The sequence below is a fragment of the Elaeis guineensis genome, chromosome 1, assembly GCF_000442705.2.
Source record: "Elaeis guineensis isolate ETL-2024a chromosome 1, EG11, whole genome shotgun sequence".
Lineage (NCBI taxonomy): Eukaryota > Viridiplantae > Streptophyta > Magnoliopsida > Arecales > Arecaceae > Elaeis > Elaeis guineensis.
The window spans coordinates 184,070,730-184,141,473 of NC_025993.2; the positions used below are offsets into that span (position 1 = coordinate 184,070,730).

The window sequence follows — 70,744 nt, forward strand, 5'->3', positions numbered from 1 at the left end:
TTAATGGCGCGGACAAGTGAGGAACTGTCAACTCACTGTGGACTGTCAGAGTCGCCGTGAAAATGTCATGTCGCCATGTGGCTGTCCAATCACCAGGGTTGACAATGCCCTCGACGGGACAATGCCCCTAGGTAACCGCGCCGCATGTCCGTGTCAGAGCTGACAAGGTCTGGCGGCTGTACGGCGGTTGGAGGAGTCGGCCGATCCTAGGTCGGTAGCCAGCAGAGTGGCGTCGGGTTCCTCCGTCGGTCGGCGAGTTTCATGTGAGTCGGCCATCAGACCTCTGGGTTCAGTCGGTCGGGATGGATACGCCCGACATATCCCCAGTCGGCGATGGACCGTTGAATGGCCGGTTGTTAGCCGCTGATGGCATCCGTCAGTCGGTCGCCCCGACCGACGATCGACCGATCTATCGGCCAGTCGGAGTCGTCCGTCGGAGCCGGTCGGGCCGCCAGTCGGTCGGGCCGCCAGTCGGTCGGTCGGGCCGCCAGTCGGTCGGGCCCTCCGACAATCGGTCGGTCGGTCGGTGGGTATCCCCCAACAGATTTTATGTGAAAGACTAGAAGATAGTTTTTCAATGATTCAAAAATGTTGTGATTGCATGAGTTTTCCTGGTCATTTTTTCATCATCTTTTACATCCTTTCATGGGCCATTTCATATTTATGTCAGAGCTGTTATCATAAATATATGACAAACAATTACAAACACGTCTCCTAAACTATAATCAATGGATTGAAGATCATTAAAACCTGAAACAAACTCTCTGAAAATTATAGGTCAGGCTAAGATCTAAACCTTAGACCCATTTGAGAAAGTAGGTCAAATGAAACAAGATTTTCTAACTAGACAAACAAAGCTATATCATGTAGATGTCATGGCTTCTGTGCCAACCTTGCTCCTTGCTCGTTCATTTATTTTGAGTAAATCATATATTGGTTACCTTCCTTCCTCTCCATAAAAAGATTGTCATATTGTAATGTTGGACATGATTTGATTGACTTTACAACTTTAATTGGACAATTTTTAGACTTATAGCGTAGACCAATATAGTTTCCAGCTTGATAGAAACACCAAGGTAACCAAACTCTCTTCAAGTTCCAATCACAATAAAATAAGCCTTCTAAAACCCATGGCTGGCCCCCTTTTTTTTGTCACCAATAAAAACACAGATTACTTCGACTCCCAACTTATATTTTTGGAGATTGAACCCTAAACCTTGGCCAATCCAATTAAGAAGCACCTTCCAACCTAATCCAAGTCCTATAGGGATAGCAATACTTAATTGTTTAACCCAATTTAATTTAATTCAAACTATAAATCAATTTAGGTCACCAATTAATAAAATGGTCAGATTTGGATGTAGATTTTTGATCTCTTTAATATATGGATTGAATTTAGAACGATAGATTTTTGATTTATTTTATATTTAAACCGATTCATATCTAAGCTGATCCAATCCAAGACCAACGTTGCCAAGTGAACCCCAGCCCCTGGTCAGACCCAATCAAGAAGCACCGCCCAACCTAAGCCAGCTCAGACCCAAATCCGCCTGTCTACCCTCCAAACCACAGCACAGCTCGTATTAATTGCTCGCCGTATCAAGACAGCACCCCCATTTACTCCGGCAAAAAAGGCTCCCAAATCTTGCTCTCTTTCCATCCCCACCCCGTCCCACCACCTTCTCACCTCTCCCTCTCATAAATAGAAAGGGAGAAAATAAAGGGATTGCGCTCAGAGAAATAAAAATATAAAGCCCGAAGGGAAACGAATCATATTAAAAAAAAAAAAAAAACAGCCCACGGGAAATATAGAGAGGGATAGAGGAGGGGGGATTCGAGCGCCTCTTGTTCGATTTCTTGCCCTCCCCCGCCTCCGTCCTCTCGATATCACCTTCCAGCCCTCGGATCTCCCACCAGGTACGCGATTCCCAAAAATCTACCCCGATTTCTCTCGCTTCAATCCGTAATAATATCCCTCCAAAACCCTAGCTTTGTATCTTGTTAGAATCTTAAATCTGGGTCCCTATATTCACCCATATCTGTTGTTTTGGATGAAAATCGGATTTTTCTCGATGTAAGAGCGATTCCGTGTTGTAATGCAAAAAATCTTTTGCTCCGTTCTTCCCACTTTTCAGATCCAAAATTTGAATTAGGTTTCGGTTTGAGCTTGACTTTTATCGGAGCTCGTGTAGAATTAGTTTGAGAAGAGGTGAATTTTCTTTCTTTCTTTTTTCTTTTTTTGGATTCTCTATGATGTCTCAGTTGAACTATGTGATTCCAGTTAAGTGATGCTAAATTATGTTTTTGGCTTTATCTCGATAATTCAGCGATTTAGGATTTAGGGTTTTGTTGCGATTTTCGGTCCTGATGTAGCATTGAAGGCTAAAATTGGATCTTAAGCGGATGAAAATCTAGTGCTTAAAACAACCAAATTTTTCGGTTCATTCCTCCAAGTCCAGTGGTCATGACGATGAAGATATAAATTATGATTTGATGTCAAGTTAAAGGATATTGCCATATAATTCTTTTTTAACCTATTAGTTTGATCGTTCCTGTTTCCAGAGTTCAGGATTGTAAATTTTGGCAGCAATTTAGAAATAAATGGATACGCCCTCCCCACCACCTCATCCAGGATATACTGCTGCAGTTGCTTCCCCGAGCACACCTACACCTCATCCTGAAAGGCGACCAACCCCGCCTGCTTTCTCTTCTCCAGTATCAACCAGATTTTCTCCTCAGAGACCCCTATATGAGCAGCCCCCTTTGTCTTCATCCAGAACACCAAGCTCACTGTCATCTGGAGATGGAGCTCAGACTGGTAGTAATCCTGTTTCCCAGTTCAGTACTCCTCCTGGCCCGCCTGTCTTCTCTTCACCACTACGCCCAGCTGCCGTGCCTTTCCGGACATCACCAGCAACTCCTCAGCCAGTGCCTTTTTCTTCGGGCTCTTCTTTGCCCACATCGTCTCCACCGCTTTATACTAATGGATCCTATGAGTTGCCTGTGCATCATGCTGCTGGGGTTGATGAGTCCAGTTTTGAATCACCATATGTACTCTTTTCTGCTCACAAGGTATAACTCTTAACCACTTTCTTATTTCTTCTGGTTATAGTTTAACTTTAACTGCAAGCTCGTGTTGCCTGACAGCATTTGTTTTTACAGTTGTTCTGAGCTTCATTGTTTTCATGTCTGTAGATGGTTTTGTTGCTAACCTCAATGGAGGATATGAGTCTCGCTAGCTAGTATAAGGGATATAATTTTCAGCCACTTCTAACTTGCAAGATAAAATATTTTGTTTTTCCCTTCAACTTTTCATGAAACCTTCATGTTAACTGCTATTTTGTCCATCTTCTTCTCAACTTATAGTTACATTTTGCAATGTTAGGTGTTGAAACACAAGAAGCTAGCAAATGTTCCAAGTCTGGGATTTGGAGCATTGGTCTCGCCTGGGAGGGAGATTGCACCTGGTCCTGAGGTAGTACAACGTGACCCACACCGTTGCCAAAACTGCGGAGCTTATGCAAACCTTTATTCTGAGATTTTAATTGGTTCAGGGCAGTGGCAATGTGTAATTTGTAAGAAACTAAATGGCAGTGATGGGGAATATATAGCCCCAAGCAAGGAAGACCTTCGACACTGGCCAGAACTCTTATCTTCAGCAATTGATTATGTTCAGACTGGAAACAAACGGCCAGGTTATATTCCTGTTTCTGACTCACGAATGACTGCACCCATTTTTCTAGTCATAGACGAATGCCTGGATGAAGCACACCTCCAGCATCTGCAAGGATCTTTGCATGCTTTTGTTGATTCCCTCCCGCCTACTACAAGAATAGGTATCATTACTTATGGACGAACAGTGTCGGTTTATGACTTTTCAGAGGGTTCAATGGCATCAGCTGATGTGCTTCCAGGTGACAAATCACCTTCCCAAGAATCTATAAAAGCACTAATTTATGGGACTGGTGTTTACCTGTCACCTATACATGCCTCGCTTCCTGTTGCTCACACCATATTTTCATCTCTGAGACCATACAAGCTTAAATTGCCAGAAGCATCCAGGGACCGATGCCTTGGTACAGCAGTGGAGGTTGCTCTAGCAATAATTCAAGGGCCATCAGCAGAAATGTCTCGAGGAATTATTAAAAGGCCAGGAGGCAATTGCAGAATTTTGGTTTGTGCTGGTGGTCCGAATACCTATGGTCCTGGGTCGGTTCCTCACTCGTTTAATCATCCTAATTATGCATACATGGAGAGGAAAGCTATGAAGTGGATGGAGCATGTTGGTCAGGAGGCACATAGGCATGACACTGTAGTTGATATTCTCTGTGCTGGAACATGTCCAGTGAGGGTTCCTATTCTGCAACCACTAGCAAAAAGTTCTGGTGGCGTGCTGATACTTCATGATGACTTTGGTGAGGCATTTGGTGTTAATTTACAGAGAGCATCTATTAGGGCTGCTGGTTCCCATGGATTATTTGAGATACGCTGTTCAGATGATATTCTTGTGACCCAGGTCATTGGACCAGGCGAAGAAGCACCAGCAGATGTTCACGAAACATTTAAGAATGACTCTTCTTTTTGTATTCAAATGCACAGTGTCGAAGAAACTCAAACCTTTACCCTATCCATGGAAACAAAAGGTGACATTAAGAATGACCATGTTTACTTCCAATTTGTTGTTCGTTATTCAAATGTCTATCAAGCAGACATTTCTAGGGTGATTACTGTGAGGCTTCGTACTGTGGATAGTGTATCTGCATATCTGGGAAGCATCCAGGAAGATGTGGCTGCAGTTCTTATTGCCAAGAGGACTCTCTTGCATGCCAGAACTGCTTCTGATGCAGTCGATATGAGACTGACAGTAGATGAGAGAGTTAAAGATATTGCTGTAAAATTTGGGTCTCAGCTACCGAAATCAAAGCTATATCGGTTCCCAAAGGAGCTATCATCATTGCCTGAGAACTTATTTCATCTAAGAAGGGGACCACTCTTAGGAAATATTGTTGGTCATGAAGATGAAAGATCTGTCTTGAGAAATTTGTTCTTGCATGCTTCTTTTGATTTGTCTCTTCGTATGTTGGCACCTCGTTGTCTAATGCATCGTGAAGGTGGCACATTCGAGGAGCTGCCAGCATATGATCTTGCCATGCAGTCTAATGCTGCAGTTGTGCTTGACCATGGAACAGATGTTTTCATATGGTTGGTATGTTATTCTCAGCTCTGGCTCACTAGATTAACTGCATCATTTCCATCTAGGTATAGATATCTGTTATGTGAAGTAATTATGTTTCTATTTTTGATAGTGTATAGTTACTATCTCACTCTTAGTTTTATCAAATTGCTTAGTGGTTGTTGTATGTTTTGCTTTGTGTGTAATACATGTCTATTTTAGAATCATGTGAATGAGATTTTCCCATTATCCAAAAAACTTAGAGAAATGTATACTCTCCACATACACAGATATCTGCATGTATACCTTTTCCCCTTCTCATTTGCTTTTTATGCAGTTCTTTTTTTCCAGCTCTATTGACAGATTCTAGTCCATCGAGCTTGAAATCAATTCTAGTTGTTTTAGTAAATCTTTAAATTACCTAATATACTTCTAGATCTTGCTTTAAATTTTGAGAAATGTTTCTTGCACAGAGGATGATATGTTAAAATTTCAAATATGTTACATTACTTTGTTGGGTTTCAAATTCCAATCTCTGTAGTGTTTGAGGTTTTAATGAATTGGATTGGCTTGGTTTGCTTTCATTCTTCGTCTGGTGTTAGCCAAACTCAGCCTAAAACTAGTGCTTACTGACTCAGCTCAATATATGATGCTGTGTTGTCTCAGCAACTGTGTTTGAATGGAGCAAGAGTTACTCTGCTTTGTTAAACTTTGGCCTGGTGTATAGTTATCATCTCTGAATATGTTTTTTTGATTTTGAATTATAGGCGAATGACATAATATTTGGAAAACAAACCTAGAAAGTATTGTTGCATTTAAATGATAACAGATCAATCAGAATATACCATTGTAGAGGTTTAAATCGCTTTTAAAATTTTTCACATTCAAGTATTCCTGTTTGGCACTATAAGTTTGAATTTGGTGTGGGCCAATAGTGCCACTTTCTGGAACAGTAAACCTTAGTATTTTTTCAAACATAAATGACTTCAGGTCAATCAAAAAATACATTTATATTATAAATCGATCTTCTATATTTAACTGTCCGTGTATTTTTCTACCTTGAGAAGGACAAATTGTTGGTTGCACCATATTCTTTCCTTTCCACTTTGCACTTCAATTACAAAAAAAAAGGGGGAAAAAGGGGAAAAAGAGAGAGAGAGAGGCTACCTCTTGGTAGTATGTGTAAGGGGCGCCTAACAAATCTTGGGTTATGGTTGTGAGAAAGAACCAGAAATCGATAGTTAGAATCAGAAATATTAAGCTTGGCCCTACATAGTTTTGATGATTTGTGTCGGTTATGATTTGAATCTCACTGTTTCTCTTGAGGCTTTGAAAGAATCTGTTTTGGCTATCAGAGGACATTACAAGATTTTTATTCTTTTTTCACTGCATGATGATCATTGGTCATGATCAATGCAGATGCAGAAGTAACTTCTGAACTTGTTCAATGTATCCTCCTCTTTTCTTGACGTGTCTCTCATTACCTTGTCCACCATTTTTAATAATTTTAGATTCATGACACTGTTGTTGGACATAACATGTTAAAAATAACTGAACTAGTTAAGGAAGGTGGGCACAAGAATGTGCTTATCAAGCTCCTTTTTTCAAACTTCTGAGGCCTCAAGTGGTTCAAGTAGAAGTTCTGATGAAATAGAGTCCTCTTAAAATTGGTCACCCTGCATATTGATGACTCAAAAGAGACACCATACTGATTAGTTGCTCCTGCATCATAGGAATATTATATCTATTCATACTATGTGAGGCCTATTCTCACTAATTTTAGTTTCCAGAGGCTTAATTTGGATTTTGTACATCCTACAACCCTCTGTTTCCTGGTTTTCCACTAACTTCTGTATTCTTGTTTGACCTAAAGTCATGGCCTCCCTTATTTGACCCTCAAAAAACCTTCCTTGTTTGATGCATGCACATATGGATACATGATAACCACAAATCCTAGGTTTCCACGCTTAGTACTAACTGCTGGTAGGAAGACGGATATTTTGCCATGAGTAATGAGTAGTAGGAATATCACAAATATATGCTGGAGTTTCATATAAATTCTTATAAAGAGATGCATACTTTGATGATTCTCCAACATTGTGATAGAAAGAATAATACCCAAGACAATTCCCTCAAAGATGTGGAAAAAAAACACTGTTTTTTCATTAGAGGCTATTATAAAAGTGAGGCATGATCATGTTTTAAAGTTACATCTCATAATCCTATAATGTAAATACCAATAAATTCGTTCTTTAATAGAGAACATAGGATTTGTGGAATGTGGAATTGCACCTTTGTTGACTGTTGGAAGCTTTGATGATTCCTTGCTATCTTGTGTAGATACTGAATTCTTTGGACTGGAAACCTAACACAAGGGCTGAGAATCACTGATCTTGTTCATGTTTAAGAACTCCTCAAAGCACACGAGGGCTGGATTCTTCGATGATTCTGTTCTGATGTATTTTTAGATCCTTTTGGGCGGACAATTGAAAATGTTTCAAGTCCTAGTTGTTTTAGAACAACTCAAATTAAGGGTTTGAATTTTTGTTGGCCAGGAAATAATTTTGATTAGGAGAGTCAATATTTAGTCTTTTTAGGTTCCTTCTTTTATCAGATTTGTTAAAAAATGTCTGAGTTAGTTAATATGATGGATTAGAAAAGTCTTTGCTGAGATATGCTTGTCTGCATCAGTTGGTTTTATTTTTATGTTGGGCTGAGGGTAGATCCAGATTTTTGTATTCTTGAAAACAGATTTTGGAGTAGATTTCCCTTATCCTGGTAGCTTCCACATTTCTCTTCACCATTTCCCTAATTTCCCATCTTTTTCTTCATATCTGGTTGAAGGGGAAATCCTCATGAGATTTGGTAGAGAGTGGAGAAAATTGAACTCGCATGCGTGGGGCTTTGCCATGGCGTACACTGTATCAACATATATTCAAACCACGTCGACACCAAACTGGCATGGTAATGCCAATGTATTGGCACCCAACTATTACCTGAGTTGGATTGATGAAGTTTTAGCGGGGGACTTCTATCTACTGTGCATACCAGTCTTGTTATGACGGTACTTGTATTGGGACTTTATTCCAGTTCATGGCCACTATGGCTTCACCTCACATCCGACTGTATTTTCTCTCTTTGTTATGTTTTTATTCTATAGCCTTTCTACTTTTTCAGCATTTCATATTCTAATCCTGGTAATCTAGTGGTAATTTCTGTTGTTTTTATAAATCTTCTCCTAAGGTCTGGGCAAACTGATGGCCAGAGGTGCCTCGTAAATTTATTCACTCTTTTTTAATCTTGTTGAATACATTTGATTGTTTCATCTGTCACTTACAAAATAGAACCTAGACAGCAAACACTACCACACTTTTTGCAGTTTAAGCGTACAACAAGGATTAGAAAGATGGTTATAAAATATTAGAGTCTACCTGCAAGCAATGAAATGACAATTCTAGACTTAACCTTACTCCTCTTTTTAAAAAAAGAAGGGGGCTTCATAGTTGAACCTGTCCTGTAAGCAAATCAATGCCTTTGTCAAAAAATAGAAGTGCAATTACAAAATTTTAGTACCTTTACTGCTTCTCAGAATTAACTACTTGTATCAGTGTAAGAATATTAGAATATGCTCTTGTTTGAAGTGTCTTCTAAGGCCAAGGTTCTATTCTAGTTTATTCCATCTTTTGATTTCATATACATGGATCACCGGCATAATCTAGAAGGGGATTCTTGTGAGCTCACTCACCTAGGTTCTTTTCTCTTTTTTTTTTTTAACCTATTATCAGGCTTCTCCTCCAATTCATGTACTGTTTTATAAAGCATTATGGATGTATTTCTTGCTTGTGTTACCCTCGTATCCCCATTAATGTATAGATGCTCTCCTTTTGTGGTCATTCTTAAAACCAACATGCCATGAGCTTCTACCAGTGTCTTTTCATTCTTTTTTTTTGGTTCCTGCTGATTGTCTGTTCATGTGGTCCTGTAGAAAGAAATAGACTTTAGACTAAATTTCTAGAGCTACATGATTTACAGTTCATCACCATATCAAAAACCTATCTGCCAGACAACTTAGCTGCATTCATTTGTTGATAGCTGCTTAATAAACAATTCAAATTTTACTTTATTTTTGTGTTTACTGTTTATGTACATGTCCACATAATTCAGCATTGCATTTGCCAAGTTGGTCTAATTTTCCATGAAAGTTTTATAGTTCAATCTTATTTTTTATGTTTGTTTAATTTTTTACTGATAATTTAGGATTTTCCAATGTTTTCAGGGTGCTGAGCTTGCAGCTCAAGAAGGGAAAAGTGCTGCAGCTTTAGCCGCATGCAGAACATTGGCAGAGGAACTCACTGAAAACCGCTTTCCAGCTCCTCGGATCCTTGCATTCAAAGTCTGTTTCCTTCCACTTGTTTCCATTTTTCCATTTGAAACTATTACTTCACCATTGCCATTTTGTTTATGGGTATATTTTATGGCTAGGGCTTTATTCTGCATATGTTCTCGGTCACGAGGATTACTAACTAGGTTTCTTAGTGTTGGATTGTTGTTGAATCTCATCCCATTTCCAATAATGTGATTTATTCTTTTATATATAAATAGTATTATGAGTTTATGATATTGTATTTGTGATATGCTTCCCCTCTTGGAATGATGGACTGCATAAGAAGAGAATATAGCACAAAGCAAAACCTACATAATGCTTTTGCAATCAGATAGAGGGTTCTCTGTCCTTAGTTCCTTAGTAATATATACAAATATATTTCCCATCCACATAGCTCCTTGATCTCACTTCAGTATTGTTGTGTAAAGAAATAAATACGTTTTCTGATTTTCTTGGTATGGGTATAGGAGGGGAGCTCTCAGGCAAGATACTTCGTCTCTCGGCTGATACCAGCCCACAAGGATCCTCCTTATGAGCAGGTATGATGTTTTTCATCCCCTTTAGAAAAACATGATAATAACTTGATATCATTTTTAATGTTATCTAAGAAATTATTCAAATTGAAAGTTGCTGACTTTGTAACTATTGAGAATTATAGTTATTTGACAAAATAATTTAGAAATGTTTATGCAACTCAACTGCTGGTTTTGCTCCTTCAGGAGGCAAGGTTCCCTCAGCTGCGGACATTAACTCCAGAACAGAGGACGAAGTTAAAGAGCAGCTTCCTTCACTTTGATGATTATAGCTTTTGCGAGTGGATGCGTAGCCTGAAATTGGTGCCCCCTGAACCAAGCTAATAATCTGTGGGCAGCTGGAGGCTTTGGAAGATTCTTTCTTCAATGCTAGAGTCTTTATGATATATTTTACAAATCACCTGCGGATACTTTGAAATTTGTTGAATATGGAGTCCATTTTTCAGGAATCTTGTTTGATAGTGGTGGATGGTGGCTGACTTCCTGTTAGGGATTAATTTGTTTAAGCTCCTCTACTGATTTTGCTATGTAACTAATTACTGTGGGGTTCCATTCACATTGCTTTCAAGATTTCTTTTATAGATCTGAGATATTACACTGCAATAAAATCTGGTTCGCTATTCATAAATAATAGAGTCTCTCTTCTTGCTATTGGATTGTTTCCTACATATCTCGCCTTAAAATTATATAGAGCTGATGAGGTGGATCTGAGGGAATAAACCTTTTTTTGGGGGCGGGGGCGGGGGTGCGGGCAATGGGGATTTGTTTGCCCCTTTTTTTTCTTTTCAGAATTTCCGCTCTAACTTTCTTCACTAAACATGTATTCAGGTGTCGCCAAAAAAAAAAAAATGTCAATAAAATTTTGGACTTGGTATTACTTGTTGCAATGCTGGATGATTGGTCATATTAACATTATATCAAGTCATATATGTTTTTCTTGCCTTTTTCATCTTTTTCTTTCCACCAAAGATATCTTTACATATATAAACCATCTGAAATTCAAACTCTTCGGGACATCTCCACTTTCCAGAATCTATAAATTCTGGCCAAGCTCAAGCAAAAATGCTCACATATGACTCATTTTCTAATTGAATATCTTGAATAAGCTTGTAATGGACTCAAGCCTGAGCTTGTAATGGATTGGTTTGTAAACTAGGTATTTTCACTGTTTGTTTAAATAAATAGACAAAAAATTTCTAGCAGACTTGCAGGAATTTTTTTAAAATTAGTTTAAAAGTGACATGAGTAGATAATGCTATGTTGCCTTCCTTTATTTTATACTGTAAAGGTTAATGACACTTATCGTAGCCAACAATTCTGTTGTTTGCTTTGTTTCCTCTCATGTGGGACAAGTCTTTCATTGCCAATCAGATCCAGTCCAGACTGAACTAGGGAACCAACACGGCCATTATTTGGCCGAGAGCGTGCAGGGTGAGATTATCCAAGCAGGTGGCCTTGTTAGTCTGGCGTTGGTTCAATCCGGAGTTCTGTAATAGAACTGAGCTAAGGGGGCCATCATGAATAGCCCAAGTTATTTGAACCCCGGAAAATTCTTTGTACATTGCATGTAGTATCTTTGTATACTATATGTAGTATAGTCATCGCTTTTTAATATATATTTAATATCTTTAATTTTATTTTTTTATTTAAAATTTTGAATGATGATAATATTTTTTTTTTTTTAAAAATTATGACATTCTATATCGATATTATAACATCGTATATTGAAATTATAACTTATTGCATAAGACGTCATAATTTTTTTACAGAATTTATAATTATAATAAAAATATTTTATTATTAAAAAATTTTATAAATTTTTTAATGATGAAAATATATTTTCTTCTTTACGATATCCTATAAAAAAATTATGATATCTTATGTAAGAAATCATAATATCGATACAGAATGTCATAATTTAAAAAAAAAAAAAATTTTTTGTTATTCAAAATTTTAAACAAAAAAGTGTGATTGCAGTAGTTATATTATCCAATCAGATGTGATGATGTATTTTTTCTATATTGCATGTGGTGTACAAAAATTTTTTTTTAAATCCTAACCATCCGTGGGCATTTTAATAACCCAATTTGCAATATTATATGAAAATAGAAGTAAAAATATGTATCATAATCAGAAAACCTGCTCTGCTTGCGCATTGGAAGTCTACACCAGTTCTGTCAAATTACAAAAATAAATACTGAAAAAAATTCGACAAGCTTCCATGCATAACAGGATATTCACAGTTATCTACTTATCTCCTCTCTCAAGAGGTGCTTTGAGATGCCCAAACTATGCAGATGCTGCGCGATTTTAAACATATTTTTATTCCAGGAAGGCGCACAGGAAAAGAAAAATCTATAAATTCCCGGCCCCTTATCCTCCTCGCAGTCTCTTCTTTTTCCCTCCAGACATGGTTTTGCTCTTAGCACAACTCGTTGCTGCGAGGAAAAGAATAACCAAATAAAACGCTCAAAAGTCGAATTTTTGATCCCTACGCTCCAATAGTCCTCCCCAATTTGATCCTCTGAAGCTCCCAAAACCCCAACTCGGATCGAATCCAGACATCTCTTCTCTCCAATTTTTATAAAAAATGGCCTCATCCCGGCTTCCCATTCCCACGGCCAAGACCACTCCCTTGCTCTCCCATAAAATTCTCCCCTCGGAGAGAAATTTCTGCTGGAGAACTGGGATAGGAACTGGTTTTGCCGGTCGGAAGCCCCGCCCAACGTATGATGATTTCATGGCGAGCACCGCCTCTTGTGGCCGTGCGAGAAGGCAGCGTGTCGGTGTTGTGAGGGCTTCTCTGGGTGGCCTCCTGGGCGGGCTTTTCAAGGGAACCGATACCGGTGAGGCCGCGAGGCAGCGATACTCGGAGACCGTGGCTTTGATCAATAGGTTAGAGCCGGAGATGTCTCGGCTCTCAGATTCGGAGCTGAGGGAGAGGACGTCAGTTTTGAAGGAGCGAGCACAGAATAATGAGTCCCTCGACTCTCTTCTTCCAGTAAGTTTATTCCTATCCACCTCTCCTTCTTCCCCGTTCAATAAAGATTCTTACTGTTTTCATTTGCTATGATGGTATTGTTATATGTCTTTGTTTTTGGCTTTTCTAAATCTAGAGGTTCCTAGAGTTTGTATCTAAATGTGGTCTATATAGAATTCAGAACTGCTGCTTGATGTAGTATACACCCAGGGAAGCTCATGAGAACATGTGAAACATAAATGGTTCTGCATGCAAACTAAGGATGGCTACATCTCTCTACGAAAATTTCATGAAACTGGAGTGAATAAATGCAAATGAATTGGTTGGAACCATAACTATGTCTACTTCTGAAATTACAGCCTTCATACTGAACTACTGCTGCTATTTGCATAATTTATCATTGACATTACCATGTCTTCATAGATAAGAGCAAGAATTACTTTCACTTACCAAAGATGATTCTCTGTTATCAGGAAGCATTCGCTGTCGTGAGAGAAGCTTCAAAGAGAGTTTTAGGCCTTCGTCCTTTTGATGTTCAATTAATAGGTACTGTTTTCATTTTTCATTCTTTTTCTTTGAATATCTATCTGGTTCTCTTTCCTGACTTGTTTCATAAGCATATTTTAAGATGCTCTATGGTTTTTATAAGACTGCATTTTGTGAGCATGTTCAGGGATCAGATACATGACCCAAAATGGAACTTCCCCAATGCATAATCTTTCCTAGTCTGAAAAATGATAGGAGATTGGTCCCACATATCATTTATTCTCAACTCTGTCCTTTCATTCTTTTCATTGGTCAAAGATCATAATGGCCATTTAGCATTCACAGGATTCAGGGCCCTCAACAAAGAGAAATAACCTTCTTCAAATATATATTTCCTCGAGGCACAAATGCATGGATCAGTACTTTTTTCTGGAAATAATTCTATTCCTGAGAATTTTGGAGGTTCCCATCCCTGATCTTATTTTTCTATCACTTTAAAATGCGAACAACGTGAAATTTGTCATTGTATTGATATCCCTTACACCTCACACTTGCTCCTGTTCCTGATCCTAGATTTTAATCTTTGAAAAAGATAGTCTTAGGCTTCTCTCATATGTTCAAAAAGCCTTAAATCGATATGCTTATTCCTTAATCGACGTGAGGATTGATTTTCTTTCACAGTATAGATGAATTCTCTCAGGAGAGAAAAATGGATTATACTATTCAAAAACCTCCTCAATCGTGAAGAAGCCTCCCTATCTATCTTCAATAGTGAAAATCGAGTCTGTTTGCTGATTTTAGCTTCTTGGGTTCCTAAAAGGTGATAGAATCAAATAAAATTAGTTCTTGTCAGGTTATTACAATTGAGTCTAGCACAATCATTATGCTTCTTTTTTTGCACCATGTTTGGTTTGGGGGTTCATTTTCTTTCAATGTTGGAATGCCTATGCTTTCTCCTTTTCTGGTGGAATCTTGATGGGATAGCTTCCTTATGACTTAAGCCGTATGCGGCAACTTGATTTCAATTTTTTAGATACATACATACTTTCCATCTGTCCTTGAACACATGATCAAATATCCTACATTCAAATACTAATGTGCATATGGATAACACTGACCTGGCCATGGATAGAATTCCTTGTTCCATGTATATTCCATCAATTTATTGGACTCTTGTGCCATCATATAAATGGCATATGATGTGCCTTTAACATGTGTGCTCTTATTCTTCGCAAGGAGCTTCTATTTCACAATTTGTACACCTGTGCTGTGTAAATTCATCCATGGATCCATGAGACATACTTCGCTCTAATGGACATATATTGATGATGCTAAGTATCATGCACAGCTCTTGATCATATCTTCAACTACACAATCAAACGACAGATATGGGTAAATCGATGAATGTTATAGTAAATTAAAAATGAGAAATCAGTTTATCCTCTCCATTCAAATTATGCATGACCTATTTACAAAATACCTTTGCAACTTGTAAGGCAACATGCACTTAATTATTTGTTTCATCAATTCTGGTTATAGGCCACTCACAACTGAGAGTGAAAATGAGGCAACCTCCTATTATGTGGTGACATCTTTTGGCGGTCTCTTCATTAGACCAAAGTTTCAAATATTCTCTTCAAGGTTTTAAATCCCGTGGGACAAAGGTGTCTCGGGTTTTTCATGGAATGGGTCATCTCACTGTCCTGTCCCATCTCGACAATCGTCTCAGTCATGCATCCTGGTGGATATCCTCCATCTTCCTCCCTTTGTTCCTTTCTTTCTTTTTTTCTTTCTTCCTTCTTTTCTTTTTTTTCGTCTACCTTTCTTTCTTTCCTTTCTTTTTTATTTCTTTTTCATCTCTCTTCCTTTTTTTTTAATTTTTCTTTTTCTTTCTTTTCTTTTTTTTTTATCTTTTCTTTTTTTTCTTCTTTCCTCTTTTTTCTTCTCTCCCTGCATGAATGGATTTCAAAGTCCCGAGCCCATCCCAGTCTCATTTTCTCACAAGAATGGGACGGGACGGCCAGGATGCCCCCCATCCTGCTGGGACATAAAATCTTGATTCTCTTGCCTTATAAACCCTAAATTATAGTTGAAATAGTCGATGAAGCCTGAGATGCATATTCTTTCTATACTGCCTCCAGGCCACCTATTCCCCACCCCATGTGAGGGGTGCTCCCCCTTCATCTGACACTTGATTAATTAAGGATCCATTGTTTATTTGAGGCAGATCAATCCAACTAATGCCTTCACTTTTATCCTTAAAAGCCAAACCTGCTAATCAATGTGTTTTGGTTTATTCAACTCTCCATTCGTACAGACCCTTGAGTCAAAAATATGTTGCTATTTGTTATCCTGCAGTTGACTGAATGAATTGGTAAACAATCCTTTAACTGCTTTTGGTTAAATACATATTGTTTAATGCTTATACTTTGCATTTTTGACACGTGTAGGTGGGATAGTTCTTCACAAGGGGGAGATAACAGAAATGAGGACCGGAGAAGGAAAAACTCTTGTTGCTGTATTGCCCGCTTATTTGAATGCATTAAGTGGGAAAGGAGTGCATGTTGTTACTGTGAATGATTACCTTGCCCGACGTGATTGTGAATGGGTTGGTCAAGTTCCACGATTTTTAGGACTGCAGGTTGGGCTAATCCAACGTATGTCACATCCTTTGAGTCATGCATGCTTATGCTCCAACTCTCTCATTTCTCCATTTTGGAGAACTTTAACATCTTAATCAAGATGAAGTTTTAGAACTTTACAATGGTCAACAATCAGCTCCCTTCCTGTCCTATTTTTCTTTTCATGTATATTTATGTTGATTATCAGATAGCTTGTGTCTATATGCTTATATTATTGTTATTTGTTTACTCTGGTGAGCATTTAAGCTTCGATACTGAGGAGTTGCATTGTCAGCATCATCCGGAAAATGGAGAGTAATTTGTGATCTAAGTGAAGGGAATGGACTATGAAAACACAGGTAAAAGAATAGTTTTGTAAAGACACCAAGATGGTCTCAGGTGTGCTTGCTTCGGCTTTAACCAATGCGACCAATGCTTGAACCCAATTGGATTTGGATCTTGTAAGACTCCGGCCCAGCCCAGTCCAATGACATTGATGTATCATGTATCTTCTAGACTGGAGACTCTAGCCACCTTGGTTGACCCTTTCTGGAAATGGATCTGGTCATAACTAAATTTTAACTCAAATTAAGTGGGCTTTGGTCTGGTTTCTGAGCAAATTCTTAGTAGATCTTGATTTATGCAACTATAGGTGTGACATACAATTATTTTTAATTGAATTATTTTATTTTTTATTTTTTGCATATAGGACCCTGATTTATCACATTTGTGTGAAATCCTCCACTATGCATGTATACAAAATGACACAAGAAAATCTTTGATAATTCAAATAAAATCCTAGTCTCATTAGCTCCACTTCTGTTATATGGAAGTTGACCCAGGGTGATGGTTTGTGGGAAGCAAAAGACAGTCTCATCTCTACCATTGGTTGTCTTAGTTTTTATTTGAAATATCTGCATATAAACCTTACATTTTCATGAAATTGCATATAGAGGTTCAACATAAAATGGAAATAAGTTAGGCTACATAAGTGAGGGCAGGGGTAGAACTGCATTTTTGAAGCCATAATAATTTTAACCATAGCCCCTAGTCAAATTTTGTATAGCGAGGCAGAGTTAACAGAAAAGGGTGTTTGAAATGATAAGAGGTTTTATTGTGATGTTTTGTAGATATGAAAGTGCTTTCCAAAAATGTGTGCCTATATGGGCTGTCTTATGTGGTTGTTATATATATTGTATTCGTTTAGTACCTAGAGAGATACTACAAAAAATTGTTATCAGTGGATCTGAAAGTTGTTTACTTTTGTTTATTGTTGTTTGTGATGAATAGCCATTTAACCTCAATCCTTTTTTTGGTTGAAACACCAAACCCTTTCTTTTTCTTTTTCTTTTTTTGTGGAAATATCAATCCCTTTCTATGTGTATCTACTTTTTCATATGGAGTGTTCCTTAAGGACCTAGTGAGGTGCTACAAACATTTGTTTTCCATGTAGTCATATGCTCTTTATTTTTGGTTATTATTTTTCGTTATGAATAATTATTTAACATGGATTCCCCATTTTTGTGGAAACATCAATCCCTTTCTATGTGTCTCTTTTTGGCAGAGAACATGTCAAGTGAGCAAAGGAGAGAGAATTACTTATGTGACATAACATATGTCACAAACAGTGAGCTTGGTTTTGATTATCTAAGAGACAACCTTGCTATGGTAACTTTTGTTTTAGCTTCAATTTTCAAATCACTAAACTTTCCCTTATTTCCATTTATATTTTTTGCTTATCCATTTTCTTATACTGGCAATGACTTGTATGTTGAGACTTACCCTGACAAATGTTTGACATTTTTGTATTTGCAGAGCATTGAGGAGCTTGTCTTGAGGGATTTCAATTACTGTGTGATTGATGAAGTTGATTCTATTCTTATTGATGAAGCAAGAACACCTTTGATCATCTCTGGACCTGCTGAGAAGCCAAGTGATCGGTACTACAAGGCAGCAAAGATTGCAACAGCTTTTGAGCGAGATATTCATTACACTGTAGGAAATGGAGCATGATGTGACTCTTGATCTCTAATATAATTTAGTTTCTTTAGTATATTAATCCAATAATTCTTCCAAACTTCCATATTTTATCTCAGTCATTTGAAACATAGTGAAAAATAAGGCTTACCTTGATAACATGTTGATATTTGAATATTGTTGAATAACTGGGTGAAGGTATTTACTAGTATCGTGTATTCTATGGTTTCCATTTCAGGTTGATGAAAAGCAGAAAACTGTTTTACTTACAGAGCAAGGTTATGAGGATGCAGAGGAAATACTGGACATAAAAGATCTATATGACCCCCGTGAACAATGGGCTTCATATGTTCTAAATGCAATCAAAGCAAAGGAACTCTTCCTTAGAGATGTGAACTACATTGTTCGTGGCAAGGAAGTACTCATCGTGGATGAGTTCACTGGTCGAGTTATGCAAGTGAGTAAAAGATTGTTCTTGTGAAGATCTATCTATGATTCGAAAATCCAGAGCTCTTGACTAAACTGACGTCTTCCTTATGTATGATGCATATGCCCAGTTTTAATAGACTATTCTTGTTGTTTAGTGGCATTCTAATGGTTTAGCTTTGTTAGAAAATTCCTAAGGATGGGCCTCTTGCTAGCTAATTTACCGAGTAAGTGATTGAGGGTGACCGATTCCTGTTATGTTCCAATGCAATGCAAAAAAATGGGGATTCTTACCATGGGCTGGATGCCAAGGACTGAAAAAGGGTGACCATGACATTTTAATGTTTTTTATAGTAATGCTAACCATTATGGATGCTATATGACACTCTATCTCCTTTCTTAATTTTCTAATGCTTAATCCAAAATATATATTATTCAAAGTTTCAAACTACAGAAAATGATTAAAGAAACCTGAGTTGGCAATGCATCTGTGACTGTTCAGTAGAAAACAAGCGCTCCAAACTTGTAAGACTATGTCAGATATGCCTTATAATTTACAAGTATCATAATAAGCAATTACTTTGTCAAGCATTATGAGTTCCCTTGTGCTGCCTGTGGCATTCTGAGTGGATGATCCAAGATTTGTAAATACTATGTTGTTAAAATCAGTAGATAATATTGTCTTTATTTGTTTTGGTCTCGAAAACCACCAATGTTCTAAGTTCTAACCTTATCATGGTGCTTGGTGCTTAAGTGATTGAATTGTGATGTTTTCAGAATTTTCCCTTGCTCTTGAATCTTACATTCTAAAGGGGATATTTCTAAACAAAGGCATTCATATATGAGTCCTTATTGTTGTTTTTATAAACCACTCTCTTAGTTGTTACTCCATGTCTTCTGCTATGTCTTTCTTCTACAGATACTTGCCTTAACTGAAAACCCACTTTTCACTGTAATTTGCAGATTTCATAGCTTTTTATAAGTTCTCTAAAATCTTATTTTATGTTTTTTTCTATTTTGACAGGGCAGGCGATGGAGTGATGGTCTTCATCAGGCAGTTGAAGCAAAAGAAGGTTTGCCTATCCAGAATGAAACAGTGACACTTGCATCAATTAGCTACCAGAACTTCTTTCTTCAGGTGAGACTGGTATTCGTGTTTGTGTTCTTGTCTTGTGATGTCACCTGTGGAAGTTCCATGGAACATGTGGGGCCTAATTTGACTGTAGTAGGTACAAAAACTGGAAGGATCTGAACCCAAAACACCCCTATCAGCAGGAGATACAATTAATAGAATTTTATGCATGCTTGATATTTAAGTCAGTTTTGGCATCATTCCAGCTTTATAGAGTCTAACATTTGTTTATGTCAATTAGCAGTTTCCCAAACTTTGTGGTATGACTGGCACTGCAGCAACTGAAAGTACAGAGTTTGAGAGCATATACAAGCTGAAAGTTACTGTTGTTCCAACTAACAAACCAATGATAAGAAAGGTATCCCTTTTTTATTTTCTGAAAAAAAGGAATTCTGTTTATAAGGATGTAACACTTCTGAAATTGATAACTACTTGCTTCTCTGCTGGGTGGATTATGAATTTGGGTTGCAAATATCCAAAGTGGTTCAGTTAGCAGTTTGCTTTATTAAACATGGGCTACGGGGAAAAATGTTCTGCCATGGGTTGGTATACCTGATGCTCTAGTTTCTGACTTTCTTTATTGTGATGCAGCTGTCAAATGAGTAGTTGCCCAGTTTTTTCTGTACCGCTCCTTGTTAGCATTCTGCAAGATTTATATATGATTGCCTGGCTGGAATCTTTAGTTCATACTGCGTTATTTACTGGTTAAAGTGCAACTTCAGTTAGGTGTTCCCCTAATTCTAGGAAAGTTGATGCTTGCAGAATTTCCGGTAAAGGAAAATCCATGAAAAGCCACCTTTACTTTTGAAGGGTGAATAGATGCATATGATTTAGTTTTTTTTTTTTTTTTTTTTAAAAAGAAAAAAAGTTTGACATAAATATATGTTTAAAGTCTATAAAGAACATAATATACTTAATTATTCTGATAATGCATATAAAGATAAAATAAATGACAATAATGTAATAAGGATTGTGGGTTGGAGAAACAACAAGAATGGACAGGTAACCCGATGAACACAACGTTGCTGAGTGAGGAAGAACTGAATTCACTTGGTCAAGATGATTGAAATTTTGACTCTGAACAGCCAACAAAAGCAAAGATGTGCTCAAGCTTTGACTGGTTGATTGGTTAGTGAAAGATGCTAAAATGATATCAAAGAATAGGAATCAGAATCATGATCTTCATGGCTGCCACCGATAACTGTCTGTAGGAATGAAAAAAGGCATTCTAAAGGTGAAGTCTATGGTTTCTTACTTTGAGTTGATTGTTTGAAGTGAAAACAGGTAAATGGAGTTGTTAATGATTTTAGATGAAACTAGGGCATGTGTTGGGAGCACAACAGAACCCGGTTGCTTGAGCAGCTAGGTGGTTCAGTCAGGTTGGGTTTGGGGATTACAGCTTGATAAAATAGCAATGAGTAAGATGTACATATAAAGACGAGAGAGAAAGGTCGTAAATAGGGGATTGAGTTTTCTTCTTATGGATCTGTTGCATGCAAACCAGAAACAAGTTTAGATATTTCTGATGTAAAACTTTAGAAATTTTTATGAACAAGACTTTCTTGCCAAATGTAAAGGGTAAAGACTCATTCCTTCGTCCCAAAGCTTGTGGAGGTCATCCTTATTGCTTTTAAACTTGAGAAACCTGCTTGTATTACAAGCCATGGATGCAATGTTAAAGATTGAACCCTGTTATATCTCAGTCCTGTTAAATCATCTCAGATGTTGTTTTTCAAAACCAAAGCACCTTCTTTCTTTGCAGGATGAGTCAGATGTTGTTTTCAGGGCTGCAACGGGCAAATGGCGTGCTGTTGTGGTAGAGATATCCAGAATGCAGAAGACCGGCCGCCCTGTGCTTGTTGGTACAACTAGTGTTGAGCAAAGTGATGCTTTGTCAGAACAGTTACGTGAAGCTGGAATTGCTCATGAGGTATGGTGTCAGTTCCATTCTCAAAGCAGTCAAATATTACTTTGGCCCTTATTTTTTTTAAATTCGAGCCATCTTCAACCTTCACATTCTATTAGATCTGATCAAGAGATTTCAAATGTGATCATCAACCCTCATAGTTATCTAGATATAAGTTATTAAAAATTATATCATAAACTTAAATCCAAAAGGGAAAAAAATCTTAAAAGGGCTCAAGTCAACAATGCCTTCTTTTTGGGTAAGTAGTGGACAAGAGGCATTCTTTTTTAGATTTTAAGAGATTTAATTCTGCACTAACTCCTGAAGAGTCTAGGAAAGAAACGGAATGTTTCTATAACAAATGTCTTGTTGAGTAGTTGTGGCAGCCTACATTAGCAATCAGTTGCTTTCATTCTTTGCTGAAAAACCAAGATGCCATTACATATAGTCGACCTATGACTCAAAATGCCTCTTAAACAGGTTTATTTATGATGATTGTCTGATGAAAAATGTTTGTACATCCATTATTTCCCAAGTAACTTCTCTTGAATATTAGTCAAAAATTGTGTCAGTTAAGAAGCGTAGATGTTAAGAGTTTGTTTTGGTCTAAAGATAATTTAAGGATTATTAGGAAGCTACTTAAGACTTGAGCTTAAGATTCCCATATTCTCATAGGAAGTCTTGAGGGAGCTGTTTTTATGGTGGTCTGCATAAAAAGGTAATTTGCCATGTATGTAGGATTGCATTCACCTTGATGATGTTTTGGCCAGTAGTGACCTTCTTGTCTGCCCTGTGGGGCCTTTCTTGCAAAAGGGAGTTATCTATAGCTGTTGGAGTTAAATTTGGGATTGTTGTGATGACCTTCTGGGGTTTATCTATTACAATTCCTTTTTAATTTTTTTTTCTTGTTTATAATATTCAAATTAGAAGTTTTTGAACAAGATATCTTCAATCCCTTTCTTCATTCCAACCATATGATTTTCCTTGGGCTGACTAAGTGAGATTTATTTTAGTTAGCATGCCACATTATGTTTCTCTAGAAATTACTTGAATGATGTCAACTGAAATTATCAGAAATAATAACACTGCACATAATACATATTTGTAAGGCCTGATTCAGGAGATAACTTGAAAGTCTCTCAAGAAAAGGGAGCTCAGACATAAATGCAAAGTCTAGCACAAGAATTGAATATCGTTGACTTGTAAATTTAACATGACTTCCTCAACCTTCAGTTAGGTTAAGTTTGTTGATCATGATATGTTTTGACATAGCTTAAGAGCCCCTTCTACATCATTTTGTTATAAAGATGCTGCCATCATTTTTTCTTGAGTGATGGATCATTAAATAATTTATTTATGCTTCCTGCTTTCTTATGCCACTTTGAGCAACATAGACTATCATTTCCTTATGCAACATTGTTTCTGTTCTTGCTCTTCTTCTCTCACCCAATTCCAATCAAGGATATAATCATTTTGTTGTTTACTACAAGTTGCAAACGTATGCTTTCCTATCATTATTTCCTTCCTAGTAGTTCTCTTGGTTCTACTAGAATTACTATTATCATGAATTCATCATCTAACATGACTTGAGTTCTGGAGAAATGCCGTCATATTGTCAAGGTTTGAGGCACTCTGAGAAGTCTTAATTGAACTACTTATCAGAGGTTTATTAGCTTCTTCAAGTTGCTTATTGGATGGAACACAAATTAAGTGTGCTCAGTCTCGCATATGGCAAGATACCTTAAAGAAACTTCTTAAGCATCAATGGATGGTGAAAATGTCAAATATTCCTCAGCTTAATAGCAGCCCTTCCATCCATAGGACTTTCTTCCTTCTTCAAAGGAATGCCCAAGTTTAATGATGTGTTCTTAGTTCATTTTTATCAAGTAGAATCTCATGCTCATTTTTGGAAATTAAAATTTTCATCTGATAGTCTTGTCTTTATCAAGGTCCTCAATGCAAAACCAGAGAATGTGGAGAGGGAAGCAGAAATTGTGGCACAGAGTGGACGTCTTGGGGCAGTGACAATTGCCACTAACATGGCAGGACGTGGAACAGATATCATCCTTGGAGGTAATGCTGAATTTATGGCAAGATTGAAGCTACGTGAGATGCTCATGCCAAGGTTCTCTCTCTCTCTCTCTCTCTCTCTCTCTCTCTAAACAGTAATCTAGTCTAACCCAAAAAAGCCTCTTCTTTCAGCATGGTCACCTCTAGATTGTATGCCTTTTGAATGTCAGCATGTCTGTTCTAGCAGTCTAGTCTGTTTAGGACAGTCCAGCCTTGCTGCTTTATCATTAAAATAAAATTTCCCCATGTTTTAGTTTTCATAGCTGAATATATATCTTCTAAGAGTTGCTTCTTCTTCCTGATAGACATCTTGAATTTTATCCACGGTGAAAAAAGACAACATACTGTGTTGATGTCATGATTCTTGGTTCATAAGCCTAGTAAACCTGGTTTTGATTGTTCTGGGTCTGACTAAAGCATATTTTTTCTATTGTTCATTACTACGGCCAGATATTATACCAGTTCAGGGCTTGTGTTTGGTGTTGACTTTCACTTTTCTCAGCAAATTCACCTTATGTGTTTAGTGTCAGTTATTAGGTTCTGTAAAATAATAGTAAAATTTCACCTTGTTGGTTCAAGCTTCCAGCAACCAAAATGGTGAATTTACATATTTATCAAATATAATTGTTATGCATGCTGACATTATTGTTACTACGGCTGTTTCTAAGATGATATAAATGCTACAGAGTTGTCAAGCCAATAGAAGGGGTGTTTGTTTCTGTCAAAAAACTTCCACCACCGAAGTCTTGGAAGGTACATATATGCATTGGGTCATAGTATTGTACTCGACAAAGTAGGACTTTGAGCACTATTTGTGCCTTCAGGTGAATGAAAGCTTATTCCCATGTGAGCTTTCTAAAGGTACGGTATCCCTGGCTAAAGATGCAGTGGAATCAGCTGTCAAAACATGGGGACAAAGATCATTGACCGAACTTGAAGCCGAAGAGCGACTCTCTTATGCCTGCGAGAAGGTGAAATTCATATCTACAATGACAAACCTCTCATGTATGCTGAGTTATTGATAAGAAAAGTCAGCCTGAAGAATGGAAGTAAAATGAACGTCAATTTTTTATTTTCTAAATCTGTATCATGATCATAAGCTGTTCTGGAATTATAAGAATGGAAAAGAATATCAGCAACACATTCTTTGAATCCTAGTGCTGCATGCTTCTGGGTCACCAACCAATGAATAGTTGGTAGTCCACAATCTTTCTCAGATTTAGAAATGCCTTAAATGTATTCTATCTATGATGTGTATAGGTCCAGGAACTTTTTATCTATGTAATTGATCATTCAAAGCTAATCTTTCAAGGAAGTGGGCTTAAATTATCTATCATAATCACATATCAATCAAAGCTAAGGTGGTTTGACATCTTTCAATGCCCGGTGTTGGTTTATCCCACTTAAGGCAGAATTTTAGGTACTTGAATGCTTCTTTCTGCGGTGCAACTTCCATTTTGATCAAAAAGTGTTTGATGATTGCTATAGTTTGTTCTTCTAATAGTTTATCTTGATTATGTTATTTTAAATATTTTTTAAATTTCATTATTCCATCCATTTGAGGAGCTAAGACTGCATTCATGGCAATTTTTTAAGGTAACATGTTCTTCTTGTCAGCTCTCTGTATAAATTATAATTCTGCAGTTATGTTCAGTTCATTTCCTGCTGTTGCTGGGAAGTTTTCTTTTCAGAATTACTGCATCTTTACTGTTAAAGATACAAATTATGTTGTATTGCTTAAAAGCTTGGATTGTGTGCTTGCATACATTTTAGGGGCCTACACAAGATGAAGTTATTGCGAAGCTGAGGGATGCATGTATGACGATTGTTGAAGAGTATAAGGTTTATACCCAAGAGGAAAGAAAGAAGGTTGTGTATATCTATCAATCACAATTATGAATGTATGTACATATATACTGTAATAGCATCAGCTATAACAGGTATTGGCTCCAACATTTGTGTAGGTTGTGTCAGCAGGTGGACTTCATGTGGTGGGAACAGAACGCCATGAGTCACGTAGAATTGACAATCAGGTAATAGCTGAATTATGGAGATGTATTTTGAAAGTGAAACATCATGATATTACCATTTCTTTTGTTGTTGTCTGTTGCTATATGTTGTGCTTATATTTCTTTTCTTTTGAAACATATCTTGGCATCTGCAAATATACATGTAATACTTTGTCATGCAAAAGAGCATCGGGATGGTTATGAGTGTGCATCTTTTTCTTCCTGCATGTCATGATTTCTATAAGAACATTATCATATGACAGTTCTAGCTGTACATCTCCATTGCATTTATATGCTCCCCTCTCCGTGGGTTCAACTGAAGCTTTATTTTCTAGTCTTAGGACCTATAGTGAGGGACTTCAAATTGAAAGATGCAATAAATTTATTGCTTGTGTGTGTGGATAACCACAGCAATCTAAACATTGCATATGTATATATATATAGTGAGTCACAAGTTGAACATCCCCATCATGCATATTCAATGCCAGCTTACTCATAGCACCCAAGATTCCTTGTGCATGCACTGCCCTATGATTCCGATATGGGAGTTGATATGATATAGTTTGCTTGTCTTTTCCCAGCAAGGTTTATTAATCTAACTTGTGTTGTTGCATGTACAAAGCTTCGTGGCCGAAGTGGAAGGCAAGGTGATCCAGGAGGCTCTCGGTTCTTTCTTAGTCTTGAAGATAACATCTTTAGAATCTTTGGTGGAGACAGGATACAGGTCATACCTAACTTCTTGGACATTTATCTATGTAAACCACATGTACTGGAAGATAACTGCCACAGCTAATGTAAAATAATGTTACAAGTAGAACCTTCAGATGTAAAATTATTTTGCAGGGAATTGGTACTTTATCCACTAATCACAATTATTCACTGACTTCTCAATCAAGAATGTCTTGTTAATGTTCAATCTGGTCTTTAGATAGTATTGTTAGTTCTAGAAACCACTAGTACAAGAGATTTTGTAGTCCAGTAGTCTCAGGTTCCTTGCCACAGTGGTTGGTTGGATGACTTGTACACTATCATTTTAACATTTGCATAGACATTTTGGAAAATGGGAAAAAAAGTCTTATACTGATGAAACTACATTTGACCGAATCTTACTTTCAGCAGTAGTGGGTTTCCTTTCCCTAAAGGTCTATTTTGGACAAATTATTGTATTCTTGTGACACCATTGATGGTGAGACATCATTTCTTGGGTTCATTCTTGGACATCCAAGCATTCTTTCTAAGCAGAAATGCATAAAGTCAAGTCTCGAAATATTTCAAATTGCAGACTTCCTTTTATCATGTATATTTTTGCCAACTGCTTGTTCTATTTTATTCTGTAACTACTCCATCTAAATTATCATCCTTAGTGTTCTGGGAACCTATTATTTGCAGCTGCACTTCACCACCTCTGCATTGTAACGGGGTAAATACATGTACCTCTCTCTTCATGCTATTAATTCATATTCTCTGATCATTCGGAGAGTAGGCCATATCGTTCTCTGTAGTATTTGGTGCTCCAAACCATTTTTGTACAACAAAATAACATAGATAGCTGCAGAAGAAAAGCACATGATCATTAAGGGTGCGTTTAGTTATACTTTTTGATTTTTGATTTTTAAAAAGTATTTTTTATTTTTTTTTGATTTTTGCTATTAAGTAAAAGCAAAAAAGTAAAAAGTATGTTTGGTAACTATGTTGCTATAAAGCAAAAGACAACATTTAGAGACAGCAGGTGAAGAGCTCAACAAGGGAGAAGGGTTCAGAAAGGGAGGGAGAAGGGGGTGGGAAAGTGAAGAGCTCGATGAGGGAGAAGGGTTCGGGCTCTTTACTTTTTGGTTTGGCGTTTTAAATGTGCGGAAGAAAAAAAGCAAAAAAGCAAGTTTTTGAAAGCAAAATATTTTTGCTTTGCATATAAAGCAATTATTTTGATTTTTTTGATTTTTGCCTTTTGCTTTTCATGGTGTTACCAAACATTGCTTTTTGATTTTTGCTTTTTAAAAATCAAAAAGCAAAAAAAAAATATTTTTTTAATGGCTAACCAAACGCACCCTAAAGTTTTACTTGAGGAAATCTAAGGCACAGAGATATTCCTAAGCATATTTGGCAATCTGCTTTTGAATAATTTCCCCCCTGACAAATATGTATTTCTTCACATTATGCATGTTTCCACCTGTTCAAATATCTCTTTTGTGATGCAGTAATTTTGCATAGTTCCTGTTTTCTTGGATAGTAGGGCCCATGAACTTTTCTTGTTAGAACTGTGCAGTTCTCATGGTCACAGTGTGCAATGATACTTGTGCTAAAGATCTTGCTTTCACCGTCAGTTGTTTTTCATCAAAATTTACGGGTCCTACACTAACTTTATTGTTGTCAAGTTTGAACTTGAGACATCTAGATGCTGGATTAGATGGTCTCGAGCAACTGTTGTCAAGAATGTGCTAAGTATCCTCATTTATAGCGTAGCTATTTCAATTCTTGACCTTCTAAACCATTCTCAAGCTCTCTCTCTTTTTCTTTATACCATATATTTCATGTTTATCAACAATGACAAGTTAAGTAGGATGCTTTTTGATTCATTATTAAGTACGTCCTTTTATAATGACTAAATATGATACTCACGGAAGCATTACTAATCATGCAAAATGTAGGGTTTGATGCGAGCTTTTAGAGTTGAAGACCTGCCAATTGAATCAAAAATGCTGACAAAGGCACTGGATGAGGCTCAAAGGAAGGTTGAAAATTACTTTTTTGATATAAGGAAGCAGTTGTTTGAGTATGATGAAGTACTAAATAGCCAAAGAGATCGTGTGTATGCTGAGAGGAGGAGAGCACTTGAATCTGATAATCTACAATCTCTCATCATAGAATATGCTGAACTTACAATGGATGACATCCTAGAGGTAAAACAGATTGGAGCCAAGAAGGCAGAAATAGTGTAGGCTTTACCATGTTGGATTTATGGTTGAACATTACAGTATGGCATAGTAGTTATTTCATAGAATACATATTGGATGATACCTGTTACCTTAGTTGTTCTCATTGTCTTTTTGCTTGTGGCTAGGCGAACATTGGTCCAGACACTACCAAGGAAACCTGGGATCTCGACAAGCTGATTGCAAAACTCCAACAGTAAGATGACTCTCGTGTCCTTGAAAATTGTACATTACAAAGAACAATTTAAGCTATAATTGATTGAACGATAAGCCTTCAATGCCAAATAATCTGATGTAGCATCATCATTGCTTTTACAAGGATCTCTTCCCACTTATATTTTATTCTAATGATGCCAATTGGCAGATATTGCTATCTGTTAAATGATTTGACACCAGAGTTGCTGGAAAGTAAATGCTCAAGCTACGAGGAACTGCAAGAATATCTTCGTTACCGAGGGCGTGAAGCATACTCTCATAAAACGGTGTGCCTTTCAGTTCCATATCAGATTTTCTACCTTGAAAAGTTACACTTGTGAATTGTGATATATAAACCATTCGAAATAGTGGATTTGTTAATGAATTATTGGGCATTTTTCCTTGAGTTCAACAAAATTAGATCGATAAAAAATTTGTGTTTCCAACACAGAAGGGCTGATATATTGTTACCTCAACAATTATTCTTGTTGAACCATCTTAGTGCTGTGTACAAATGCTTTGCCCCCTTCTCTCCACATTTCTTGTGCAGGCTAGAATACAATTTCACGACATTATAGATTTCATCAGGGGTCTGAATTATTTTCCTTTATTATTTTTATTTTGCAGGAGATGGTGGAGAAACAAGCTCCAGGGCTGATGAAAGAGGCTGAAAGGTTCCTAGTTTTAAGCAACATTGATAGGCTATGGAAAGAACATCTGCAAGCCCTGAAATTTGTCCAGCAGGCTGTAGGCTTACGGGGATATGCACAGCGAGATCCCCTCATAGAGTACAAACTAGAAGGATATAATCTCTTCTTAGAGATGATGGCGCAACTCCGAAGAAATGTTATTTATTCTGTATATCAGGTTTGTCTTTCCCATTTAAGAAGTGCTTTATATACTATACCTACGGATATACATACCAAACAGATATGATGCACATGTAGATTATATATATGGGTTGTGGTTATAATCCACACGAGGTGTATGGAGGGTACTTTACATCCGCCACAAAATTTGATGATCCAAGTTATAAATCCAATTTCTGAACCGTTAGATGTCAACAAATAAGTTAAAATGCCTATATACAAAAATCATAAATTTCTAAAACAGCTTGATTATGCATCAAATTCTTTGAAATATATAATTTTAATGAAATAATATAGTATGTTGATTTTGGAAATGATGCACATGCTAGGATCTCCAAAATACATAATTTTTTATGCATTGATCTTGTAAGTGTTTTAGATCACATCCACCAGTTTAGATTGTAGGTTTGCAACTTGGATCATTGAATTTTATGACGGCCTTTCTTTACACCTCATGTGAATAATAATATATGTCCAGATGCACAAATCATTTCCGAATTTCAGTTGCTTTAGATCATTGACTTATCATTTTCCCAATCTTTCTATGGGATGCTGGTGAGATTGTGTTCTAGATTTCTAGCAACATGCATGACATGAATGCAATTCCCATCACCAGACATTGTCACCTAGCATTGTCATCAGACTCTTTCCAAATCAAGGAAATGTCAGAGGGTTTCCCCATGTCTGTATGAGCTTATATTGAAATCAACAGTATAGCTCTGAGCTCTTCCAACCTACCAGCTAGCCTTCTAGATGATAGCCCGTCATTTTGCCTAGAGTTGCCTAGGCAAAACAATCAGCACCAATTTTTAAGAACCTGATGTCTTCAACATTAGCCGCTGTGAGAACTTGCTCAATTTTTTGATCGAGTCTACTGTTTCAAGTTATGCTTTTTTGCGAACCTTATCTTGTCGGGAAAGGGGCTGGAACAATGAATGAGTTCTGATGGGCCGCTACTTTGGACAGGATTTCTTCCTCACTATCGATGTTTGTCATGCTATTTGTTGCAGTTTCAACCGGTCATGGTGAAGAATCAACAGAAGGGGGACAATTCACCGAAGAAAGGGTCAAGAGGAAAGGAAGCTGATACCAACACCAACCCCATCAGTGCAGCACAGGCAGCATGACAGCCTCTTCGTTTCATGAAACATGAAATACACCTCAGTATTCAGTTAGAGGAAGCATCTATGCTTCAAAAGATCGGTGCACTCATGTGCCAAAAGAATCACATAAATCTAGAAGATGTGATTCTGATGTATTACATCATGTCATCATCAGTGCCTGTTAATATCACAGTAGTATCTGGAAAATGAGCTAACAAACAAGGAAAATTCTGTTTCTTTCTACATGTGCAATGGATCATGCTTCTGTTCAATGATAAGTTAAACAGTATTCGGAGGGGGACAATTGTGAAATGTCTGCAGAAAAGGTGAGATTTTAACTGTACAGAAGGAGAAACGACTGAGAGGGAAGGGAAAAAAAAAATTTAAAAAGATTAAAGAAAAAGAAAAATCTCTGTGCATGGTTCAAGCTATTTGAATCTTGGTGTTAGTGGGGGTTAAAAAAAGAGAAGATTTTAGTCCATGCTCCTCTAATCTACCAACCCAGGACAACACTCCAGCCCCATAGGGGCCCCTCATGTCCTCGAGGTGCCCATACTGGGTGGTGGCGTAAAGGCGTCTAATGTTTGAGTCCTTGGAGCATAGCTTGTAGAAAAGAAATGATGGTGAAGAACAGTTGAAAGAGAGAGAGACCCAAGAAACCCTGGCAGGTAATTCTAATGTGGTCAGATCGAGAGGACAAATCTCGGCATGTCTGATGCTGGTGTTGGGAGGCCCTGCAAGTGACCCTTTATCACAGTGGTCCAACCACCACCTTGGATTTGGAAAGCTAAGGCGTGAACCCATCTTGTACGAACGGAACGGCTTTACCGACCGAAGCAATGGGGCTGGTCCACTTGGAGAAAAAAGGGTTCAAAGACAGACCTCATGGCTCATGCTGCAAAGACACTCACAAAAGAAGGCTATGTTTGGTTCAAACAAAAAAAACACTGGAGATGCATACTAGGAAATCTAGGCACTAGAATGAGTATTGGAATGGAATGGAATCTCAATTCCTATGAAATCACAATGCCTTCATTTGGAGAAATGGTGATTCCTTTCATTCATGGAAGCAATGGTCATTCCTATGAAAAAAAAAAAAAAGGGAATGAATGATATTTTTTGTAATGAAATAATTAATAATATTTATAGTATAAAATAGTAACAAATAATTAACCAATATTTTTCAATTGCCTTTGGGCTTTCCCAGATAGTTTTTTTAAGTAATAAATATCAATATCATGATGCAGTATATTTCTTAGGGAGATGAGTGATGTGTCAAGATTAATTAAAAATCTTGCTTGGGGAGCGTTCGACCGCACTTGGACTACTTGTTAAGCATAACCATCTCTCTTTCTTTGAGTTCAAGAGGAGTTCATCCAAATCTTTTCTATTACATGGTGACTGACTCCAATTCTATCCGGAATCCAACCTGGCCTCTTTGCCCAAGCAGCAATGGATGATAACGATCCTAAAAATATCATCATCTCATTTCTTTATATTTATTTCTTTAAAAAATTGAGGAAACAACAACCAAACTCTATATTCTCTGTACTTAAGTGGCTCATCGGTTAGCATCGGAAAGATGGAGATTGTCATCCTTCTGACCTTGCGAGGCTTCTACAGGCTGATGTTTATTGGCTTGGTTCTTTTAGGCTGCAAGCTTTGTAAAAATATACTTTGTCGTACATGTTTGGTTTTTTTAGCTTTGGCCTTCTACGTAACACACCAAAAAGAAAGGGCAAAAAAAAAAAAAAAAAGCCCCACCCCAACTCTAGTATCCTCTTGGCTCCGAACGGAATGAATAGTGGCAGTAAGACCATACATTGATTAGAGTATGCGGGAGTCAAGAGTAAATATGGTGTTTTCTTAGATTGCATCACCAAAAGGTTGAATTTTTCACATGATATGATGTGTCTCGGCATGTCGCAGTACATAGGCATGCTTCATCTCTCTACAACCTCATTTGGGTACATGTTTACGTCATGGGGTGAATAATTCTCGGCTCAAGATCATCATTCATTAAAAGGAAAAAGCACAAACTAAACCCAGTTCAAAGTCGATTTGAGTCCAATCCATTCACATCCTAAGATTCACCAATTCGCATTTAGCCGCATCACACTCTTAACATGTGGGCCCACCTTGCAGTGTCCCATGTGCAGGAGAAAGGATGTAGGGTTTGGGTGCTTTGAGTTCAGGCACATCACATCAGATGACAAGTTCTTAGGCCCAATTGTGCCTTCCAAATGCAACACACTCCATAGTAGGTGGTTAGCTCCATTTATGCCTGTGGTCCATGGTGTGGAGTAATTATGCAGTAGAAGGAGACACAAGAAGGAAAGTTTCTTTTTTTTTTTCTCCCCTTACCTTCTCACAGATCATGAGGAAATTGGTTGGAATTGGTTTCTTATTTTCTTATTAATGTGATGTGGGTCCTCTAAAGGGGTCTTCATAGGGTGCTCCTCATTAAAGTCCATACACAGCCTTGGAAAGGGCCGGCGACAGTTGTTTGTATCCCACTGTGGGTCCTTCCCCTTTCACATGGGAACCATTTATTGTGCTCACAGCAAAGATTCGGGAAAAGGAGTGTTTGGTTGCTTTCTCCTTGTTGGTGTTACGACAATAAAATCAAATCATTCCCACAGTTCACCATACATGCTCGACTATTCTCCAAACATTTTGGTACAAGCTTTCCACTTTATAAAGCTTGTACCGCAAAGAAAAGCCACCATGTTTTTAGAAGCCAAGCAATAGCAATAGCAATAGCAATAGCTCGGATGCACTCGATTTCTTCACTCAATTGACCCATTGCCATGAACTTGAGTTGTTGTCAAGGATAGCTGTTTTTTTCTCGAGCATCATAATTGATGAAGATTTTGCTATGAGCTTGGATTGTTGCGGAGGATGGATGTTCTTTAGAGTATCATAATTGATAAAGATATTTGCTATAGTTGGTAATACGGATTCCTCTGGTAGAGAAGCCTTGGCTGAATTTGGTTGCAAGCAAGTGGAAAGATTTCAATATATGGAGCTATGTGTGCAAAGGTTTGTGTGGATAAGTGCGACATATATTTACATGATGATTTATTTGGAAGGATTAAAGAAAAAAAAAGGTATACCTAAACAATATTGTCGGAAAAGAGCAATCCGTTAGACCATCCTATAGAAACAAATTAGTCCCTTTCATAACCATCCATCTTTTTGAAATCATTTCCATGATACACGAAAAGAAAAATGGTAGCATTTGTGCTAAGACTAGGTTTGCTAATCCACCATGACATGAATGTATGTTTAAAGAGAGAATAGGAAGGGAAAGAAGAAGAGCATAAGAATGAAAAGAAAGCAAAATAGGTATTTGATATATGCTACCAGGCATAGAACTAAATAGAATTTTGTTTAGGCTTGAATTTGATTCCTATGATATTTTCAGCATTTACATAATCTGACTCATCCTGTTCTTAATCAGTTTAAAGTTAGATGTAGATGTCATGGGAACCAAATTTAATATTAACACATTGTCTCATGGCCTTGACCTGAAAGTCAAATTTGATTAAATGCTTCCAAAGTTTTGAGAGATTTTTTTTTTTAATGATTCCATATTTAAGCAAAACAAGAGCTGTCAAAAATTTATCACATGTCAAAATTTACCTTACATTTGATTTCCTTGATTCTTTCATTTGGAAAACCTAAGTTTTTTCCTTTATATATATCTCTCTCTCTTTTTCTTTTTTTGAAAATAAAAGAGAATTTTTGCTCCTGAAAACCTAAGTTTTGTATGTCTGTTGGATATCTTGCATCTTTTCTTATGGACATGTGCCAATCAACATCCAAGCTTAAAATTTTCAAGCTACAAAATAGATTCTGTTGCAGCCTATCTCTGGCGAGATAGTTGATTGGGAGCCGAGTTGTTACGCCTGAGCAATGAACGACAAGAAACCTGCAAAAGAAGTCTATTTACCAAAAATTATCCGACGGTGGATCCTCCGATGCTTAAGTTAGTCGAAAAAAAGAAATAGCCAAAGAGAGCTAAAAGCGAGAGCGAAAGCTTATAATATTAAAGGTTACTAGATCCCTCATTGCTTACCGATATTTATAGGATAGGTGATGCCATTACTGTATAACTCTCATCCCTAAATATTCAGGATGTGGGAGTTATGACATTTAGTGGGCGATTACCTCATTAACTGCCATCAAGGCCAAGTAATGAACCACTCGTGGGTGACTATTGTACTTCACATTCGCATATAGTTAATGCTCATATCGAATAACCATCATCGATTCAAATAGTTGGTACAGAATCGAGGAAGTAGTTGGTTAGATGCCGAATATCCTTAGCTAGTTGTAGATTGCATGTCGAACCAAGTGGGTTAGATGCCGACTTAAATAGGTTCGTTGCCCTTAGTCCAATGAACACCAATTAGGTCCAGGCTCGTTGATCCAAGTCAGATTGAATCATAGCAACTTAGTCAGTGCAGAGATGAGAAAGAATCAATAGTAGCGCACTTGATCGGTTGGGAGGTGAGGAAGAAGGCTAGTTGGCTGAGCAATAAGGATTTACATCAATATTTGTCCCGTAATTTCTGAGTCCAATTCTGTAGCTTTTAATCGGACGAGAAGAGTTAATTGTCGTACGAATCCAAATTGCTTTTTTCTGTCAATCTTCACTTATTATTGCACTGAAAGCTATGCCCAGCTGTTCCATCGTTTCATAGAAAGAGTCGTCATTTTGTAGAATATCTCATCAAATTTGAAGCATAGCTGTTGAATCGAAGTATAGTCGTGATCATTCTGTCGAATCGGAACATAGTCATGGATCATTCTGTCGAATCAAAATATAGTCGTGGATCATTCCGTTGAATCAGAACATAGTTGATCAAAGAAAGTTTCTCTAGTTTATTTTGGATCATTTGATCCTTAGTCGAGTTAAAGCCGACTTACTATTTTATGATCTATTTTGGCCTGCGTGCATACCCTAGCTGATAGGCTTGCAGCCCTTAGGCCGTAGCTGATAGCGGTAGTCGGACCTTATGACTTATCAAATTATTTTGCTTTTTCATTAATCGGATGTCAGCCGAATAATATTTCGATAGATACTAGCCGACGATGCAATTATTTGGCTGAGTGTCAAGCAACCATGTTATTTGGTAAATTACCAAGTATTTGAACTATTCGGCACAGAATTGTAGAAAAAAATTTTTAATTCAAAAGTTAATCTTACTAGTAGTACATCTATAGATTCTCGATATTTCAAGTTCAAAAAATTTTCATGCCATCTAAGTTCTCAATTTTGTATGCCCTTGATCATAGAATTGTTGAGATTTTATAGGGGCCTTCTGAGTCATCTAACCCCGTAATCTCAGTCCTGTCGAGATAATATTGACCACGCTCACCGTCGGTTGAGGGTGAGTTTCTTCCTTGAGATACGGCTGTGGTTGAGGATCAACAGATAGCTGTACAGGTCGGTCCCGTAGGTGCTTTTTGAGATATGTCCATCGGATCAAAACTTCTATCTCATCCTTCAACTGGATGCACTGCTCGATATCATGATCATGGTCATGATGGAACCGACATTAGCACTTTCTGTTGCGAGACATTGATCGTGACTTCATCGGCTGGAGTCGTCGAAGGTAACTCTCTCCTTCCATCTCCATGAGAATATGTGCACAAAGAGTAGTAAGAGAGGTGCAAGAGTCATACCTGTTACCAAAATTTTTAGGCTTCGGATTTGATTCGAAAGGTAGAGCCTCTCTCTCAGTGTGGGTTCGGTTGGATCCCGCGGAGGTTCCTTCCTTCTTCATTGTTTTCTTCTGACCTTTGCTCTCGGATTGATGTCGGTCAGTTGCACCCTCCTTGATGCGAATGTATTTTTGTGCACGATCGAGGAGCTCAACGTACGTCTGAGGGAGCATTTTATCTAGGGAATAAGTGAATCTGCAGCTTCACAATCCTCGCTTCATAGTCGTGATGGCCGTCAATTCATTGAGATCCCGAATCTCTAAGGTGGAGGCGTTGAAACGCACTACAAAATCTCATAGAGATTCTCTGTCTTGCTGTCTGATGGAGAAAAGATTGTCGGAAGTTTGTGGCATCCTTTAGTTGGTACCGAAGTGCGTCATAAAAAGCTATTCGAACTGCTCGAATGAATAGATACTCCTTGATTGAAGTCCGGAGTAATATGTTCGGATAATTTTTCGAAGAGTAATGAAAAGGCTATACAAAGGAGGACGTCGAATGCCCCCTGAAGAAACATGAGAGCTTTGTAGCTCTCAAAATGGTCGAGTGGATCGTTGGAGCCGTCATATGACTCCATCTGCGGCATATTGAACCGATTAGGAATCGGTTCGTCGAGAATCCGTCGAGAGAAGGACGGATAGGTGCTGATGCCAAGCTTGCCAATGGGATCCTGATTGTTTATTTGGAGTTGATCCAGATGGAGATCATGCTCCCTCAGTTTGCGATCGTATTCGTCCAGCCGTCGCTAAGACTCATCGGGATGCTTGAAATATTCTGGGATAGAATCTTCCCCAGAAGAACTTGACGGTGATCGTGGCCTCTTCCCCTTTGGTGAGGCTCGTCGAGGGGAAGGAGACCACTAATTTTTGGAGTCAGCACGCGGGATGTGGTGGGAGTCAGGATGTGGCATGTCGGATGGGTCGGTGACTCGTTCGATGGGAATGTCGAGCTGAGTGGCGGGATGGAGAACGGGGTTGATGGCTGTGCCGGGAGAGCACATCCCACGCCATCTCCTTTGGCCGTCACCGCTGCTACTGCTCTGCAGTTTGTTGGAGATCGTGAATAGCCACCGTCAAAGTCTTTACTTACTGCACTAGGATAGCAAGTTGTTGTGGGTCCGCGGTTACCACCGACCATGAAGCACTTGGCTCTCTGAGGATCGTCGGAGGTGCATCACGCCGTGATGAGTGTCGAGCGGAGCTAGTAGAAGTATTCTGCATTCTCATTTTGGCCATTGTGATTTTAAAAAAAAATATTTCCTTCTTTCTCTTTCCTGGCACTTCAAACTGTTGTAGTCTATCTCTGATGAGATAGTCAGCTGAGAGCCAAGTGGTTGTGTCTAAGCAGTGAACGGCAGGGAACCTGCAAAAGAAGTTCACATACCGAAAGTTGTTCAACGGAGGACCCTCTGATGCTTAAGCTAGTCGGAGAAAGGAAACAGTCAAAGAGAGCCAAAAGCGAGAGCGAAAGTTTATAATAATAAAGTTTATCAGATCCCCCATTGCTTACTAGTATTTATAAGGTAGATAATGTCATTACTGTGTAACTCTCGTCCCTGAATATTTGAGATGAGGGAGTTATAGTATTTAGTGGACGATTATCTCATTAACTGCCATCAAGATCGAGTAATGGGCTACTCGTGGGTGCTATTGTGCTTCACTTTCGCATATAGTTAATGCTCATATAGAATAACCATCGTCGATTCAAATAGTCGGTATAGAAGCGAGAAAGTAGTCGGCTAGATGCTAAATATCACCAGCTAGTCGTAGATTGTATGTCGAACCAAATTGGTTAGAGGCCGACTTGATTAGGTCCGTCGCCCTTAGTCGAATGAATGTTGATTTGGTTCAGATTTGTTGATCCAAGTCGGATTGAATCATAGCAACTCAGTCAGTGCAGAGACGAGAAAGAATCAATAGTAGCGCACTTGGTCGATTGGGATGTGAGGAAGAAGGTTAGTCAACTGAGCGATGAGGATCTACCCCAACGGACTCTATTTCAAGAGAAAAATAATATCTGATACTTGGATAATATGTCTTAATGACTTCCATCAATATTGCTAATTTAAATCACCTAGGTTAATGTTATAAAACATTGTATCTAAAAAGAAGCAACCCCTAGTGATATCATGCATGGAAATACCAATGCACGCATCGTAATTGTAATAGGCTGAGTTGGTGAAACCTCTTCAATAATCCAAGAAATTAATTTGATTCTATCCACTCTTCGATTTTTCGGGTAGACTTCTACCCATTCTAATTCTTTAAAAAGTGAGGCGAGAGATCCGCATAAAAAGCATCCTCTCATAGTTTTGTCACCTTTTTGGAGGCCTCATCTGGTCCATCGGCAATTACAAGTTCTTCTTTTTTATTTTTTTGTTTCAGATTTTTTTTTTTTTTGGTTCCCCTTCACATGATTCCATTAATTATATGGTCTTCCGGCCTTCACTTGAAAATGTTTCTCTACAGACATTGGATCCCAGAGCTGAAACCCACTTTTCCATGACAGGGAAAATAAGTTACCTTTATTTGCATGTCCTTTTCTCCCATCCTTGTCTCCCCCTTTCCAAACCTTTCATTTTTATATAACTAAGCCTCTCTATTCCCAAAGCCTAGTCTTTATTTGGAGCAAGAATTAGAGACCAACTCTATGATTATCCTAGCTAATTGTCAACAAATGTTCCCTGAATTCTAATAAAGCGCTTCTTAGCCATTTTATGGGGGCGTTTTTGTGTGGGTGAGTCCAGAATGACTTATAAGTTACCACAAAGCTAATCTCCCTCATTACTCGCAATCCACTTTCTAAGTCTATGGTACTACAACTGGTTTAGATCCAGCGTGACTGAGGACAAGCTACTGGACTTCGATATAATTTGAATTAGATAGAGCAGACAATTGTCTAAACAAAAAGACAAGTTTATGACCCAAAGAGCTGGATGACTTGTTCAAGTCCATCAAAATCTTGATTAAATATTTGCATTAGTTTTATGAGCTAAGTGTTAGTTAGGCTAGACATCGAAGAAAGATGACACTGGGTTATATCTATCCTTACATGCGAAGTTATTTCTCAACTTTAAATACTTGATAGGGGTCGGACCCATGCAATATTTAGCCCTCGATGTTTCATATAATGTGAAAATTTTGCGAGCTCATTCCTAAACTTAATAGTCCTTAATGGATTCCACTGTAAAATATGATAGACAGACATTGAAATTAGGGAATTCTCTTGTTATGAATACAAATGAAGTTGTTGTTTGAAGGTCAATTGTTTCTTCTTGGATATTCATACTGAAGATCTAAGAAGCACCTAGGACAAATCCAGCGGAACAACGGTAAGATTTGGTCATCTCTAGTCCTTGCAATAAGAATGCTTTCACTACTCAAATACCACAAAAGTTTGCACTAATGGTCCTAGCTTGACACCCGGACTCAGTGATCCAAACTCGACCTCTTGTTTCGGTCTCCGCCATCAAATAAATGTTTGCCGACAGCATGTCATAGTTTCTTGTTGCAACATTGCAAAATATCATGTGGTCAGTATTTTTTTTTTTTAATCAATACGCATATTGAATTACCAAAATGTTTCTTCTATATCAGCTCCAATCAGAAGCACTCGGTGGGAGATATGGTCTCATGTTATTGATGTGGATGTTGTTTGACTCCACTTAGCAAGGTGGTCAAGATCTCAGTCCATGTGTCCCTTGCTTCAGTTAGAATGCAATTGTAATAATTTAATCAAAATTTATCTGAAGTCGTGAACTTCTATTCTAATTATAGCATTCTCTCATTAATGCTCTTGGAAAGAGTGCTATTCCTATATTCTTCCAAGAGTTTTCGACGTACCATGAATTAATATAATCCAAGGCGACACAACAGACTTGGATACGCGAATTAGGTGAGTTTTTATTTGGCTTCTAACCCGGTTGACGTTATTGAGGGCCCAACCTCTTTTGCCACCACATTTTGTGATGACTCCGATTGTTTTTGATCTTTTCGACTATGAATGGCAAGGCTTAATCCCCATAAGATCATTAAGGAACAAAAACACCGACTGTTATTTGCCTCATTCTACCTTAAACTGCATTTATATTTGAGAATGAGAACGATGATCTAATGAAAAATTATACGTAATAGCAAAAGAAAAATATGTGATCTGATCGCATCTGTGTCGATCAGATAGAAATTATTCTTTTTTGCAGATGAAAACAAATAACATCAGCTGTTAATGTTATTCAGATCAATAAGCAGGAGTCATGATGAAATGAGCAGTTAATTAATGTCTGTTTTGTGAAAACTAAATTGTGCATGCAAACGGCGTATATAGAGGACTTGGAAATCATTATAAAGGCTGTTAATAATATAAATTTTATGCATCATGGGTCGTGAAATCCGAAAGGGCACACGAAAAGGGGGGTGGGTCGTTTGGTCTTTTCACAAGTCTCCTCATGGCTGTTCTGGTCAGCATTGGAATCCAAAGGGCACCACCACCTTGTGAAACTCCTGACCTTTCGACTTCCTTTCAGTTCTCAGCTCACTGTAATGTAATTCTTTTCCCCCAGGATTTCTGTTTGACAGATTTTTGAAACCGTAACTGACCACCACCCTCCTGCATGAGATGACATATGTTTCTCACTATGGGAAAAAGGAAAGTGAGAGAGAGATAGAGAGAAGAGAGGGGGAGAGAGAGTTTGTATGTGATTCCATACAAAAAGACTCAGCAGCCAATGCCCTTCCAGCTCCTCTGCAGCATCCCACCCCTTCTCTCCTGTGATCCCATGGAGTTTTCTGCCACAAGGCCACCAAAACCATATGGTTTCGGTCCATTTTGGCAGTGGTTTTGAGGCTGGTCAAGAGGACAGAGAGAGGGCTGGCTGGTTTTGAGCAGTCGAGGACAAAAGGTGGTGGCCAAGGACGGCTTGTTCTTTTAGAGGACAGGAATTGTCACTGTCATGATTTCTTATATTTTTCTTTTCCTTTGGGTGGGTGGTGGTGGTGGAGGTGGTCTCCAAGACTGAGTTGGCCCATTGATCACTGCCTTGGGGGGCTGAGGGGGCTCCTCTTGATGGTGGTCTAGATTGAGATCACCAGAGGTTTCTGAGGGTTGGAACAGGGGGGGTTGCTTCTTTGGTTTGTTTATTTTAAGACTCTGTGATAAGAAAGAGTTGGTAGCTGGTGGTGGTGGTGGTGGATTTTGTCTTCTGCTTCATAGGGCGGGAAGAAACAGAGATTATTGCTCATATGAGGAGATCTAAAGCTGTAAGTGCTTTTGATTGCTGCTTCTCTCTTCTTCATTGCTTTGTTTGTTTGTTTGTTTATTTTAAGAGCACTTCTTTTGGTATTGTAATGTGGTTCCAATTCTGAGGGTGGTGATGCAACTTGGTATGCAGTTGAAATTGTATGTTCTTTCCAATGACGGGAGAACTTCCAGTGGATTTATGTCACTCACCCATGGATTAAAGCAGAGGAGGAATTCATTTTTTTCCCCCTTCAAATACCTTCTCTTCAGTCTATATAGTTTGGCATTGTACAAATGAGTTCTGAAATGTTTAAATTTATATAGTAGTAAAATTTCTTTTGATCTCATGTGGTTTTGGGTTTTCTTCAATTGGTGTTCATGACCTTTTTTTTTTTTTTGTGGTTCTATTCCAGTCATCAGGGCTTGAAATTTCTGTGGATCTTGATGCATCTCAATGCTGTCTCCTTCGTATGGTTTTATCTCATCTAGTTACTCTATTTCATTTTTCGAGATAAAACAATTACCCAAAATAAGAAGCTGATAAGTTATGTTTGAAACTAACCTGCCCATGGCCAGATCTCATTCTCCTAGGTGCATTTCTTCAGCATTGTTTTATTTCATTTTCTTATTTGATTTTCCGAAACCCATCATCTTAGATCTCAATTCATAAGTGCACTTTGCAAGGATGTCTTCTTATGTGGACTTCTTTCGATCCAGTTGTTGAAACCAAATGAATGCTGTTGAGAACATTTGATTTCCATCACTAATTCTACTTGAATCTTTGATCCAGTTGCTGGGAGTGCTTTTGGTTCTGGCAACAATCAGTAAGTCCCCATGGGGTGCAGCAGCATCCAGCTCATATTGCAAGCAGATGGGGTCAACAACGTTCCGACCGCACAGTGTCACAATAACCGAGTTCGGCGCTGTTGGAGATGGTGTCACTCTTAACACTAAAGCATTTCAGAATGCTATCTTCTATCTTCATTCATTTGCTGATAAGGGTGGGGCGCAGCTCTTTGTGCCTGCTGGAAGGTGGTTGACGGGGAGTTTTAGTCTCATCAGCCATCTTACTCTGTCCTTGGACAAGGATGCTGAAATAATTGGATCCATGGTGAGTTCCAATGTTCCTGGCTATATCTACTGTATGCTTTGCACATTTTGTGATGATTAATCGAAGAAAAGTAAGCAACTATCTGTACTGTATTATAAAGATAAATTAACTGCATAAAACTTTGTTGAATTGCAATTTTTCAGAATCTATCTTGTTTTGGGTGGGTCAGTATATTTCTTTGTGTTCTTGTTGACTGTTTTCAGTGGATAATCCTGCTTATATCTGTGCTTCGAAGGGAAGTTCACAGGAATTGCTATTTTCATCCCTAAGTCGAGGGTCCTACACTAGCGGATACACTGTTATAAGGATTAACTTTGTGCATCTTTGCATATTGGTTTCTTCTACTAGATGTTATCTGTATAGTCATATTAAACTGTATTCTTCATGATCTGCTTTACAGAATAAAGACATTACGATATAGAGTTATTTGACTAGCAACACAATATCATGGGGACTGTGCTAAATAAACTAACCGATTTCAAGAGCCAACCTGTATGCTAACGTGAGAGCCTTTTCAGGATTCATCCGATTGGCCAGTCATAGATCCATTACCTTCTTATGGGCGAGGTAGGGAGCTACCTGGAGGAAGGCATCAAAGCCTCATTCATGGATCCAATCTGACAGATGTAATCATAACAGGTTAGTAAATATTAGCAGCATGATCCCCAAGAGTACCTCTTCCTTGTAAGTTTTGTTAGTGAGAGATCGTACTGGTTATGGTGTTATTCATGATAATCGACTGTCACATGGAATGCTGGCATGTAATTTTCTTGTCTATCTTAAATTGAATCTTAGCTCAATAAGCAGACACTAGGGCCACTCCAAGAATAATTTGCTTATGTTGAATTCGATATCAATTTTGAATTTCCAGGTGACAATGGGACCATCAATGGACAAGGCATTGTTTGGTGGGACTGGTTTCAGAACCACACTCTAAATTATACGCGGCCCCATCTTATCGAGCTGATGTACTCAACTGAGGTGGTTATCTCAAATTTAACTTTCAAAAATTCACCATTTTGGGCTATCCACCCCGTATATTGCAGGTTTGTCCCTCCTAGGATTTATTGCCTCTCTTGTTAGCTCTATAAATTGATGCACGAGTGGAGTTTTATGTGCTAGGGGAGACTTGAGACTGTTTTTGCTGGATGAACAGCCAAGTGCTCGTCCAGAATGTCACAATCCTTGCGCCGCTCGATTCACCAAACACCGATGGGATTGATCCAGGTAAGGTAAACAAATTTGTAAGCTTGAATTACTTGTGATGCCTTAGGACTTCATTTATTTGCAAACCTTCCTCACATAATTAAGGAAGACAAATGCTTTCCCATCAATACTAAACATTCTACCAGAAATTTTGTTGATTTATATCTGTCAATGTCCAAAAGAAAGAAAAAAGAAAAAAAAAAAAAAAAAGAAGATACTATGAAAGGGGTTTACCCGTGCCAACCATCTGACAGCATACCATGTTCTTATATTAAATTATTTTCCATTGGCTTCTTCTTCTTTCTTTCATTGTGCTGGATTTTGGACACTTTCATTTTGGAGAATTTAGCTTGGAATGAGAATTGCACTAACCTTGTTTTATGAATTGTTTGTAAAATAAAATACTTATCTTCAGATGACATATATGGAATTATTCATAATCAGTTATGCAAATTTCAAAATTGTTATTAGGTTAGTGTTTCGTTGACCTGGTTACAAATACTTCCATTGGTGCTTTAAGTTGAATAAAATAAGTCAACACCTGCTTAGAAATTCAATTTTGAATGGGTCCATAGAGTCGGAGAATGATATATTAGTATTAATTTTGCCAACCTAATTGTTCCAGTTATAGTGACCAAACTAATCACATATTTAAGATAGTGAAGTGTTGAACAAAATTTTGGTAAGCATTAGAGAAATGAAATGATTGGTTTAAATGCAAGTAGTTCCACAATCCAGAAATATGAATCAAAGATGAAGCAAAGATCTGCGAGCTTGAAAAATCTCTGTTCGGTCAAAGCTGCAGTAAGTTTGATGCTGCATGTAAATATGGCTCACTGACGTCAGTTGCATAAAAGCTGCTTGGCTTTAGAAATAAACAAGAGCTCATCCTACCTTAGAGTGGAGGTTCATAAGAATAAACCTCAACAATTTTAAAACATGACTAAGTTATATGCAAGTGTGATATGCAATAGTGGTCCTTGAAGTATCATTAGTCTCATTCTTTTTCACACAAATACACACTGAGGGGAAGAGAAAAAGGATAATTATGTTCAAGATGATTCTTGGTTTCCCAGTATCTGTGCTTTGCACATACTGTAGGGTTTGATTTAACAGTGCTATCAACTGCTTGAATGTATGTTACCATGTATACTTAGTGCCTAAAGAAAACATGCCTGATGATTGCTTCTGAAACTTCTAGACGGCAAGCAGCTTGAAGCTCACAAACCTGTCCAAGAAACCCTTTTTCACTTGTGAATGGATGAAAATTTTCTTCCCCAAAAGGAAGAAAGAATGTTTGCTGATTTAAGAGCAACTTGTTTTCATCTTCATTTTCACAAAAGAAGGGAAAAAATATACCTACATTCGAACTGTGCATGAAAGAACCAAATCAGGATAACTGATTCTGAGAACACATTTATTTCCTGTTCACTATAGTTTTCAGATCGTTAGACAACAAAATCCAGGAATATGTTAAATATGGTTTGAGAAATCCCAACGGTGTAGCTAGGATGGGCAATCAACATTAAACCATCATTTGCATAGGCTCTTTTGAGGGATTCTGTAACTTATAAAAACAATTGCTGCTTTTATTTCTGATGCTAAGAAAAATTAGTTTCAATTCCCCGGGTAGCTGGTCATCAACAGTCAGAATGAACTCTCAGAAAATGCAACTGGTCCACAGCTTTATCACCTCAATGGTTCAGAATATAAGATTAAAAGCACTCATAAACAATTGGAGTTTCTAACTCTGACATTTTATTGTCGAGCAATCTTAGATGACTAAATCTCTTGCCAAACCCTGATTTGTGAGCAAGGCATGCTTCTTTAACTGTGTAAACCATGTAAGAATGGAACACTGTAGGGCCTCATAGCTAGAATTCAATACTACAAGAACCTTATGCCTTAATGCTTATGATGGTTTCCCCCTTCATTGTGAGTAAATCTTAGAACATGCGGTCTCTACTTACCAAATAATAGCTTTTGCAAGTTCCAGAAAATTTAACTTTACCCAGCTCCATATAGCTTTTGACTGGAGATCCTTACAAAATACTAGGTAGGTAAGAACAATGTGTCTTACATTCTTTTATTAAACTGAGTATAACTTAACCATTTCCATAAGCATTATGTTTACCCTCATCTGAAAATGAGTGAAAGTCTCCCTGCCTCAATGTTTGCTAATACTTTCTCCTAATGCATCCAGACTCATCCACCAATGTCTGCATCGAAGATTGTTACATCAGCACAGGTGATGATCTTATCGTCATCAAGAGCGGGTGGGATGAGTATGGCATCTCCTTTGCATATCCTAGCTCCAACATCAGCATCCGCCGAATTGCAGGGGAAACAAAATCAGGGGCAGGCATTGCCTTTGGAAGTGAGATGTCGGGTGGCATATCAGAAGTCGAGGCAGAAGGCATTCATCTCTTTAATTCCTTGCATGGCATCAGACTGAAAACATCTCCAGGACGTGGTGGGTACGTCCGGAACATATACATCTCTGACGTGACCATGACCGATGTGAAAATAGCCATCAGGATCACAGGTCAGTATGATGAGCATCCAGATGATAAGTATGATGAGAATGCCCTGCCTCTTATAAATAGGATCACCATCAAGGACATCGTGGGAGTAAATATCAGCATTGCTGGCCTTCTAGAGGGTATTAGGGGTGACAATTTCAGCAGCATTTGCTTGTCCAATGTCTTCCTCGATGCAACAGCAGATCCCCCATGGCGGTGTTCATACATTCAGGGCTATTCAAACTTGGTTTCTCCAGAATCATGTGAGCCACTTAGAGATGTTCCAAATGAAACCTCAGTTTGTTATGCTGCTAACCATTTAAGACCACATCTATCCGATGCAGACCGCCTGGCTGGTTCCAGTTTCGTGAAGTTGACATCATTGTAACTCGGGTCTGCTGATGCATATAAATTGGAAATACCTCTTATCAAACGATGTCCATTTGTCTGAACATATCTGATTCATGCCATTTTTTCTCTTTACATATTATCATGTTTAACATGCGGCAGGAATTGGTGAATGCTTTTTTATCAAAATAAGCTGAATAGAGTATGGGGTCTTCCATGAAAGTTGAAACTTTATGTACTGAATGGATTTGTTTATATATTTACTTTCTTACAATGTAAATATAGAGTGATTTGAGTGAGCAAGGTAATACATTGAGCTTTTGCCAATTTCTTTTATAATTTTAAATATTTTTGTTGCATGCTTTCATACATCTCTCTCTCTCCATTTCTTGAATTACAAACTCCATTAGTCGTTGAAGCCCTCCCTGCCTCAGCACCAGGGAAAATTGCTTCTTGGGTTCAATGAACAGAAACGTGCTTACACAAATATAAAGCCTAGTGTTAAGTTTATCTTCTGCTTTGGATCATTAAAAAAATCAGTTAATTATGTGAAATCTGGTAGTTTCAATCTTTGCTAGTTTCCACAGAAACTCGTGGAAGTAAATATGCAAATTTGAAATCAGAAAGGAGTAGATTGTTGCTTTTTGGTGTGACGGAAGGATAGATCTTTGTCCCACTAAAAGAATGGATGTTTCAAGGAGCATTGTTTAGTCCGATAGGCGACCGGTGGGACAAAAGGATAGATCTTCATCCTACCAAAAGAATGGATGTTTCAAGGAGCATTGTTGAGTCCGATAAGCGACCGTCTAAATTCCAGCACCCTTTAAATTAGAAAGGCCAATAGAATTCGTGCTCGATATGGCAGTATTCAATAAATTCACTTCTAAAGTTTCCTTTGCTACATCAGTATAATTTTCTGAGTGCAGTCATATAAAATATATTCGATTTCACGTTGATCTGTATTCCCTCCAACAAGCCTGAAGTAAATGAGAATTTTTGAACAAGGATACAAGCCAACCTTTCTCAAAGGCTGAGAAACTTAAAACAAAATGGAGCGCAAGAATGAAAGAAGCCAAAAGCCAAGATTAAGTACACAAAAAATAACTTGATTCAGACTAGATCAACTATTTCAGTGAAGCCTCATTCTCCTCACCCTGTTTCAAAACAGTGCAAAGCACCTGCCTGGAGATGTATGTCTCAAGTTCCCTCGACACCTCTGTCAGCTTCAGATCAAAGTTGCTTCTGTATTTCTGAGGTCTTGGAGAGGGAGAACCCGAAAACCTCCTCCTTGGACTTGAGAATCGCCCACTGGGTGAACCTGGGAACCAAGGCTTTGGAGCCACTGGCGTTATCTCACTTAGTATGGCCACATTTTTCCTCTCTGGGTTCATCAGAGGTCCATGTTTCACCTCCAGTGGCAGTGGTTTTAATGTCGACTCTGTGGATGGCAGCTTCTGTCTAATTCTTTCCCTTGCTCTCTCTGCTGCCATCAGGGCCTTCTCCTTACTCATCTTTATCAGTTTCCATGGGTCAATGTGGAATTCAGCCTTCTTGTTTGAAGAGGCCGAATTAGATTCTTTGTCAATTCTTATTGACAGCCTTCGAGTGCTCTGCAGAGATTTTTTTTTTTTTTGACTGATGGAGCTGTTGTATTATTTACAATAAAAAATAGTACTAAATGAAACTTACTTGATTGGCTTCATGCCTTCTGCAGAGGAATCGGGAGAGGAAAGTTGGTCTTTCTGGCGAGTCGAAGTCGATGCTTTCATCAGAGGATGAATCTGAATCCTCGAATGGGTCAAATGACTGGCTTTGTTCTCTCATTGCCAGGATGTAATCATATGTTCTCATTCCCTGCATTAAGCGTTGGAATGAAGATTAAGCACAACAGAGAAACAAAAGGCAAATCAAATGATTAATTCTTGTTTTCCATCTTATTTTGATTTGACATTTCCCTGATGCATCTGTAAGCTTTAAGTTCATCTTATGCTTGTTTTTCGTTTCTACCTAATTAATATATTGTATCACCATTCTGAAACAAAACACACAGCAAAAAGTTCTAATCTTGCAGTCAGCAATTTTTGTCCTGCTAAGTAAATCCTTTTGACTTAAGCCCACCAACAAACTAAAGTAAGATCTGTTTGCATGTTTTGGTAGATGGGGCATGAATTGCATCATGGACATCAGCTAATATTTGGAGTTTTGAATGAGACACTCACTAGTTCAGATTGTCGTTTCCAATTCCATGCAAGACACAGATTGAAGGGTGAGGGTTAATTGGACTAAATTTTGCTGATACTTGCTTCCTACTCATGAAATTAAAGCACAGAACGCAATAATGAAGCCTTTTTCTTAATTTTGTTCATATAAATGTACCTTTCTAATGAGAACAACATGAAAGAAAAAAAGCTGCCCTAGTGCTGCTGTGGCATATGCTGTCAATATGGCCAATAATATCTGCAGAAATTTCAAAGAGTGCAGCCAAATTTGAGAACTAGTAAGCAATCAGCTATTTTCAAATTTGAGAACTCAAGTATATTAGCGAGAATTACAGATATTGTTGCAAGAACTCCTTTAGGAAACTCAATGTGGAGTTTCTGTTTTGTTTCATGTGCTAACCCTTTGCTGCCTGCAAAGCATCGAACAAACATGGCAACTGCAGTTCCTCCTTCTATAATAAGCTGCACAGAGAGAAATTTTATACTAAGAATAGTGCTTTCACTGGTGGAACAAAAACAAATTATGTATGCTGGCAAAATATGAAAATTAATGTAAGAGCCAAAAGTTCTCAACTAGAATATGCAACTGGAACTTGGGAAACAAAAACAGATAAAGTGAGTACTCGCCATTAATAAGATGAAAACCATTAGAAGGATGAAGGTAGTGTAGTTCCTTTTCCCAATGCAGTTGTTTAACCACTGCAAGAGAACAACTTGTAAAACTAATCCACAAGTCACTGGTTAATAAAGTCATATAATAAGTTATATTTTGAAGTAGAACTCCTATTCTCACCCTGCAGTGGTGATCAAATCCATCGACGCACCGGTCGCAACTCCTGCAGTGCTTGCTGTGCATTTTAACCTGTAGAGAAGAAGAAATGCTTAGCAAAATGTAAGATCATTTACTTTTAACATATTAATTGCAATTTTTCTATTGCATACTGCTAATGAATATTGAAACACTACTTTCTATCTAAACAAAGAAAAATACTCTTGTTTATTCTTTCAACATCCCAGCAATGATCCAAGCAAAGTTCTCTCTCTCTCTCTCTCTCTCTCTCTCTCCATACTTTCAGATTTCTTTACATTCAATTTCTTCCGCTGCGCCCCCAACCCCTATTATAAGAAATTAATCTTAGTAGTTGCATATGAGCACATGAGAAGGCATGTGAGTAACCTCAAAATCACAAAGAGCGCAAAATGTGATGTCATCATCTTTCAGATGAGGTGCAACTGCATCATCCAACACGACAAGAGGGAACGGCAGCAGGGGCTCCATCTGTGTTCTACCATTCCATGGATCCAAATACTTCCTCCTGATGCAACATTTAAGAATCCGGTTCTCCATCCTTCTAAAAAACCTCACCACAATTTGACATAAAATATACTTGTAATTAAGCTTTGGCAGCCCTTTCATTTTGGTTCCTTTGCTCTTCTTGGCATTCGTTCTATCGGATGGATCAATTGCAGTACACCTTATATATAGAAAAGCTACTGAACATGCCTGGATGAAGAGAATTCAGACAATTTAGTGATTGAAATCCCCTAAAAGAGCAGAGATCTTAATAAAATTAGGGCCTTATCTTACCGTGAAGGAAAACAGTGTGAGTAATGTGTTTTCCACAATTCTGTTCCCAAGAAAAGGTCCAAGGAACACATAGAAAGAAACAACCAGGAAACTGAATACCGCCATGCCAACAAACTGCAATGATTAGCAGCAAGTATTCTGATGTAAAGTTGGAGGATTGATACAAATTACATAATTTCATGATGCTCAAACAAGTGGAGGATTTTGAGATCTAGAGAAGCTTGAATCTTGCTTATGGATAGAACATTTCAAAATAATCACGCAGAAAAGTTCTCGAAAAAAATATGTGGTCATGTCAGTCGTGTAAATTCCCAAGTATTGCGGCTCAAATCAATTGATGCAGCAGAGTGGCTTTGCAAACCAAAAAGGAACATCGGAATGGCAGCTAATGCATTCCCAAGCTTTAAGTTTCAACAGATTTAAAAGATTTTGTTGGAAAAAAAAGAATAAGGGAGTAGTTTAACAAATGAGTTCATATGGACGGTGAAAAATATCCTCAATATTATAGCCTTGTTTTATTGCAAGTAAATGACAACAATTTTGATGAAGTAAAATATTAGCTTCACAAATGAAGGAGACTAGACCAAAGCAATGGAATTTTTTATAGAAATTCATATGGAAGATCAGTTCCTTCACAAATCCTATAAACTTGGCATCTTAAAACAAAGTTTGAATCTTTTTTTTTTTTATAAAAAAAATAAAACGAAGAAAAGAAAAGAACACTCGATGTCTCAAAACCAAAATTTCAAGAGGTCAAAACAATTTAAGTTCAACTGCACGAACATATTGCAGAGACACAGTAGAGGATGGACTGCGATTCACGCAGAGGATTGAAACCTGAAGGGGATGAAGAGGTCGTTGCCATCCATGCCGCCTCATGCTGCAGTCTCGCGACAAGGGACTACGATTTCTCTACAGAACCATCAAAATGCCAGCTCTCCTTTGATCCTTTTCTCGTATATTTCCTTCTCTTACTTGGAGGGGAGGCGCTCTAGTTTCAGTAGGCTCACGCTTCTCCCAAGAGAGAGAGACGGAGAGAGCCAACGGTCGGGTACTGGAATTTTGAAATTTGAAAGGGCGGCTTGGCTTCCGTCACCACCCGGTGAATTTGCACCTCCCCGTCATTGGACCTTCACACATCTCAGGTGGTTCGGGCCACGTATTGAAATGCAGACGGAGTCCATCCGTGACATTTCTGGTGACTGATTGGTCCAGAAGAAGGTGGTCCGAGATAAAATTTGGCTATATACTTCCTAAGATCAAAATAATTTATACGCTCCATATCACGACTCAATTGATTTAAAGTGGACCCACCACAATCGGCAGCCTTGGACCAATTGAAGAGGGTTGGGTTGGATGGTTATTAGAATATTTAACCGTGCACTGCAGCACGGACCATCGGATCATATGTGGAGATGTGTGAAAAATGAACTTACAACAGCTTGGATAGGCCATTATCTATACCCATTCCTTGTTTGCCTCATGATGGGGCGGATAGAGTCTCGAGGCAGGACGAGAGGGTAAAGCCTTGAGCCTCAAGATGAGACAGCTAGAGTTGGACGGAGCAGATTTTATGCATTGGGTGAGATAAAATTACAAAAATCAAAATTTTTTTATATATTTTTTTTACCTTAGGATGAGAATTTGTGAATATATATATATATATATATATATATATATATATGTCTGTCTGTCTTTCGATTTGGGATGGATTTTATTATTTTATGCTCGTTCTAAATTTATTGTGGATTTGGTGAAACCTGTTCTATTCGGATTGGGTCGAGTAGAATATTGGGTAAAGTAACGTGCCTCATGGAGAAATATGGGCTCTCTTAGGATGGGCCAAGATTCGTATTTGACAAAGTCATTAGCCAGCATCAGAACTAGTTTTTCTTAGAGTTGGGTCTCATATATGCAATCTGTGGACCATACCAACTATCCAAACTATCTTGGAGAGCTACACAGAATAATGAATCCATGGGTTCAAGTGTCCTCAAGTGGGAGCAGTTTGCCATTTGGCCAAATAGGGACCAATGAGACATGTTTGCTTCCCTTGATGAGAGATTGAAAAAATCTTCTTATCAACAACCACTACAAAGCATTGACTTGTAGCTATTGAGAAATTATTCTCTACGCTGCATGTGCAACATGACCATGCACACCATCAATCACAATCATTTATTTCTAAAGTAGTATGCTGAGATGCGCTTTTGGTGAATAGAATCTATAAAATAAGTGGTTGTGATTGATGGTTCACACAGCCATGTTGTGCATGCAGTACTGGGAATAATGTCTCTGGGCAATCCCAGCACCTTGACAAACTAAAGCAGAGCATTTGTTAGGAAAGTGCGTGGTTAGAGATGTGTCAGCATCAGGACGGAAATGGATATAAAGAGCCAAGTCAGACAGACATGGTGATAGGGATGTGTAGTCAACGAATCTCACAGTCTTCTTATATCCCCTTCATGGGTTTCTGTATTGCTGCCCTGGATGAGAAAGTCTTCTGCCATCTAGAATGCAAACGACCGAGCTCGGCTGGACCATTGCACTTGAGACTAGGAGACTGAGAGATATGTCTTAATGTAAAAATGGAGGTATAAAGAAATTTATGGTATGAATTGTAGAAACTCAATAAAACCATAGCCATCTCTTTACAATGCCATGTACTTTGCAAGTATTCAAACCCCAAATCACATGGAGAAAGCTCTGGATATGTTTGCTTGCCTATGTCAACGGGTTAAAAATCATGTGCCTAACCTTGAATTGGAATTTCCGAGTGAAGAATGCAAAATTTTGATTTAGAATAGTCATTGTTGGTAAGTCACAAGTACACCTATGAGGATCGAAGATTTCTGAGAGAGGGATGTAACAGAGATGTTGATGATTTATAAGGAATAAAACTTTTATGATTAGACTGATCATGAAAAGAATTATAGTCGAACTGTGGTTACCTGCCACGTCTCCGAAGCACGCCACACATGCTTATATGCACGCATTAAAATACTAAGAAAATAAGAATAGATAAATTCTAGAGATATTTGAACAATTTTAATAAACATCACATAACATCTTAGGATTTATCCATTCCTATTTTCTTAGTATTTTAACGTACGCGCGGCATATTTCGAAGACATAGCAGGTGATGACGATTCGACCATAATTTTTTTTATGATCGATCCGACCATAGAAATGTTATCCACTTGCAAATGTTGATTTGCAGAGATACTTTTTTGCTTTCAACATAGCTCCATAGAAATCTAATTCTTTAAAAATATATATTTTTTATGGGTGAAAAATATATCCTTAAAACAACTCCATAAGCTAACTATTAGTTGAAAGGCAAAGGTATAATTCTCCTTCCAACAAAAATTGTATGCTTTGCATTTTAAAGAAACACAAAAAACAAAAATTGTATGGTTGTCTATGTACCTCCTCCTATTAAAAGCCCCTAGAAGAGGTACGTGTCTTCAAACCAATATTAAGCCTTCAGAACGGGCATAAGTTACTTGCGTAAGATGCCCACCACATGTTTTACAGGGAGGAAAATTTCAAAAGGAAAGCAGATTTTTATCTTCTATTCAGTGGATTGTACCCAGAGATTATGTCAACACTGAGAATAGTAAGAAATTGGCATTATTTATATTTTATAGTCCAATGGAAATTTCTCTCGTTCGTCTCCAACCAGCTTGCCTATCAAGCTTGTTTACCAATTCGCCTCAACGGTTCGCACCAGACTCCAGCTTCCAAGTCTTAGACCTGAGCGGGCCGGGCCGGGCCGGTCCGGTCCGGTCTAAACAACCGCACCCATTCGAAGGGAGGATTCTGGTCATACGCCTTGTTGACCGATCCAACGATCCAGTTCACTTCCTGATCGAACCCCACTCCCGTCCGTTGTCGTTCGCTCACCGAATTCGTCGCCTTTTATTCAACCCGTTATTAGGTACGCCCGACCCAGGTGCAGCTCGAGCCTACCGCCCATCAGGACCATCGGATCCCCATCAAACGGCTACCGTCATATTCCAAGTCAATTCGCAGACTGGAAGCATCCCAAGTGCGATCCAACCACCCCGGAGCCCTCGAACCACTCCAACTCCAACCCTAATCCTCACCCTAATCCCCAGATAAATCGCACCCAATCCCCACAAACCCTAACCCAATTTGGTCTCCAGTACATCCTCCCTCCTCTTCGGCAAGCCGAGACCACCACGACGACGATGGCTTCCACCGCAGAAGACGACGAGCGGGGCGCCGCCTTGTATGACGAGGATGAGGACGACTCCGATGACGGCGTCGACTCCGACGAGGAGTACGACGACGACGCCATCACCGACGGCCAGGCGGCGACGCCGCCTCCCGCCGCGGCCTCGGCGGCCCAGAAACTACTCCACTCCTCGTCCTCTATCTCCAATCCTTCCGCCTCCGCTTCCATCCCCCAGAACGGCGGTGGCGGGAGCATCGTGGCCTACCCCGATGGCAAGCGGCAGAGGATCTTGCCGCCGGGGGAGGAGAGGAAGCGCCTGACGGTGGCGCACGACGAGTCTCGGCGTTTGTTCCAGAAGCTGTGGACGGACGCAGACGAGATCGCGATTCTGCAAGGGTTTCTGGAGTTCACGTCGCAGCGGGGGACGACGCACGCCAACTACCAGCACGACACAGGTCCCTTTTACGATCAGATCAAAAGCCGTCTGCAGGTGGATTTCAACAAGAATCAACTGGTCGAGAAACTCCGCCGCCTCAAGAAGAAGTACCGCAACATGGTGAATCGGATGGCGTCCGGGAAGGAGTTTGTCTTCAAGAGCCCCCACGACAAGGCCACCTTCGAGATCGCCCGCGAGATTTGGAGCCCCAGCTTCAAGCGGACCCGCAACCGGGACCCCGGCAATGCGCCCAACCCTCAGCTTCAGGAAAGCAGCAATCTTGTCCCCGTCGAAGTCGCCGAGGACGTATCGCTGAGCTCCGATCATATGATGTCGAGGCCCCGGAGGAGGCAGTTCGGAAGGAGATCGGAGGGGGCGCCGGAGATGGCTGTGCCCGTGCCCACTCCGGTGGTCTCCGTCCCCGTGCTCGATCACGCACCCTGTTCATCGGCTCCGATCCCGAATGCCAATCTTATCGAGCAGACGGTGAAGAGCTGCCTCTCGCCGTTGTTCAAGGAGCTGCTTCAGTATGCGATGGGAGGGCCGTGCGCGCCGGTAGGGGCTGGTGATGCGGGAGCGCCGCTGAATCCTCTTCTGCTGAACATTGCCGGTGGCTCAGGTGCATTGCAAGCGGACGAGAAGTGGAGAAAGCAGCAGATTCTGGAGCTGGAGGTGTACTTGAAGCGGGTGGAGCTTGTTCGTGAGCAGATAAAATCGAAGCTTGAGGAGCTTAGGTCGATGAGGAGCAGCTGATCAGAGGTTTCCTTTGGAAAAAAACTTAAACTTGGTGTTCAGTCTGGGTTACTATTAGTAATTTATGATAGTAAGTTAGATTTTTTGCTTTGTTGAAAGGTATAGCCGTATAGAGAACATTTGAAACAATGCTTTCTTCTTTTTCTTTTTTCTTTTTGTTTCTAAAATCCTCTCCCTTCTTCGAGTTTTAATTCAGTTCGGTTTCTTTATTTACTGTGGTCTAAAACTTTCATAAAGAATGAACTGGAGGAATCCTGGGAAGAGAAGGGGTGAGAACAGCTATCATTTGTATATATATTCAATAGCAATATTTATTTTACTTTTGGAAATTAGTGGTATGTGGACTAGCCTCTGTACTGTTATTTGAGTTCTGTGTGTAACATCATCTAGATGGTTTTTACCCTCTCGCATCTATGTGATTATCTCAAGAATTACTTCTAATTTTTTCATGCATGCTTGGAGAGGTCTTTGTAGATAAGATGTAGTTATGTTCTCATGACAAGAAGTGGTACAGTTCTTTCACCTACGAATGACAAATGTCCTCCATTGACCTGCAAAATCTGGTTTTCTTTTATTTGTATTGTAGATAGATAATTGCTTAACTTGCATATTGATTGGACGGAGGTGAACATCTGTTAATATTCGGAGCCATGACATTTCATTCTTATCATATTCAAAGTATTATTTACTGTTTATAGATGATGAAATGGCCAAGGCAAATGTTTTCAGCATTCAAAGGTATCAGGCAGTCTATCCTTGAGTGATTTTATTTGTGATGCATGTCACCTGCATGACAGTCTCTACTCTGGATCTTCAATTCTATGTTCTTGTCGTTTTGTCAAAACCTTGCATTTGGGTTTTTCTCTTCTCAACCTACCAGGAACCCACACTTCATCAGTTTTGCTTTTGTTTCTTTTGGATACTTTGCCTTTTGTGATACCATATCTATCAGTATCATCCACATATCCTCAGTCTGCTTTCTTAGGGTACAGTCTAATACACGTCGCTGCCTAGCATATTATTTAGTTTAAAAGTTTATCAAGTTAGAACAGCTTGAGAAATTTTTGCATTCATTTGCATTGGTAATTGATAAGTTATTATCTCTTTGATTCATTGACAATTAAGGAGCTGAGCATTCATAAAGTTGATATATAAGTATTAAGAAGAACAGAAAATCTTGGTCTTCCAATTTGCTATTGTAGTTCTTCATTCTCTATTTGTTACAGTTTTTTTTTTATTGTTTTTCCCTTAGGATATATAGATAGAGATTCAATATGTGATACCGGGAAAGACATTTTATAGAAGTAGATGGGCACTAAGAAAGCTATTATGTATGTATATGTAAAAATTATATGGAAAACTATGATGATTTGTTGAGCCTACACAATGCATGGGCATAGTCAAAGAATTTGCCATATCAATTGGGAACTATTTGTCTTATTAATTGCAAGTCTGTATTTGCAGTGTGCCGAAACCATCTTGTTGCACCTGGTTTTCTAATTGAATTGATGATTGATGCTTTTTCAAACAATTTCTAACCATTAATAAGCTAAGTGAGCTCACAGTTTATAATATTTGTCAATAAGAAAGATTTTGCAAATATCCATTGTAATACTAAGCGATTTAAGATTGAACAGTGAACATCACCTAAGCATAACATCATGCATATTTTGATGGAGATGACACTGTAATACGGGTCTGTCTTGGAGACTCCTTAAAGTGGATATATTTGTATACTTTGTTGGTATAATAAGGTAAATGTAGGCATTTTTATAGAAGTGAGATTGTAACATGGTATGAACAAAGTGCCATGCACCTATAGAGTGCCGGGTGACTAGCACGCTTGTGAGATTCAGAAGGAAAATTATGAAACAAAGTAATGTGACCAGAAATTTTCTGGTTAAGGTGGTCAGCAATCAAGATGTATGGGCAACAAAGTCTGAGAAAGCCTTGAACAAGGGATGTGCTTGAAGTGATGTTAGTAGAGGTCCTTGGAAGAATGTTCAGTTATGGATTAGGTGATGGAAGGTTGGTTCAGGCGGGTGGTCATGTGAAAAGAAAGGTTATAAGGTTTAGAAATAGTATGGCCAGAACAAACAATTAGGATGCCTGTGCAGCAATCAATGGAATCCTTGATCAAATGACATGCTTGAAACTGTGTCAAAGGACCTGGAAAGAAGATTAAAATGGGGATTAGAAAACTGAAGAGCTTGGTAAATAACGTCAACAGAAGCGATGTTCGAAGTGGTGGGCAACCAAGACACATCTGCAACAGAGGTCTGAGGAAACTTTAATTAAGGGATGTACTTGGAACTTTTTTTAAAGCACCCATAAAGAGGATCCAGTTAGGGATTAGGTGATGGAAAATTGGTTGAGGTGGTTGTTTATGCAGACATAAATTAGAGGCTACCTTGAATGAGACTCAGATCATTTCAGAGGTCAAATCCTTGGATTTTTTTGTCGAGGTTTTATGGAAACATATTAAGAAACTCTCTGATGTTAGAAAGTTGCAGGATAATTGGAGATGACTATGATCTAGGACTTTGTAGATGGCAGAGCTTTGGTTGTAATGTTTCGAAATTCAAGATAAAAGGTGGCATTCTTAGGCTTATTCTTGTCTAACATATTCTTGTCCTTAAGTTTCTTTCTTCTCAACGATGCTAGCCGAGCTTAATTCTTTTTGGATTTCATTGGCATATCTTTCATGCTTTATATGCAAACACCAATGGGATGTCATCATGTTAGTGAAGGAGACGAACATAGAATGACATCCGGACAGGTGACATTTGCTGGGTTATTAAGTTGTTGGCTTTGGATTGCAGGGAAGTTTTTCCAAAATCTTAATTGTTAGAAAGGATTTCATTAGTGATGAAGAAGTTAGCAGATGGATCATATAGTATTTTAGGTTTATCATGATAATGGGCAACTAATGTTTTCTGAAGAACACTTTGGCAGAAAGGAGATTATTTGTTTGTCTTGCAATTGACCTCGAGGACACCATGGCCTAGGATACCTTACCAATGCAAGTGCTATGAGTTGCTAGATCCTAAAATGGAGTAATTGAATGAAATTTTATTTTGATTCTCAAAGATTAGTAAATTTAAAGAAATCTTAGCTCAGATTCTTTTTTAAATTTTATTATGATCCGTTTCCTTCTGCACTTTGTGACATTTTATTTTGTAATTTTGTTGGATGTATTCATAGTTTGACTCTTCCATTCCATAAACTTAAAAAAAAAAAAAAAAAAAAAAAAAAATGCTGCAAAATTGGTCAGAGCATTCAGGAAAACAAGCTGAACAGTTTCTAGATGAATAAGCTGAGGCTCTGAGCTGAATTATCCTACGGCTTTTCTGTCAAAGTTGTAACCAGTACATGTATCAAATAATGTTGTCTGTGATAAACTTCTTCAAAGATGGGAATGGCTTCTGAAAGATAACCCTTTGTGGGTTTCCTTCTATTCTGAAAGGGGTATATATCGGGCAGGATGGTTGAATGGGCTCTTGTCAGCATGTGATTCGAATATATAAAGGGTCAAATATGGGGAGCAGCTGCCAGCCAAGGACTCCAATAGATTATCAGCACGGCACGTGTAAAATGCTAGCTGTTATCAACGACTCCCATAGATGAGTTAGTTCAGGTCTCCTCAAACTTATTGCCGTACTGACCTGCATTTTTTTGTTTTTTTTTAATTGCATCAGGAAATGTGGGGATCTCTATTTCTCTCCCCCTGTGTGCTGAGGTTAATAAGCTGGTTGTCATCATGGCACAATAAGAAATGATTGGCTGTTGCGTATCTGGAAGACTTCTTTAGCATGACAAATGATGTATAAATTCGGCCACTTATTAATCCCAAAGAGCACTAGAAGTACCAAAACCAATAAAAGTATGTCTAGAGTTTGCATCATGCCCTAGGAATCGGGAGACATTCCATATGTTTGGTACTCCTTGATCTCTCTCCAGGCAGCCAATAATCAGTACATCTGAAACTTCTCCTTGGTCTTCTCAAAGACCTGTTCTGCGATAATGGCTCCATTACCATCAGCTCTTTTGATCTCCAAATGGGCTTTCTGGTAGAATCCCGTGCCTCTCAATGCATCAGCGATGAAATCGTCGAATCCGATTGCTATTGCAGCCTCTGCCTGGGCTCCATAGACCAGCCTCTGAGTTGTAAGAACGAAATATCAAGTCAATTACTTTAAAGGCGGATGGAAGTCACAAGTCATAATGGAACAAGGGTTAAAACTCCACCTTGATCCTGGAAAGATGAATTGCACCGAAGCACATGGGGCAAGGCTCACAGGACGCATATATTTCACAATCAGAGAGTTCGATTTTCCCAAGTTTCTGACAAGCCTGACATAAAAAACAAAACCACTAAACGAGTTAACAGAAAAAGATACATGATCTTCACAACAACCATAGTTTCTACTTGTTTCTGTTCTCCATAACAGAGTTGCAAGTTGTGCTTGCGTAAATTGACACACTTTGCATATATATAATACACGTATCACATACTGTAATAGCAAGTACTCTAATTTCAAGGTTTTGAAAGATCATTACTAGTAAAAGAGCAACAAAGACAACAATATCTTCACACGGCAACCCGCATTCACTAAAGGAAGATCAAACATTCTCAAACTTTCAATGGAACCGTGATTCCCAAAGATGCCTCACGTATATGGAATAGGACTGATCACTTAATCTCTCAAACATAATATCAAACTAAATGAATGTGCTTGAGTTCTTCGCCAGTAACCTTGAGCAATAGAGAAGCTTGCCGTCAAACCTAGAAAGCCAATTACAATACAAGGAGACTCAACTTATTACTTAATGCTGTTTGAGTTCATGCAATTTGGGAGCATCCATTTGAGGGGAAAATGTCTAGACAAAAAACAGGCAGGTTTGAACGTATAATCCTTCTTGTTGATTGCTCTGTGCAAATATCAGTATATCACACCTTTTATCAGGCCACCATGATGAACAAGTCGAGAGAAATCACAATATTGCTGAAAGGAACGGTAACTTCTAATGGTCTTGATAAATCATGAAGAATATGCCATCCGTGATACTCTAGTAAATAGATAATAGAAAACTGAAAAAATTCAATTATATGAAATAAAGAAAGATGGACAAGTTAGGACTGAAGGAAATGATCAGTTTTACCCATTGAGAAGGCTTTTGATGGTAGGAAGATCAGATAGTTTTGTTAGACAATGCCTGCGTGACAGCTGGGGAATAATTACCAATGCCATGTGATAAATTCTTGATTTGGTGCAAAGTTACACTAGTAAGATAAGATGTCTCACCAACAAAAGGTACAAATTTCACACTGTTAAATCACTTTTTTAATATGTGATTGTAAATAAGAATTTTGAAATTTTGAGAACATATGTTAGATGCTCTCGTTTGGCATCATCCAGACTACATATATTCACATACTAAAGGTTGTAGTACTGTAGGAAAACACAACCAACCCAAACATTATTTTAAACTAACCAGCAATTATTCACAATGCAATCAGCCACAGTGTTACCCTCTGGAATTTGAAGTACTAAGTAGTTTCACATGTAATTTTCAAAGTTTTCTTGTTGCTGGAAGGTCCAGACCTCTTTCCATAAATTCATTCTTTACATTTTCAACTACCAGTTCTTTTTAGAATAACCTTTTGTGCAACCCTTTTCTCAAAAGCTTTATGGGCAATACACTAATTCTAACAATACTGCTAGACATGCAGTTAAGAAAAGGTCATAAAACCAACATGAAAGAACAGCATCATATTGCTAACATAGCATTGAATGCCAATCTTTTGAGGCGGTCTGAGTCGCTGTCTCTTTAATCCATAACCCAAATATGATTTTGTACAGGCCTATCTATTCCCTTACCAGCTGATTTGTTCGTAGTCATCCCTCTGACATAGTCAAAAACAAAATTTTTCCAAACTAGATGACAAATTGAGAAGAATTTCAATCCACTCCTCTCCAACCCTTGGTCTATGGTCAGGAGAAGAGTTTTGATGTTCAACTATCACACAACTCCACGTTTTCTGAATTTATCTCCAGAATTAATTAATAACATAGCAACCTAGTAATGGCAGAATTAAGAAGATGAGAATCACCTACACATGGTAGGTTCGTTTCTGTAATCAATTCGATAAGAACAATACATTCCGAACACAACCAGTAATGTTAAAATGCATCAGATGCTCTAGCCCAAGACATGTTTGGATCATAATACCATTGAATGGATACTCCCTAGATATATGGAGCATAAAGACTTGCCAAGTCCAAGTCGAAAATCATCGTTGATTATGCATCACAATCATGGGGGTTCAACTAACTTCATCATGTGCATTAAGTGATGTAGTAGAAGGAAGTTGAAAAAACTGACAGTCTTAGTGAATCAAGTAGATCTGAGTTATTCACTGGACCAAAATATCAATTGAAACTACATCAAAAACTAATAGTTAAGTATTAGGCTGCTTTCTTGGACTTACCTCCCTTATTGCAGTCACTTCAGCATGAGCAGTTGGATCTGTGTTTTTCAAGACCATATTATGACAGCTAACAACTATTTCATCATTATGAACTACAACCGCACCAAAAGGACCTCCATCACCACAATCAACTCCATGATACGCTTCTTCAACTGCTTTTGATAAGAATTTGTGATCTCTGTCTTGAACAGCTGCTTAGTACATCATCAGACCAAGTAAGAAAAATAAATACATGGCATAAGAAAAGCCAAGTTCAACAAGCAAAATCATAAAGATAGGTAGATTGGCTGGAACATATAACAAAAGGATATCAATCAAACACACCATGCTTCTTGCTCTACTTTAACATGTACTAGATTATCCTTTTATGATAGAAATCCAGATACGATGCAAATAAATAAATAAATAAATAAAATGTAAAATGCCAGAATTACCTTCTTGATGACCACTAAATGCAGAAGCCACAGAGATAGTCCCATCTTTGGACTCCACCACTGGAATCAAAATGGACAAAAACAAAATTAAGGCACGCAAACCAAGGAAGATTCATTGCAATTCATTCCCTTTATAGTACATTCTCCATGACAATACTAGCCATATCATTTGGAGAATAAGGAAAGAAGGTGACCAAAGGGAAACAGGAGTTGAAATATAAACTATAACCTCAGAAATAAGAAACTTAAAATATCCAACGATACTTTCATATTAGAACTCCAAATGATGAAACATGACCTTGCTGCAATTCTTTCCCTTTCAAATTCATACAAGAGCAAGTTGCGCCACACAACAGGAGGCTTAGAGATTCATGAGAGAAACAAAAGAGGGACAAAACATATTTGATTTTATAAGCATCAAATATGCCTGAGAAAATGCACTTTATGGAGATGCTAGACAAAATAAACACATAATGCAGTCCAAATTCACTGTAAGTAGATTGGGGGAAAAAATGATGCAAGAGAACTGAGGAAGAAGTAGATCATAATACCACAGAACACCCTGATAAGATATGAAATTTTCTGCTTAGTGTTTAATGGAACAATAAAATTAGTTAGCTAAAAAAATATAAGTGCATATTTGTGCATCAACAAGAGCAGGCTAGAGAATCTGCAGGCGTCACAACAATGAGATTCCATAATACTGGCAAACCACCTAGTTGCCATCTTCCAGAAAGTATTATAAAGTGAAACGTAACATAAGGACAAGGCAAAAGGATAAGGAATGGATAGGGTAAGGTTTCTCTGAACATAGATATCAACCGCAGATTCCACATATCGTAATCAGGAGACACTCATCAAAGATTGAAGAAGGAATATGGGAGTACAAAAAAACAGAAAGAATATTCACTGAAATGTAAAATTACCAACATATAAGTGATCGACAGGACTTCCAATTCTGCATGTAATCGTGAATGAGAAAAAGATTTCATACAATGTTAATATTAAATGGGAATACAAATTCTCCAACCGTCTTTTTTTTTATTTAAAGAAAAAAAGAAAACCTCATGATCCAAAATAAAAATTATTCAGATACAAATTCCAAATGTTTTCGTTTTTTTATTTTCTGAAAGTAAATCCGAATTGGTTTGATTCTAGGTTGATCTTTGTTGATATACAAAAGAAACCACTTAAAAGCAAAATATTTCATAATAGAGAACTATTGAAACACCTCATACTTATTAGCCCTGGAATTTTACTAATACTCCGATGATGGGAGAAAAACAAAAGATGAGAAATTGCCAATCTTTCATTGATCACAAAAATATTCCAACCAATCTAAAAGTTATACCTCTCTGAGTTCTTCCCTTACTAAAAAGAAGCTGAAAGCAGCATCTCAATAACCCATCCCAAAAGGTACCAAAAAGCTATTTTGAACGACTGGATAGACTATGACTGCAAATCCATTACAAACCCATCAATCCAAATCGCAACATGAGCACCAAGACAGAGAGGAGTCCGGCTTATCCATCGAAGAACCTAAAATCGCAATAAAAGATCCATAATTCTTGAAAGAAATAAAAGATTTGCAATCCGACGAATAAACAAATAAATAGCTCCAAAAGCATGTACCACCCAACAAACAAACAAGGGCATGCGATGAGATCCGTAAGCAAATTGCCCTCTAAAGATCCAAAAGATGACAACTTCCGATTAAACCTCACATATCCAAAGATGACAACTTCTTATTAAACCTCACATATCCAGACAAGTTGGAAGATATAATTGGGAGAAAGCACAATGCAAATGAGAAAAAGGGCAAAAACTCAACACCCAGAACCGAAAAGAAAGAAAGAAAGAAGGATTTTTTGATGGGGTTGAGAACGTATAAGACCATACCTTGTGCCTCTTCCATGAAGAATCCCGGGACGGGTGAATGGGGGGCTTCCAGAACAGAGGAGCAGAAAGACCGCGTGAGATCTATCTCTTTCTCTTTCTAAACTTATATCAGAGGGAGAGGGAGAGGGAGAAGACGTGAAGGTTAATAAGAGGAATAATAAATAAAGATCTTCTCAAGAATAGAGAGAGCCTCTTAGAGGACCAAGAAAAGGCAAAAAGTGGGCGGTGGGAGAGCCCTCTGCGCAGAGCTGGACAGAGACAAATACGAACACGTAAAAGCCAGCTCTTTTCGCTCTGTTTTTTTTTTTTTTTTTTAATCTTTTGCGGGTGATGGACGGGGATAAAATCGAAAGATGTGGCCACGGGTCCCTTTTCAATCTCTCTTCGACCTTCCTTTTTGGCATCCATATACGGAGAAATTATTGCATGCACCAGGTCCAAATATCCTGGAACATATGCACGGTAGATAGCCCGCAATCGAGAAAGGGGTAGCGTCGCGTGTTATCCACCGTGAGATTTGACGCGGTCCGATAGCACCTGGTGCACGCAATACGAAGGACCATGGCTGTGTACTCCTTTCCAGAATGATCCCGGTAGAACTCAAACTTGGCTGCAAAGAGACGGACCCTCCAACGTGGCAGCTTTCTTTGCTTTGAAATATAATAAGTTGGTCCCTCATGCTTTTTTTTTTTGGTCATGAGTCTCAATTTCAAGTTATTATGAGCATTTGTTTTTTTGGGAGGTGAGGACACCACCCAGGCTATGATGAGCATGTGTAACAAGGGCACTAATTTCATTCTACTCAAGTATGGTACTACTTTTATGCAACTTGTCTCATATTTTACTATTTTATACAACGAATTGAGCGACCATCCCATTAGCTGTCGCCTTTTTCAAATATTGCAAACTGGATTATGGTGTTCTTTCCATCATTGGCACATGTCTCCCAAATTTTTTTTTTAAAAAAAATTGATTATTATTAACAAATAGAAAATTAATTAATAGTTAACAACCTGTAATTTAGGAGACACGGATTACTCATCGGAGTCATCTTAATTTAAAATGAGTACCATGCACAGTAGGTAGCATCAGGATGATTCGATTTGATATATAGTATCCTAAACTTCATCTTATAATATTATGCATGAGGAATGATTTGTGAAATGAGATGAGGAGGCTTGCGATGGGTGGTGGTAACAGCGATAATGGATCTTGGTGGAGGTAGAGAAGGATGTCACTAGTTTATTAGAATTAGATTAACAAGGAGGTAGAGAATGATTGGATTCTCCGAATGGATGGAAGAGTGGGAGAAATGGATAAAAATATATAGTAAAAGGATGATTCATTCTAAGATCGGATAAGATCAAAGGTAATTATTGTTATTACATCAAGGTTTTGAATATTTAGCCTCATCAATCTTCCTATATCGCATGATAAGGGCAAACAGCCAATCATCCTCACCTCAACTGGCTGGCATCCGTCTGCACATGGAACAAATTTGGGGCTCAAACTGTGATGGTGAATTGCTGATATTTTCTTTTATTTCTTAAAAATTGAATATATAGAGGCACCTGATTGATATTTTGTTTTCATAAAATCAAGTTATCATGTGGTTCTGTTTTGGAAAACTATGATAAATTTGGATGTTCAAATATGAATTCTAGGTAGGTATTCATATTAGGGATTCTTCCAAAGTATTAGATTATTACATAAGTATTTACATGAATCATAGTCATAAGGATAGCATCCATCGCACGATAGATAGTGCGTGCAACTGCATGTACGCCGCATGCGGCCACGTACAGCCATCCATTGTGTAATGAATGGCATGCGTGATGCATCGCATTATGCAGTATGTCACGGTACCGCAGAGGATCTATACCCCAAACTGATATAAGGCACTTGTCCTGTTTCTACCGCACATGCCACATGATACAAAATAAGGACCGAAATTGCTAACCTAAATAATATAATCAAACTTGGGATAAACCTAAGATCCCTTGAGTCACCACTATGCTTACTTTTATCATTCAAATGGATAGAAAATATCCTTCAAATGCAATTTTCTTATCATCCTGCTCATCCCAAGTTATTCCGGTACTAGTTTTACCCAAGATAACCACAATTTTGTTTGTCAAGTTTCTAAAGTCGGTGTTAGTTTTTTTTAAGGACCATAATAAAGGAATGTTTCGTTGGACAGAGTGGAAGTCTAGAATCGGAATCGGAATGGGTGACTCCCATTCCCACCATTTGATTGAAAGGAGTCTCATTCCGATTCCAATTTCGAAGTGGAATGGGAATGGTTCAATTTATATAGAACTCAATCTCTACTCTCCTCTATGGATTTAAATTTTCATTCCAATTCTGATTTCGATTTCGATTCAGATCACGAACCAAACGCTTTGAAAAATTTGATAATTCCGATTTCGATTCTAAGTCATTCCGATTCTCATTCTCATTCTGATTCTGGTTACAAATCAAACACCCTCTAAAGACAACTTACCTACACTTCTAAGCTAATGGGAGTGAGCTTAGGTCAAAGATAGAACCACATTGGGACTTCAACAAAAATCTACCAAGAACCTTTTCAAAGAAAAATATCCTATCATCCAAAAGGAGTTATCTCGTCGCATCAGCTAGCTACAAATTGAACTTATAAATAAATAAATAAATAAATAAAACATGAGATATATGAGATACATTTAGATTTTGATATCATGTCAAAAATTTAATGTAGATGGAGGCCAAAGTAGAAATTCCCACAAAAAGCTACTCAAAATTACATTTTCCGATATTAGAAAGGTTGTGAAAGTATTTAGAAACAAGGAAACCCAGCCCACTCGGATTTTTAGAAGACAGCTGAGTAACCAGGTTGAACTGTCAAGATCTATGTTTATTATTGGATTGCTAACTCAAGCATGAGCCATGATCCAATGCGCAATCCAACTAAGAACCCTACCAATCTGATATGGGTTGAGCAATCCTCTATGTGGATCTCTGGGTTTTTAAACAATAGATCTTGCTTCGATATTTCTTCCTGAGAACAATCTCCTTACTCCGGGTATGGCCAGACACTAATTTTGGCCTTAGATTGATGTGTCCATCACCTCGACCCTGCCCTCAGGTAACTTTGGTTGCAGGTTTTGCTACGGTTCTTCGTTACAGTAAAATACTAGCAAGTAACCTACACTATGCAGTGGGGTAAAAAAGCTCAATAAAATAAAAATACATAATGATAATATAAAATAATTAATAAATTTTGATTTAAATTATATATTTTTTATCTAATAATTTATTATAATTCTATTTCTTCTTTCTCAAAATATATTGTTATCCAATACAAAATTATATAATATATTTTAGTAAAATCAGTCAATAAAATAATCTATCAGTTATTTCTTGGAGATATCAAAGCAGTGTGGAAGTATCTGATAAATACATATGAACAGTCCAAAAGAGGAAATAAATCCAAGTTAAAATTTTATCATTTAGCAAAAAAAACATTGTATAGCTATTTAAGAGAAAGTTTGAATATCTCCAATAATTTCTACGTCACAAAAAAGATTTAATATATTCTTCACAATATCTGCATTCAAAAGACTGGAAAAAAAAATAGATTCTATGCTGAATTTTCTCCCACCGATGACTCGACATCTATACAAAGCATTTTCTTATATCTGTTAACCTCCTCTTGCAATGCATCGTAATCATTTTTCAAATCTCTATATGTATCGACGGTCAAATCATAAATTCGTTTCATGGTTCTATGTCTGATATCGAGATCATCATAAGCTGCATTGATTCCTCGATACTGATATTTGTAGTATTCTTTATCTCCGTAATTATAATCATCGACTTCAAATCCAAAAACATCTTCCAAAAATTTTATCACTTTTTCCTCTGCATCTTCTTTGGATTTAATCCGCACCCTCCCTATCTGTCCATATATCATCATACACTCAAATGGATCATTTTTATATTCCTCACCTGATTCAAGAGCAATCTGAACATAGACTTTGAGAAAACCAGAATGCTGCAATTCAAAACCATAATGCGGTGCCATAAGCCCTAATTTTGCCATGATTTCTTACAGTATGATCTTTGGAGAAATTTTAATTAAGTTCATTTCTACAATTACAATAAATATGAAATTAGTATCAGAATAATATATTATATCTAATTTTATCAAAATAAAATTAAATAGATTATGAATAATGATAAAAAAAGCATACATTATTAAATTCAATCAAATTCTATATGTATGCATGTGTGCATGTATGTATATGTATGAATGAATGTATATCCAAATGCTTAATATAAAACCAAGTGAAACATTAAAAAAAAGAAGAAAAGGAGCTGATTGTTATAACATATTATCTAAAAAATTTATTATATAACATATTATTTAATAAAATATTTATTATATAAAATATTATCTAAAAATTTTTATTATTTGATATTATTATATTTATTTATTATTTATTTATTATAAATATTTAGATTTTAAAAATAAATTGAAATAAAAGCAGTTCCCGCATAATACTTTTATAGGAGCCTTTGCATAATAAAGAAGCGCATAGAACATCTATGCACAACGGCCGCATAGATGTTCTATGCGTCCATAAATTTAAATACCCCATCCACCCTCTCTCTCTCTCTCCAGAACCTTCCACTGCTTCACCATCCCCCCTATCCTCCTCCCCTCCCACCCAACCCCAGCGGCTGCTCATCTCTCGATCTCTCATCCTCCGCCATTTGTCCCCTCTCCGTCGCTTCTCCTTTTGCCCTTACCTCCGGTGCTTCTCCCGACCCCACCCCCTCTCCTTTTCCAGAAGGTTCCAACACTCCAAACCCAACCCCCCTCCCCCCCCCGCAACACCCCCCTGACGGCCACTCACATCCCGATCTCTCACCTGCCATTGTTTGTCCCCTTTTCATCACTCACCTCCGTCGCTCCTCCTCCTGTCCTCCCCACCCCACCCCCTCTCTCTCTTCAGAAGCTTTCGTTGATCCAAACCCCAAATCCCACTCCCCAACACCCCCCCCGTGACCACTCGCATCCCGATCCCTTATCTACTGCCATTCATCCCCTCGACGCTGCTTCTCCTCCTGCCCTCACCTCCGATGCTCCTTTCCACCACCACTATTGATTGGAGCCCCCTACTATGCGTTGATTCCAACGATTGAGGACTCGCATAGAAGGCATTGAAGTCCATAATCGTGGATCCATCCCTCATTATGCCATTGAGAAAGCTGCCATTTGCAAGTTGCATCGGTGCTGGCTCGCCGTCATCACTACTATCTTTTCTCCTATTCCTTTTCCTCATCCGCCGATCCATCGAAGTCCATAATCGTGGATCCATCCCTCATTATGCCATTGAGAAAGCTGCCATTTGCAAGTTGCATCGGTGCTGGCTCGCCGTCATCACTACTATCTTTTCTCCTATTCCTTTTCCTCATCCGCCGATCCATCCCCCAAACCCCTTTTTTTTCTCTCTTTTTCCCTCCATTCTTCATCTCCTAACCCTCACCTTGTCTTCCCCACACCCACAACCCCAACCCAATCTGTCCCCCCAAACCTTTTATTTTTCCTTCTTTCCTTTTCCCTTGCCTCTTCCTCTCCTAGCCCTAACCTCGCCGATCCCTCGCTTCTTCCTCTCCCTTTTTTTATCCTTACTATCCCTATCTTTATTCTCTGCTAGGCTCCTCTGCTAGGCTCCTCCCTTTTCCATCTGCTAGGCTTCTCTGTCACCACTCCCATCTCCAAAACCCCAA

The 70,744-nt window shown here is 38.2% G+C and overlaps 6 protein-coding genes across 8 annotated transcripts; 4 read left to right on the plus strand and 2 right to left on the minus strand.

The window, feature by feature from the left end:
* Positions 1-1,704: 1,704 nt before the first annotated feature.
* Positions 1,705-10,721, plus strand: LOC105040104 (protein transport protein SEC23 A). The gene is made up of 6 exons (XM_010916482.4): positions 1,705-1,917; positions 2,563-3,072; positions 3,386-5,206; positions 9,450-9,566; positions 10,025-10,096; positions 10,277-10,721. The coding sequence occupies exons 2-6, from the start codon at positions 2,602-2,604 to the stop codon at positions 10,412-10,414; spliced, it is 2,619 nt and encodes an 872-aa protein (XP_010914784.1). The 5' UTR covers positions 1,705-1,917; positions 2,563-2,601; the 3' UTR covers positions 10,415-10,721.
* A 1,818-nt stretch (positions 10,722-12,539) lies between these two features.
* LOC105040105 (protein translocase subunit SECA1, chloroplastic) lies at positions 12,540-31,066 on the plus strand. The gene is made up of 20 exons (XM_010916483.4): positions 12,540-13,091; positions 13,544-13,616; positions 16,007-16,213; positions 17,742-17,845; positions 17,993-18,172; positions 18,393-18,611; positions 19,605-19,718; positions 19,957-20,070; positions 21,475-21,642; positions 23,568-23,743; positions 24,375-24,441; positions 24,513-24,659; positions 25,462-25,557; positions 25,653-25,721; positions 26,320-26,421; positions 28,343-28,594; positions 28,756-28,823; positions 28,992-29,109; positions 29,450-29,689; positions 30,702-31,066. The coding sequence occupies exons 1-20, from the start codon at positions 12,681-12,683 to the stop codon at positions 30,816-30,818; spliced, it is 3,042 nt and encodes a 1,013-aa protein (XP_010914785.1). The 5' UTR covers positions 12,540-12,680; the 3' UTR covers positions 30,819-31,066.
* Positions 31,067-41,040: 9,974 nt separating this feature from the next.
* Positions 41,041-47,280, plus strand: LOC105040106 (probable polygalacturonase). Of its 2 annotated transcripts, none has more exons than XM_010916484.4 (6): positions 41,041-41,779; positions 42,550-42,870; positions 43,389-43,509; positions 43,742-43,916; positions 44,027-44,097; positions 46,280-47,279. In XM_010916484.4, the coding sequence occupies exons 1-6, from the start codon at positions 41,762-41,764 to the stop codon at positions 46,984-46,986; spliced, it is 1,413 nt and encodes a 470-aa protein (XP_010914786.1). In that variant the 5' UTR covers positions 41,041-41,761; the 3' UTR covers positions 46,987-47,279. The 2 variants fall into 2 exon arrangements, with proteins under 2 accessions (XP_010914786.1, XP_029118850.2); XM_029263017.2 differs by lacking the exon at positions 41,041-41,779 and adding an exon at positions 42,091-42,227 and having other exon boundaries at positions 46,280-47,280.
* Positions 47,281-47,845: 565 nt separating this feature from the next.
* Positions 47,846-51,801, minus strand: LOC105040107 (protein S-acyltransferase 18). Its single transcript, XM_010916486.4, has 9 exons — positions 51,591-51,801; positions 50,754-50,867; positions 50,343-50,669; positions 49,959-50,027; positions 49,793-49,864; positions 49,499-49,627; positions 49,323-49,403; positions 48,636-48,800; positions 47,846-48,556 (listed from the first exon to the last, which is right to left on the minus strand). The coding sequence occupies exons 1-9, from the start codon at positions 51,630-51,632 to the stop codon at positions 48,071-48,073; spliced, it is 1,485 nt and encodes a 494-aa protein (XP_010914788.1). The 5' UTR covers positions 51,633-51,801; the 3' UTR covers positions 47,846-48,070.
* Positions 51,802-54,834: 3,033 nt separating this feature from the next.
* LOC105040108 (probable transcription factor At3g04930) lies at positions 54,835-56,472 on the plus strand. Its single transcript, XM_010916488.4, has one exon. The coding sequence runs from the start codon at positions 54,968-54,970 to the stop codon at positions 56,141-56,143; it is 1,176 nt and encodes a 391-aa protein (XP_010914790.1). The 5' UTR covers positions 54,835-54,967; the 3' UTR covers positions 56,144-56,472.
* Positions 56,473-59,922: 3,450 nt separating this feature from the next.
* LOC105040109 (guanosine deaminase) lies at positions 59,923-65,212 on the minus strand. 2 transcript variants are annotated; one of them, XM_010916489.4, is made up of 5 exons: positions 64,970-65,212; positions 63,071-63,130; positions 62,637-62,827; positions 60,392-60,496; positions 59,923-60,303 (listed from the first exon to the last, which is right to left on the minus strand). In XM_010916489.4, the coding sequence occupies exons 1-5, from the start codon at positions 64,983-64,985 to the stop codon at positions 60,115-60,117; spliced, it is 561 nt and encodes a 186-aa protein (XP_010914791.1). In that variant the 5' UTR covers positions 64,986-65,212; the 3' UTR covers positions 59,923-60,114. The 2 variants fall into 2 exon arrangements, with proteins under 2 accessions (XP_010914791.1, XP_029118852.1); XM_029263019.2 differs by lacking the exon at positions 64,970-65,212 and adding an exon at positions 64,422-64,885.
* Positions 65,213-70,744: the final 5,532 nt, after the last annotated feature.

Bases quoted from the DNA above. Each gene is read 5' to 3' on its own strand.
- LOC105040108 (XM_010916488.4), top strand. From the start codon at position 54,968: ATGGCTTCCACCGCAGAAGACGACGAGCGGGGCGCCGCCTTGTATGAC.
- LOC105040105 (XM_010916483.4), top strand. From the start codon at position 12,681: ATGGCCTCATCCCGGCTTCCCATTCCCACGGCCAAGACCACTCCCTTG. The intron at 17,846-17,992 runs GTAACTTTTGTT...TTGTATTTGCAG, and splicing joins TAAGAGACAACCTTGCTATG to AGCATTGAGGAGCTTGTCTT. The intron at 26,422-28,342 runs GTCATACCTAAC...TGCAAAATGTAG, and splicing joins TTGGTGGAGACAGGATACAG to GGTTTGATGCGAGCTTTTAG.
- LOC105040107 (XM_010916486.4), bottom strand. From the start codon at position 51,632: ATGAGGCGGCATGGATGGCAACGACCTCTTCATCCCCTTCAG. The intron at 50,670-50,753 runs GTAAGATAAGGC...CTCTTCATCCAG, and splicing joins TCACACTGTTTTCCTTCACG to GCATGTTCAGTAGCTTTTCT. The intron at 49,865-49,958 runs GTGAGAATAGGA...GTTCTCTTGCAG, and splicing joins GATTTGATCACCACTGCAGG to TGGTTAAACAACTGCATTGG.
- LOC105040104 (XM_010916482.4), top strand. From the start codon at position 2,602: ATGGATACGCCCTCCCCACCACCTCATCCAGGATATACTGCTGCAGTT. The intron at 3,073-3,385 runs GTATAACTCTTA...TTGCAATGTTAG, and splicing joins TACTCTTTTCTGCTCACAAG to GTGTTGAAACACAAGAAGCT. The intron at 10,097-10,276 runs GTATGATGTTTT...TTGCTCCTTCAG, and splicing joins AGGATCCTCCTTATGAGCAG to GAGGCAAGGTTCCCTCAGCT.
- LOC105040109 (XM_010916489.4), bottom strand. The intron at 62,828-63,070 runs GTAATTCTGGCA...TGTACTAAGCAG, and splicing joins ATTTAGTGGTCATCAAGAAG to CTGTTCAAGACAGAGATCAC. The intron at 60,497-62,636 runs GTAAGTCCAAGA...TTTTTATGTCAG, and splicing joins AAGTGACTGCAATAAGGGAG to GCTTGTCAGAAACTTGGGAA.
- LOC105040106 (XM_029263017.2), top strand. From the start codon at position 42,138: ATGACCTTTTTTTTTTTTTTGTGGTTCTATTCCAGTCATCAGGGCTTG. The intron at 42,871-43,388 runs GTGAGTTCCAAT...GAGCCTTTTCAG, and splicing joins CTGAAATAATTGGATCCATG to GATTCATCCGATTGGCCAGT. The intron at 43,510-43,741 runs GTTAGTAAATAT...TTGAATTTCCAG, and splicing joins GACAGATGTAATCATAACAG to GTGACAATGGGACCATCAAT.